This window comes from Phaethon aethereus (genome assembly GCF_964289735.1).
Source record: "Phaethon aethereus genome assembly, chromosome: Z".
NCBI lineage: Eukaryota > Metazoa > Chordata > Aves > Phaethontiformes > Phaethontidae > Phaethon > Phaethon aethereus.
The window spans coordinates 46,158,172-46,230,260 of record NC_138577.1 but is presented as its reverse complement, the minus strand read 5'-3'; the positions used below and the strand labels follow the sequence as shown (position 1 = coordinate 46,230,260).

Genomic DNA, 72,089 nt, shown 5'->3' with positions numbered 1-72,089 from the left:
GTTTATCAGTATCATCTGCACATTTTTACTAATTATGTTTTTACAATGATATATTTCTAGGGCTATACTGGATTTGCCTCCAACTTTGAAATCCATGGGCAACCATAAATTCAGAAGTTTAATGCAGTGTTTTAGTTTTTAAGAGAGCAGAGCGGGTGTAGGTATAGAAAACCTTTAATTCAAAAAAAGCAAATAAATCTGAAGCAAGGAATCAAAGGATTAAAAAATCATACCATACAGTCCATGGGTGGGGGGGTGGGGTAAGGAAAATATACACTCTAGCTGCAAATATATCTTTGAGACAAGATACCTGCAATACTTTTCTCATATTGCTCAGCTTAAACTGCATAAACCTAGTATAAAATTACATCAAACTCCTTGCTGGGGTACCTGTCTTATGGCTATACCTAAGCAGGATTTATACCCAGGATCTTCAGTGAATATATTCACATCTGAGTTTCCATTCAAATGTAAAAATGAGGCAAGGAAAGGTATATTAACTAAGCTGTTTGACCTGAGACTTTGAAAGATGTCAGCAGTTCTGTTTCTAAACTTGACCAGAACTACTTCAGACTGAATAGCTTAGTGTCAAACTCCCATAAAAAGCACACAAGAAAAAGTGGAGGAATTTTTAAGTTCTTTGATAAGTCCCGTCCAGTTGGATACTGTGAGTACATTTCTTACACACAGACTCTGACCAAAGTTTATTACCTGCTTTCTCTCAAAATACAGACAAAAGAGGGCCCCTCATTTTATTTAACAACCCAGCAAATAAAGCAGTCATATAGGTGATACAGAAGAGTTTCTAGTCCTCCTCTGATGAGATTCAGGCCATAAAAGCACTCTAATCACCAGGTTATAGGTCATCAGAAAACATACAGAATAAAGCTAGCAATATGGACTGGCATCACTTTCTCCTACCAACTTAACCAAAAAGTTACATCTTCCTGGCTCAAGAAATTTTCTACTCTTCCACCCAATCATAATGTGTGCACCAGAGACAAGAACATATTGTAGACAAGCACAAAGTTGTAGAGCACATGTTGAGGACCTGTACAACTCAAACCATCTACGTTGGAGAGTCCTTTAACAGCACTGACAAAACTCTAACATATTAAGATGGCCCCTACCAACTCAACCCCTCTATACAGGGATAAGATTTCACCACACCCCTGCTTTGGGGTATTTCCTATTTACTTGCTCAGGATACAGTCTTTCTGGACCGTTGCTCTGGAATACACACTGTCCTGAAATACAAACTGTCTTTACAGACTATAAAAGGAAAAAAAGGCCTTCAGCTTGGGGTTTTATATTCCAGTCCTGCACCACACCTTTGACTTCCAGGTGTTCACGTTTATTGTTTGAATTCTCAACCTTAAGTGGCATCAGGTCAGCTCTTCAGCATATTCCCATAGAATATGCCAGAAGAGCCCTAAAAATCTTATCCTTCAAGAACAATCTGATGTGAACGTTACAGTAATTACTTTACTACCTCATTTCATACTGATTCAGTTTTTAGTTCAGTTACAACTTGCCTTTAATGAAGTTCTAAGTCTTTCAATTAAAGACAAAAGCTGCAAAGAGACCTTTGCCCTTCACAGATGTGCTACTCGAAGGTTCCCCCTTCTCCGTGCTCCAGCTGTTAGCGACTGCTTGCCTGATGGAGGTTGCCGCCCTTGCAGAACAGTGTGTGAATGGTGACTAACCCACTGCCGGCAAACCAGCGGCATTAATTTAAACAGTTCATATAATAGTTTGAATTAACTTGGTCTATTTTGCCTGATCTGGATTAGGGAGTATTCCAGGATCACATTAACCAGCCGCAACAGTGGGAGGTGGAAATTTCAAACAAGCCAAGACAGACACCCAGAGGGAGCGGGCGATAATGTCTTCAGCTGATGCTGGTGCATTCAAAAGAGAGCATCTGTCCATAAAAAAAAATGCAGTTTCAGAGGCAGTAATACTGGAGCATTTCACTACTGAATTACCAGATATTATCAATTTGATCTGAATCAGGTGTGAACACATAATAACGTTTTTATCAAATTAGCTATAATAAGCAATCTCTGATCCAGTAGAAAGTTAGAGAAGTATGACTATGTTTGCTCCAAAATAAAATTGGCCTGGAAAACCACAGACAAAATACATTAAAACCACTCTGGGCAAGGAAGTAATTTATATTGCTTTAGTGATTTTATCATAGTAATGCAGCTTTTTTGATCCATATACAAGTACCCCAAATTAAAGTTATCATTTTATGGAACCACAGTTTGACAGAAGCTTATTCTGGGGTTTCTTGTTGTTTGGTTGGGGTTTTTTTTACAGTTTATTTTAAATGAATTCATGCTTCCTATGTTTTTGAAGGGTTCAGAGATCGCCTTCTATAGGAGCAAGGGCAACTTCATAGAGCAAAGAGGGGAGAGGCAGCCGATGTTTGCTGATGAAGCTATGGAGTCAACAGGGCAGATTAGGGTATTAATTGTAGGAAAATCTGCAACAGCCTCCTTTGTATGAAACACTGTTTTATTTCAAAAGTAAACCCAGGATAATTAAACACATTCAGATTACCACAAATGCAGCAAGAAGCATCTCGTAATAGGCAAAAGGACTACAACCTGACACAACATTCGTATCTCAATGGAGCTATTGATTTACTCTGTAGGGAAATCTTTGCGCATTGCTTTGATTTTTATATTCTTTTGAAATATTCTGATTCACTATCCTCAAAGCACCCCCCGCCGAGTCCAAGCCAAGAGCAAACACCTCCATTGTTGATGCTTTGTCAGCTTGTTTATTGATCATATGTGTAAGTAAGCCAATGGATTGAGCACTGATCGAAGGACCTGTTTTTGAAATTACACCTTGAAGATCAAAAACTTTAAAACTGTTAGTATCAAAAATAATAATGCTGATTGGGGCAAATGATTGCAGGGAAGACTTAGGTTTTTCTTAAGTATTGCTTGCCCTAACTATTATCTTTCGCCTTAACCCTTATTATTAGACTAAAATACCCAACGTAAGGATGAGTCAAAACCAAAGTGACCAAGCCAATCTTTCTTGATGTAGAATGGAAAGCAAATTCAGATTAGAATTTTTAACTGATCACTGTAAAGTTAAAAAAAAAAAAAAGGTCTAGGATGAACCTTTCTTGAACTACACAGGATTTAAAACCCTGTTCCAGTTTCAGATCAGAATTTTATGTCAACATTTGGACCAGATTCTCAACCATACTGCAGCTCCTTTAAACACCTAAGATTAAAGAAAATCTCTAAAACTTAGTTAACCACACTACTAAGGATGCCTTTAGACAAGGGAAGTCTCTGTATGGAGAAAAGCCCTGCCTTGCAAGTTGTATAGATGTGCTGAGGAATAATGAAGGATTGTTGCAAGAACACAATTCTTCTCTGGTGATCCAAAACAGATTTTAATTGATAGGTCAGACAGAGCTTTCTGCTTCCTGGCTGCTTGTTTATGGTTGTCTCGCTCTGTGAAAATTCTAAAACTAAAAAAAAAATCACAATTTTAAATTACAAACCTGTAGATTACTTTCTGTTTGTAAAAAGCAGAAAAACAAAATACTACTTCAGGACTGATGTTTGCACTGCAAGTATTCTAGCCTCCATTCTCTCAGATGTTTGGTTTTGGTTTTGGTTGGTTGGGGTTTTTTAAAATTTATTTCTATTATTATTTCTATATTTCCTAGAGGCACTAAAGGAATCTGGGCTTGGGTAAATCAAGTTATCCAAATACACAAGAAAATACTACCTCATCCCAGAAGATATTTGAAAAGTTGCACCTATCTTTTATGACTGAGTTTTGCACCTTTAGATTAAATTACCGGGAGATACCTATTGTAAGTATCTTTGCAAATCAAGTTATGATCATCTGTGCACTCAGGGAGATAATGGGACACTCTTTCCGAGAACCCTTTTCTACTATTAAAAGAGCAACAGATTCTTCTGCTCCAGCAAAGCAGAAAATAACTTTACATACTCTGGAGCACCATCTGCTGGTACCTGACTAATTCTTTAGCTGTTAAAGTATCTGATATTTTTTTTTTCAGTGACCAGCTTTTTTTGTGGTGATTTGGAATTTTCTGTGATTTGGAATCTCGGAGGGGGAGCAGGGTTACAGGAGGGAGTTGAAGTTTCAACAGAAAGTGGGGAAGTTGACAAAATAATGAAAAAGTGCTACATTTCACAAAAAGATTCATAGAATTTCCAGCCACCCTCAGTATATGCAATATACTGCTGTCTCTTTTTTTACAGCTCACTCTTATAATGCACCTGTATCTCAGAATGTGCAGGACAGCTCAGACGCTGTAACAACCCAGCTTTAAAAGCAGCCCAAAGCAACAGAGTCTTGGCTATGTAAAATCACTTAGGGGGACAGCAAGGAAAGATTAAATGAGATACCAGAGAATAAATGTGGAATGGCATCTTAATAAACTATGTAGGTTTGTCTCACAATGGCTATTGTCATTATAGCTCCAGTATGAAGCAATAATCCACCCTCCAGAAGTGGTGTCTACAGGGAGACAACGGGCGCCACTGTTACTATGTTGTCCTTCCAGTGTCTCAAATATTTGACCTGACCATTGAAAACAGTTGGCTAGGAGTTTCTATTTGGCATGGCATTTCATAAAACATTTTAAAATGTGTCCTGTGAAAACTGAAATATTGCATGATCATAGTCCAACAAAACAGGCAAGGCTATGTTCTCTCCGGGATCTCACAGCTAGCTCAGGGGACCGCCTAAGGCATTGGAGCCACCACGAGCTGCAGCTCTATGGTGGTACCATTCTCCTTCTAGGTAGCTGGGGCTGGAGAGCACCTCAACTACAGGTTTCAGGACAGCTGACCTTCTCCCTGGGAGACACATTGCCAAGTCATGAAGCTCAGAATGTAGATTCCCAAAGGAAATAATAAAAAAAAACCCCACAACTATACCCTAAATGAATTTAATCACTACTAAATAAAGGCCCTCAAATTCTTCATCCCACTGGAAATGCTGGAAAATCTATTTACCTTTCCCAAGCACAGAGAACATTTTTAGAAATTCCTATGGAGGGGAATTTCAGTTTCCAAAGGGTTCTGGCACTGAGCAAGATTGCTCTGTGCATTGCTATCGTCCTAAATCTTGCCATTGCTAGTCATTCCTTTGGGAAAGTAAAAGGGGCCAAATCTCTCCTCTTCCTCCCCAAACACACACACACGCATTTTAATATCTCCTGGAGCCATAGTGATTTCAGCAAATGTTTTCAGTGGGCCCTGCAACTTCTGAATTTTTATTAGTTCAACTCCCAACTCCCAGCAGTATTGTTTCACTTAGCATAAATTATTAATTTATTACAGAGCATTTCAAGGGGACAGAGGAATAATTCAGCTGGATAAAGACATCAACGGCAATAAGGAGAGTGAACCTCCCGTGCAGTGAGGGGAAAAATTTCTGCTCACAGCTTTTCAAATGGAAACAGGTGGAAAGGTGACTCAACTGGATACGAGAACTCCCCAACTTCATCCCTAAATTAATTACTCAGTGGATCAGATCCACAGTTGGTAAAAATACGGAATATTAAATCTGTAGTGCTTTACACCAGCTGAGGAACTCTCTTAGCATTTGAGGGGGACTGAGTTGTTCTCTTGTGTGGTTTACTTTTCCTTCCTGACATTATTTTTTACAACAAAAATCCAGAGTTGTGAGCATCATGAAGAAAGCCATACTATATAACATGGTTTTATTGCACACCCAAAGCTGTGAAAACCATCTTGAGAGACCAACAGATTCTCTTCTCTGAAGCAAGCAGGAAAAGGAGCAGCAAAATTTGGGGAGAGGGGAGAAGGAGGAAACCCTAAAACATTTTTATTGTTCTAAGCCACTGCAAAAAGCTGACTGCATTAAGGAAACAAAATATCTACCCAGCGTAAATGCCTGGCATTTCATAGTTTTACCAGCACCAGAACTGAGCTTTTACTCTTTGTACCACAAACACTTGCATCAGCTGCTCACATTTGCAAAAACAAAAAAAAACCCCAAGCGTTCGCACAGACCTTACTTGATAATAGGTTAGGATCGAAAATATGCCACAGCCTCCACGTTTCAGAATGTAGAAGGAGTTGAATTTAGATATTGGTATACGTGTGCTAAAGTGCTTTATGTCCTTGCATTGAGCTAGGGTGCACTTGCCAAGCCCCCAAAAATGTCTTCCTGCCACCTTTATACCTCTGCCATTTGTACGCGGCGTCAGCAGGGGGCTGCTTCGGCCGCCTGTACGGGCTGGCCAGCCCCGGCCAGCGGCAAGCCGTGCGGGAGGCTGCCTCTCCTTGCGCTGGGGGGATGCTCCCACCTAGTCACCTCTTCAGAGGCGTTTTGCAGCACCAGCAAGTTACCAAGTGCTTCAGCTGCCTGCTGAAGCATTGTAGCCTCTTGAAGGCAATAATTATTGGAGGCTAATGCTGTCATAAGAATCCTACCTTCACTCTTAATCGATACAACCCAGATCAATGTTATCAGCTGCACTGTGATAGGTTTCAAATAACTGTTCACTTAACTTTTATCCTGAGATATTGAGCAGATAGGCTTCCTGAGGCAGGAAATCAACAATAAAAAAGAAAAGTAAATATTTAAAGCAAAATTCTGTCTGATAACTGTGGCAGTAGGACTGAGAAGAGTAAATCATATTTACTGTACTTCCACTCCTCTTCCTCCATGATCCTGTCTTTCCATTCCCGCCCCACTCCCTCTCCCCAGGCAGCCAAAAATGCCCATAGCTCTCCGGAGGCCGTACGGGAAACCACAGAGCTACCGGAGTTACTGGTGCAAGAACCCAGTGCAAATACTGCCATCAAGTGCCCAACAGACCCATTCGCAGTGCAGACTCTTCTGACTGCAGCTACACGCAGAGATGCGGATGCTAATATACAGCATACATCAGTCGGGGATGCTCGTACACGAGTCTCTCTGGTGGAGGGTCAAACAGTTAACAAACCTGAACACGCTGGTAAATGCAACCATCCTTCTGGAGACAGCAGAATTACGTTAGATTTTTAAAAGTGTAGCCAAGATCCCCATGGATCGGCTTGTGTGATTGCAAGGCCTATTCAATTTCCTGGCACACCCCAAAATTGAATTTAAACCCCCTCTCTCGATTCAGCACTCAGGTGTGCGGGAGCCCCCACCTCACCGGTGACCCCCAGGGCAGAGCCCACCCCCAGGCAGGGACCAGCTCCTGGGCCTTTTCACTTCCTCCCACCGAGACCCCACTGCCTGCCTGGCTCTCTGCCTCTCTGGCAACAAACAGCATTCCCCTCCTTAACTTTTGACCTAACAGGCCAACTTCAGCTTAAATCTGACTGAACGTAATATGCTTTTTGAGAATTGGTGGTTTTCAGTGAAAAAGAGGAATCCTAGCTGAAGTTTTTTCTTATTATTCTTGTGAACAAGTGGATCCACAAGGATTGGGATCGGATGTCTTCTCATTGTCAGTAATTATGTTGGCATTTTGCACTCTGTTATTTTAAGCAGTTATTGTACAAAGAGTGCTTTGCAGTTATCAAAAAATATGTTCTCTGGCCATGTTAACGGCAACACTGTAAACAACAGTATCAGCAATGTAAATCAAAGTTTTGAGGGAACCAAGTGCACACAACAATCACCAGTAAAAAAAAACAGGAGAAGGAAAGATTTCTGGCTAAAACAATCTTTAGAGAGACTTGAAGAGAACTGCTTGTGGACAGAAATCATGCAACTCTGAAGCTTAGGAAGCACCAGGGCAGGAGATAGGAAGCTGAGAGGCAGAGAAAGAGGTTAAAGAAAGGGTGAAATGAAAGCATTAGGAAAACCAAAGGAATTAAATGTGATCCAAGACACTGGACAAGAAGATGATTCTATAGGCAGGAGTGGTTTAGATTATTCTCTGTGTGTGTAAAATATTTCTATTAATTACGGTAATTAGTATTACTGGCCATAGTTGAGCTTAGGGATCCTTGTACCAACAAAGAGAGAAAGTCCCTACTCAGGAGGACTAGACATATAAACAGGCTAAGGAGTGATTTAATATTAGTGCTGGAAAGAGGAAGAGTACAGTTAACCCAAGTCAGAGATACCAGGGCAAAAAAGAAAGGGGGATTTTGGTGCCGGCAGAGGAGGAGGTGGGCAGGAGTTGGCTGCTGCTGCTCCTCGGCAGAGGATATAAGACCAGGAATGACCTCTCCATCTGAGTGCCCTCATAGGCAGCAGGGGAAGCCAGCACCATCTTTCAAGTCAAATTCCAACTCTTGGCCAGAAAACTGATCCAAATGTGTGCTAAGCAATGCATTCACCTATATGCACGGACCAGATATTTTTGTTCTGTTACTTGGTCAGGGAATGAGAGCATCTGTATGAATAATCACCTACAAGTAATAGGAAGAATAATGATTATATTCACTTTTCAGACCTCAAAGACAGCTCAAAAGACCAGTGCTTACTAAAAATGTCATTTTAGGATAAACAGAGGCTTCCTGCTCTGACATTCTCTGGTGCATGGCCTGTATGGAGAACACCACACATCTACTGAATTTCTGCTACCAAGAAATGTTACTCCTCTGCTTAGAATGAGATAATTTATTGGAGCTTGTTACCCCTCCCAAGAAAGAAAGAGGGCAGGGAGTGCACCTGACCTTTCATAGTTCTCCACATCAATCACTTCTAGGACTGTAATACAATTCCCACACACTGTGGTTTGGTGCTGCCTAACAATTAATCTCATGTACAGCAGGGCAGCTCTGCAAGGTAATTTGATTCTAGTGGAATATTCGAATATGCTTTAAAGTACTTAAGGGTAAAGCTTTGTAAAATGAATAATCCATCACAAATAATTAGAGCTCCTCTTAGAGGAGTTGGATAGTCAGTCAGAAACAGATGTGTCATGCATTTCACTTATTGGTTATACGTGGCCTGGAGAGTCAGCTTTTCTGATAGAGGCTCCGGCTTGGATGGTAGTTAGCAACTCCAGAGGGTGTCAATGGGCAATTTGTTCATGTGAGAAAAGGCCACAAAGGATAGCAAGAATGGAAAAGGGATTAGCAAGTACTTTTACAGTGGCTATAGGGAGAGGTGTCATTCTATTTACTTACAGTGTGGTTTTTCTTTTTTTCATGTGGCATTCACTATTCAACTGGCATTTGCTACTTTTCTGGCACACAAGATCTTTTATCTCGTTATATTCTGCACCGGATTCGATAATTAACTAGAACATCTTGCTCAGCTGCATAGTTACAGTTCCTTCCTGCTTTTAAATTAATTCTTTACTTTTTAGTCCAATGACAAATAACTCCATTTTCCCCCTCTGCTTCCTTTAAGCAACACGTTACTCCTGATACATACACAATATGCCCCTGTCCCACCCCACTGTGATGTGTTTGGATACACAGTTCAGGTTTGGAAAAGGACACTGGAAGGATTTGACTTTGACTTTCTTTACAGTACTCTCCTTCCTCTCGTAATTCTTCAAAAGGTCTTATTTATTGAGCAATAACCCTCAAGGATCCCGTAGACCTATGCAGGCTAAAACATATGGAATTTAAACACATGCAAAGAAATTGCAACCTGTAATGAGATAGGCCAAAATTAAAAGGAACTATATGAGTATGGAGGATCAGAAAACTAAACTGAACAGAAGACTTCTCTACCTAGAAGTTTTGTGCAATATCTATCAGCAAATTACAAAAGTGTTTCCAGTGTAAACTAGATCAAAGGAATAGAGGTGACATTGTTGTGTGTCATCAATCCTTGGATCTAGGCAGCATAAATCAGTTAGGGAGGTCTGTTGTTGAAAACTACACTTGTAATATGGTGAAGTGGGATAGATGATGGCTTTGTCTGTCAGAAACATAACAAAAAATTGTCTTCAGGTTATGTTGTGTCAGTTTTATTATTAGGTTTGCTTTGTCTAGCAGTATATTTAAGAAATCCAAAAAGGTCACTAGGTCAGCAAATGTTTAGCTGAAAGGGTACTAATGAACCATAAACACATATGCCCTGCAGTATGGAAACATAATAAACATGAAAGGCAGGAGCTCTGGATAATTTTGATAATTTTGATAATTATTATGAATTCAATAATTTTGAATTCAATTTATTATTTGAATAATAAATTTTTTCAATTTTATTATTGAAAAATAATTTTTGCTTCAACAAAGCAAAAAAGAGACTGCAAATACAAACTTCCCACTAACAGGTTAGTTGTGTGAACATGGGATCTGTTGGCCAAAGGAGGAATCCTTTGGGCAGTTATGGTTCTGGTTGTAGGTCCAAATCTACTTACATCCTGTTAAAATCTTTACCTTGACAGACAAGATGTAGTTTTGGGTCTCTTGGACCTTAAACATGTATACCCTGAATTACTTAGTGGGGTGGGGGACTTGCAACTCCTTATACTAAACTGTCCTTGAAACACATAATTTTTAATCTTAGGCATAATTCCAGGCTTGGTGTCTTGCAAGATGGGTTTAACTGTTTCCCAGACAAAAAAAAAACTTAATGCAGGGGATGGGTGAAATGGTCCTGCTGGGACAACACAGAGTGCAAACATCTCCGCGCTCCAACATAGGGTTCATTTCAGCTGGAAGAACTGGTCTGGGCAATGCTGCTGTGATGTTGGGGCATCCTGGAGCTGCCCCAAACTGTGCTCTGGGCCAAGCCCTCTGTGAAATATTATCAGAATGGTGGCAGCTTTCGCTGTGTTAACAGCAATATGTTAACAGTGGCCTTTATCCACTGCTGACTTCTTCATCTCCTCAGCTGCAGCAAAGGTCTGAATGTCTAAACACCCATTAAAAATTCAAAAGAGCATTTTAAATCGTTCCTCTCCCTCCCCAGGCAGCAGCAGTTTAAAAAAATGCCCTGGAGTTCAAACTGAGTGCACATGTTGCCCTTGGGTGGTGTAGTATTTCACAACCCAAGGAGTTATTTTCTCTTCTGAAGCATATTTTACTTCAACTTCTGCATCTGGTCAATAAATGTAAAATACACAGATATGGAAAATACCAAAGGGTGCTTAATCATGTTTAAGTATTTCAACAAATTCACTTCCCGATAGTCAAAGGGGAGGGTTCTTTCTTTTAAAAGGTTTTGATGTTCCTATTTCTTTTAAGTTGCATTCAGCACTCGAGAGATGACCTTTAAGAGAATCACACTGTGTGATCCCATTGCATCAAGCAGAGAGATGTTATATCATCTCTAGTACACGTAGGGAACCAGCATGGGGGAGAGATTTAGCCCAGTCACTTCAAGTTAATAGGTTATATTCAACCTCATTTGTCTTCAATACTTTATCTTCCATACTGGGCTCATTTTTAAAGTTTTGTTCTTGTTCTATGGAATATTTATTCAAAACCACAGTATGTGCTTGCCCTGCTTCAAAGTCATTCATTCCACCGAACTTGAGACATGCAATTAAAGTAGGATTGTTTAATGAAGGTGTGAATAGAGTATTTTCCATCCCCTCAAATGAAGTATCAATCTCTTAACAAATCAGCCAAGCAAAAAAAACCTAAAAAAACCCTAAAAAAAAATCCAAGACAAAGATAACAGGTTGTTATTAGTATAGTCCTTTAGCCTGATTAAGTTCAAATTCTTTCTCTATTTCCTCTTGAAAGCACACACACAGTTCATGTACCAGGTAGGCCTTGTTTTCAGTACTAGATGAAAAGTACTTCTAGTGCTAGCTGAAAGGTGCTTAGTGTAGCATAAACCCCAATCCTCTTCCTCCTACCACATTTCTTCTGTTGGTAGGGAGTCTCTGAGGCTAGACAAATGGAAGCTGAGTGTCCTGGTCAGAGCATTAAATTAAGGCACAATCCTTAGCTCTGTTATTTTGAAAATATAAGCCTGCTGAATTGACAGTAAGCAAAAATAGGTGGACCAGTAAATGGATAAAAAGGGAAAGACAGGGCCTTTTGTTGGCAGTTAAGACAGTCTTACAGAGACTTCAATCGCTTGCCAGTGCTGCTGGTTTTCAAATCCAGATAACTTGGACTGCAGGTAAGTTTACAGATCTGTGTAAAAATGTTTAACCTCACTGTGACAGTGCCAAGCCAGGGACTACAGTCAGCAACAACTCTATCAGTAGCATAAGTTACACTGGTGGTGATTTTTACAGCAGTGAAGCTTTGTGGCCTGTGTAATGAGTGTCTCCACAGGGAACCACACTGAGCACTGTATAGTCACACTGTTTCTAAATTACCTTGGATCCAAATAGTATTAATAAGTGATTTACCATTAAATGTAAGGAGTGTAAGCACAGAGCTTTTTGTGATGTCCTCTTAATTCCCCAGTAAGTCCTCTTCATTCCCCACTGGCTGGTTTAAGCTCCTGCTTATCAACATCCTCCTGCAGTTCCAAGCTCCAGAAACACTGTTAAGTGCATCAAGGAAGCAATAATCACAGAAGAATAAGTGTTGTGTTATGCGTATAGCTTTTTCTTGTAGACAGACTTCTAAATACTTTCAGGTCTTTTGGTCAGATTCTTCAGATTTATGATCCATGACTGCCTTCTTTTTGGTCCTTTTGAAATACTTTATCATGACAAAAACATTTATTTGTGCTCCTAGAGCTTAAACAACAGCATTGTACTGGAGATTATATTGCACTGCCAATTCAGAGCAGGACACCTCTATTTACTTATGTAAAAAGCATTTCAGGAAGTAAGTAAGTATCATTGCTTGGATCGTAACAGGAACAAAGAATCATATAATAAACACTGAAATATTCAAAATTTGTCAGATTCTGATCTCACTTTTCAACAAGTAGAAATAATTGACATTGTTTTATAGCAGAAGATTTTGTTTCAGGAGAAAGGCTCCCTGAGCTGTACAGACATTCACAGATGGAGCAGATGGAGTGCTAGTTAACAAAAGTAATTTATTGTGGTCTTTTACATAGACAGTGTAATGCTTACGTGGGGTACCGAATCTCTGAAACAGGGCTGCCAGTCACTATGCAGGTGATGCAGGACTCCCCATTGCAAGTGATGCAATGGAACCTTTGCTGGAGCAGGTGAAAATCCCCAAACTGTAGTTGAGGTGAATTCTTACAGCCCTAGTGATCCTACTAGGATTATACGTGTCCTGCTCAGTCCTGTTAGCAGGACAACTACTCCAACAAGTCCATGATTCATTGCTATGGACTATTTTTAAGTACCTACAAAACATATTCTGTCTTAGCCCTGTACTAAAGACTGTCCTACCTTACCATTCCTACATATGCAGGACTAGTTTCTACTGACTATTCAAATTCTCTTATCTATGCACATTTTGGTCAACTCCTTTCTCTGCAGTAGGAACTGTCCGGGGGTGCCTGCAGGATTAGTCCATCTCTCCACCCAGGGTGTTGAATGGCACACCTCAACATATTCATAGTGCCTACCCACTGGTCACAGCCCCACAGGGGCTACCAGGGGAAGCCCTGGCACAGCTGAGAATCCAGCGCATGGTGAGAACCAGTATAAATTAGGCAATTGCTTTGTGACAAACCAAGCCAGGAATTCAGTCAAGTGGTTTGTCACAAATGAGTCTGCTCTCCTACCTGTCCAGAGACAAGCTGGGGAGTTCCTGTGGCCAAGCCCTCCAGGTATGCACACAGGCACAGCCTTTGTATACACAGCCCTTGCACATGCCAGCCACACCACTGCTATAACTACAGGAAGACCTGAAGTTTCCTCCATATATCACAACTATAAATTAATTTTCCTGGGTTTTGTCACATCAGCCTTCACAGAAAGTGCAACATGCATGCATTACTTACCTTTAATTCACTTTCTACCTAAGAAGTCTAATTTTCACAACGGCAGCGATTGGGTATCTTGTTTACTCTCTGTGGCATTTCATGCCACTGAACAGAAAGGCAAAATTATTACAAAGAAAAATCAACTAGTGCATCTGGACACATACCCAAAGCTAAATTGCATCCTGTGTGAAGCATACTGACACAATTGTCCCACCAAAATCAGTCGTCTTTACACCATCTGTAGGCTTTATTTATGTGTCTAAGCAAAGACCAGAAGTGGTGTTGGAAAGATTTACAGCATACAAAAAGTATAATTTAGCAAGCAGGATCAATAAACAAACAAAACCAGCAAAAAAAACCAAGGCAAACCAAAACAAAACTAACAAAGGCACCCCCCCCCCAAAACAAAACCAAACAAACAGAAAGAAAAACACTGCCTAAAGGAAACATGGAAAGCTAATACTTCAGCTCGTCTTTGCATGTGATGGCAATTACAGATTGATGCCAGTTATATTTTTATGCAGAAACAGTCCAAGTGACAGATAGCCAACAGATAGATTTTTCCACAGATAGGTGAAGAGAATTATATCCAAATACCATCTATGGATGACGATATGTTATATTAATAAAACAGTTTTAGATTAATAAGATGTTAAAAGGCAACCTTGTAAGCCTGATTGCATTTCTCTGTCTTTGAACTTATGTTCACAGAGAGGTTCCCACTTGCAGATAGCCAAACACTTTCCGAAACATAGTCATTGAACCTAGATAAGATTTGTACCCTTATTAAGTAATTTCCCTATCGGTATTTTTTAAAATAATCCTTCCTATTACTTTTCAGTGTATACCTCTCTTCTTTTATTTGGATTTTGTTTGTTTGTATGTTTTCATTCTGTATTCATATGAATGTGCTACACAAGCATCTATGTATTGTCATTTTCTTTTACTTATCCTGTGTCACATGATTAAGATACCACATAAAATCCTTTTCCTCTGTTTCCCAGAAAGTCTGCTCCCTTTGGGGTGGTCTCTTTGAACTCTCCTGAAGTTGCTGCTAGTGTCTGAGAATCAAAAGCTGTAGATTCCTGCTGGTTACCCTTACACGGGTATTTGTCACAAGGTAAAACACGATATCCCTCAAAGGCCCTTGACTTCCTCCCAAAAAGTCTTTCTTCCCTAATTCATTGAGTTTGTTAAACATGAAATTCTTTTACATTAATGTTTCCCTCCTGTCAAGGGGCAACTTCAGGACAAATGGGAAGCATGAAAAATTTTCATTTCTACTGCCACAGAAAACCGGGGAAGTGAACAATTTTCTCAGCAGTTAGTGTTCTCAAATATTCACAGATTTCAAAAGTATCTCAGAGGGAGAGCTGGAATTCAGAGTAGGAGCTGAAGATGTTTTGAGCAAGAAGCTGTGACCCGTGTGGACCAAAACCTGAACTCACAGCAGAGCCTGGGAGAAGAAAAGGCAGCACCTGGCCACTCAGCCACTTTGTCTGTGAGAGCAGTATGTTTTCATTAAGTCCATCTGGCAAAAAGTTAAAATTATTCTGAAAATGCTGATGGTTTTCCCCCACCATGTGTTATGAAAGAATTCAAAGTATTGCAGACAGGCTCGATGTCATGTCTCAAATGTTAGATGTTCTGGACCATCCAGCCTTTATTCTTGCCCCCCCACCTCCTATTAGCTTACTTAATTTTCCAACAAGTTTAATAATTTCTTTCTTAGCGAAAGACTTCGGATGAAGGAACAGGACAGTTCTATCAATATCAATGCTGTATGAGGTATGCAAAAGATATGTCTGCATATATGGCAAATAAAATGGCTGCAAATACACAAATACAATTTTTTTTCTTGAATACAGGATCAGCAGCCGGGAATTTTGAAAAGAAATATTTCCCTTTGGCAAAAATGAGTCCCAAAGTGAGACTTTCCAAAAAGAGAGTGTGTTGAGTTTCTTTCCCAGAAGACAGTAATTTTTTCTTCCCTTTATCCTTTATTCTCATGATACTGTGGAGTTTTAGAGTTTATCTTTTATATTAGTAACCTAATAAAAATATTTCTAAAAACTGAATAGGCCATAGTGCAAACACCTGCAGCTTGGAGATTATAAATACTAGCACAGAATGTCTTTTTGATCCAAAGTTTTTTCAAATACGGAAAGGATCATTTTCACTCAGAGAAGTTGGCAGTGGGATAAGCATGGCTGGCTAAATGTTAGGGTATGTAGCAAAAAGTAAAGCAACTAATCTGCTACTTGCCAACCATTTGTGAATGATAACCATGCTTTTCTTTTTCACTCACCTTTCCTTTGAGGAGCAAAATCTAAGCAGTAATATGGAATAATCATAAAAATACTTGTCCATCTACAGTTTCATTCTGACTCTTACCACAAGTCTTCTATTTTTTTTTTTTTTTCCCCATGGCTTTCATCATGGAGATCTCAGCAGCTTTGGCAAAAATTTGCCTGGAAAAACGTGGTCGATGATTGCCAGAATAACAGCATCTCTGGAAAATCTACCTGTATTTTGACATTAGGTTGGGATTAAAGCTGCTCTACCCACCTCATGGCCTAGACGTATTTTTTTTTGAAGTCACATTATACCCAGGGCATGTAAGAGGGATTGTTCGAGATTTTGTTATCTCAAAGCTTTTGAAATTTTTACCAAAATGTTCTAGAAACCGCAGCAGAAAAAAATTATCACAGCTATGAATACTGACTATGATCGATCAAGTATGTAAGAAAATTGAGTTTTTGAATAACTGTGCAAGTCCTAACTATGAAGTTGCTTCCTGCAATTCAGCAGTGAAAAAAACTGAATGATTTTACTCTTTTTAGGTACCTCACCTGTTTCTTCATTCTCCTGCTCATCTTCTCTATGTACCTAGCAAATTATTAAGAATTATATTGCTTTGTATTTGCCTTCTATGTGAACGGCAAGCAGTGCTGATGATTAGTATTTTTATAATACCCAGAAAAACCCTTTCTGGCCTAGCCAGGCTGCATGAAAATTTCAGAGCAGATTGAGCATTGCTGTGTTGTTACTTGAAGCACAAGAAGACCCTGAATGTTATTCCTTGTGACTAGGATTTCACGGCAAAGTTACTTAGGATTGGTGTGGGAAGGCTAACCAAAAGTTTTATTATGTGCCATAGTACTCCATTTTTTTACTACTCAGACCTCTGTGTATATTCCATTCCATGGCAAATACTGATGTCTAGTGTCAGCACAAAACTACGGCTGCCTGTGAGACACCCATATACCATTCATATACCAACCTGTATTTATGCTACAGAAAGGAACATTTTTCTGTATCGCAAAACATAAAGCTCAGTTGAAAGTTTCTCCTGCTAGCAAGACCTCTGGTTTCCTTTACCTGCATTAGAATCCAAGGAAAACGCTTTGAGGGGGTGATGTTCAAGTTTTCTGATTCCTTAATAAATTTCTGGGGAATGACTGGAAACACTTCTCATGTGTTTTGGGGAAAAGATCCAAGAAAATAATTATTCTATACAAAACTTTTAAAAAAAAGTTCATTTCTCAAGTTTATTCATTTTCTAGGTTTCAGTCGTGTGTGTGATAAAATAACAGTTGTTCATTGTGCCAGCTGCCTGCAAAGTGTTAAATATACACAATACATTGAACTGAAATTTTCCTTAGTCCATATCAAAAAAGTAGTTTTGCAAACTTAGTGTGCTATTAAGCTCCTTTTGAGATTGCTGTTTTAGCACAATAAAATGCTTTCTTTTCCTAGTTTCTCAGGTTTGCTAACCAAAACAGCAACATTCTTTCCATAAATTCATAAGCTTCTGCCACTAAAAAAGGAAGTGAAAATCATCCAGAAAAACTATGTCTTCAAATGAGAATGAACTTCTTCCATGTGTTAATCACACTAGAAAAAATATCTCATTTATATGTGAAACCTAGTGAAAGCATTAAGCTTTTTATTGGTCTTCCTATAACTACATGAACTCTGGATTCTCTTTCTTTTAGAAATACTGGGGTAGAACATAAAATTTCTTAGTGCCATTCTTAGGAAGCAGCTCTTTGGTTATTGTAAATTTTTCTTTCTGTTATGAGTAGTAGAGGTTTAGCAACATGTATTTTCTTGAGCCTAGCACTGTTAGTGTAATGTCATAAAAACACCCTAAGAAATAGAAGTGTGAGTGTTTAACACCTTCTTGTACCTGGAGGAATCACATAAGTGGAAAAACATATGTCCAGGCCTGTTATCAATTGAACTGACAGGATGTGGTATCCTTCAGACACATAACGTTTCTTAAATGTCCATATCTTCATGTAAGTATTTAAACTAACCATAAATGGGAAGGGTTTTGCTATAAATCAAACATTAAATAGACTGCTGGCTGATCCTGACAAAAAATATCCATGACTTCCCACCTTTTGTTTAACTGCATGGTCCTTTATCCACAGGGAAATGGCATATATCATGTTTTCTATAATGCGTTCAGGATTTGTCTTGGATGTGTGGGTTTTTTTGTTTTCAGTATCCTGTGAGTTTACTAACATAAAGTATAATTCAGAGGAGGAAACTGCACTGAAATGATCAAGTCAGTGCTATTCTGACAATTTCCAATAAGAAAACCAGTTTCAAAAATTATATAATGAGTTGCCAGACGAAGAGGAACAATAGCAGAAAATACTTGTGTCTTGGCATAGTTACCATGGTTCTTCTAACCATGCAAGTGCAGACTACAGATTTTAGGATTGCAGGGGCTAGATTTGAAAATTATTCACTGCCCTGTTTCCCCTGCCCTCTTCCCCCTGGTAGTAAAAGCATGTCCAAAAGTGGCAGAAAGGGAGAAGGAAGAAACAAAGAGAGAAAACAAAGAGAGAAACAGCTGAAGTATGCAGTACTTAGCAGGCAATTATATTAAACTTGTTAAAGATATTTGCAGCTATTTTTGCTAGTGAGTAGTGTGCAGAGAGAAGCAATTAGTCAGAGAAATTACCTCTACTCACAGGGCAAATACAAATAGCAACAAACACGCTGATTTCAAAACCTGTGGCATCAAAAAAGATTCTGAAAACTGAAAAGAAGAATATATCATTAAAAGTCGTGCACTCCTACTGAGAAAAAAAAAAGAAAAAAGTTACTAGTCCTTTTTAAGCAATCATTTTGAGATTCAGAGAGCATATATTGCAATTGTATGAGTTATAGTATAATTAGAACATAGTTGGAAGATTCCTTAGAAAGATGCATCATCTTATTTTTCTTGTAACTGTTTTTTATTTCCAAGAAAATATATATATTCAGTCATGCTAGTCCATTCTGTCTTTATTTCTAAAACAGGACATCATTTTTTGCTCTTTCACAGGATGAGGCAAAACTCATGACATTTTCAATCCCCGTGTAGAAAGTTACAAATTTAGGCACCTAATGAGTACATAAATATACGTTGCTGTATTTCAAAGAAACAGAATGCTACCTCATTTTTGTTGTACTTAAAGACAAAAATTATATTAATTCAAATCCCATCTGACATTAGTGTCTGTAATAGTGCTACTATTTTCAGTGAACTTACACAGAACAAGCTGTAAATACAAAGTCCATAGGCAATCCAAAACATGGCTAAGAGACCCAACTGATATTTCTAAGAATATAACTTTGCCATCCTGCAAATAGCAAGCCTAAAAGCCTGTATTAAAAAACTCTTCAGTTAAATGTGAGTAATCTGAGGACAGATAAACAGATGACCCCATGCCATAAGTTTTGGAATGCCAACTGAAAATGCATAAACTGATATTTGTTGGGCAGTTGGGATTTTTTCCTTTTCCCTTGTTTTCTCTTGCTAGATGAAGTCCTTAACCACTATGAAAATAGAGCCACGATAACATCGCAGAAACAATGACTTGAGAATAGCTGTAAAAAAGACAAAAACTGTGTTGACCTCTCAAAGAGCTGGGTGGGGACGATTTTCCCCCAAGCAAGTGAGAAAAGCCAGAAGTCATAGAAGTACACACATTTGCCTTTGGGATCACCCAGAGATACATCTGCCTCCTGGGGCCCGCGGGAATCCTCCCTTCTTGTCTCAAGAAACATTAAATGCGGTTTCCCACGCTGGCCAAAAGGGGCTGTGCCAAGGGGAGCAAGAAGGTGGAGCTATGAGTGAGAGCAAGAGCAACCTGAGAGTGCCTCCAGCTAACTAGACTTCAAGTGATACTCACCGACCCCGTGGATGGATTAACCAGGTGCTGGCTGCTGTTGCCCTTGTTGAAAGCAAGTAGCTTTCAACATCCACCCAAACTCTCCTGCCCATGCTAGGCACATGGAGCTGAAGGCGACCACCCATGATCACTCAGGAGTGCACAATTGGGCCTTCCAGGTAAGTGTGGTTTCCTTTGCTTTGTGGAGAAGAGGAAGGACTTAAGAGCAATGAACAATGCTTACTTCAGTCTGCGGGTATTTTACAACACCCCACATGCTCTGCGCCGGTATCTTGCCAAAGTACAAGGCTCTTGTATAAAAATCTGGAGCACAATCCACACATTCAGGAGTAGGCTCTGCTTACTGCCTTCATCTGCTCCCTGGTATACTGGTGTCTTTGAAAAATGTCCTGACTCAGTAATATTTCATAGGCTGATGTGTCTCACAACTAGCTCATCCAGCTCTCCCGTCTGCTGTATCTGTTGCTGCTTTTTCCTGAGGATAGGTAATTTACAACTCTGTTGAAAAAGACGTCATTATTATGCAGCAGACATACATCTCAAAGCAATGTATATTAATAATATGAGAAAAATAATCATGTCATCACAGTGGGGCATATCTTCTTTCTTCCTTGCATAAAATCAGTGCAATTGTCTTGTTCTACTCCTATGAAGAGCACACAGAGGCAATAAGGAGCCAACCCAGAAGGTTCTGCGTATTATGTGAATAAGTTAACAGCCACTTAAAAAATGTGGATTTCAAAAGTAGAAGCACAAAAAAACCCCCTGTTAACTTGTTATTGTTTCTCAGTGCCCAGTGTCCCTTGTGCTTTCATAGGAACTAGAGCAGGGACAAAGCGGAATTTGCGAACCCCCAGCCAGGCCGGTTCACTGTACTGGTTACTGGAGGTAGAACAGGTCAGAGGGAGGCAGCGGCCCTGAAGAGTGTTGGTGTTACTATCAAAGTGCCCTCTGCTCTCCTCTGGCAGCTTCTGGTCCTCACGCTGGCCCCGAGCTCAGCTAGCAGGAAAGGTAGCGCATAGTGGGTGTGAACCTCAGCTGACACTATTCAAGTAACACAGAAAGGTCTTTGTAGATGCTAAGCATGTGGAATATTGTGTAACGCCAGTGACATCCAACCGCTCTGTATATTTATTCACTGGGCTATAGAGACAGACAAGCAGTAGATTGATTTGATAATCTGCCTGTCAAGAATATTTGTGGAATGTAAGGGAGTTAGGGTCAAGTCCCTACTCCAGTCGATAATTCACACTAAATGGGACAGCTTCTAGAGGCAACAGATAACTCTTTTAAAATATGATAGCTCAGTGTGGTTAGGGCATTCTCCTGGGTAATCAGGGTGCCCTCAAGGCATCTGTGCTTCAGAGCAAATAGAAGAGCAATTTGAACTTGGGTCTCCCTCAGTTCAAGTGAGCGAGGTAGGACAGGGCTTCATCCCAGCCGCATTTTCACAAAAAATGTGTGCCTAAGATAGTGCCGTCAGCTTCCGAAGTCTGTGCCTACAGACTCCTAAAGGAGAGAAGTCCTGCTCTAGCTAGAGAGGCTTGGTGCCGAACGCTCTTAAATGACCTAAGCTGAAAATCACCTCTTTCCTCAGCAGTTTCTGTGGAGCACAGTGCAGTGACTCGGGTTAATCCTCTGACATACACAGCTAGCTCACCTGAGCAATGTGCAGGGAACTCAGGTACTTCCTTTCCTGGCCATTGCAGAGGTTTGCAAGAGCCTGCAAATCCCCTCTGATTTAAATAATTCAAATGCCAAATCATGGAGACTGTTCAACAATGAAACCTGGGGCCTGAGTCAGGTTTTCGGTTATTTTTTTCCAGGAACACCAGCAAGTGTTCACATTTGCATTTACACTGACTCAACATATAAGTCACTTCCTAGAGAAAATAAGACACAGAAGGAAATACGTGAAATTCTGCATAGAGAAAAATAAATCACTTCACAATAGAAGCCACTGAAAAGAAAACAATCTCGTAATTTTTTCCTATTTTCTTGTACTTGAGCTTTTCTTGCACAAAGAGTGAACGGCTTTCTTCCTCCAAGATACAGTGTCTTCTAGTATTAAGCAATGAGTATCTTCCCTAAACCACAAAATATAAAATTGTTCTGGAAAGGGATTAATTGAAGCCATGTTAAATATCAATGTGGGATTGCACTCCAAAGGTACCTTCAGATGTACCTGAGCCATTTAATGATTAACCCACAAAGGGATAGAAAAAATAAGACAGGGACAAAGTAAACCCCGGTTAAGTAGTTTGTTTTATAAAGTAAATAAGTTAAGAAAACAGCTCTCAACACAATACAAAGCAGCTCAAGGCTAACAAGTGATGGATGAAGGATCATATCAGAGCTTTATTATATCAAGAATGAGAGGCATTGTGCCTTCTGTTGCGCAGGGATGAAGAGGTGGTAGGTAATGTAGAGTAATCTGCCTTTTGACTAGTCATACAAATGGTCAAAGGGGTATAACTATTTGACTTCTTCTCAATTTCATATTGGCTACTGATATTTAAACACACACATCCTTCTGTACTAGGATAGGATTTTTACTGCATCACAGAAACATAAAACTTTTTCAACCCTACTGTAATAGACCCTCAGAAATCAGTTAAACAATGTTAACTTTCAGAGAGGGCATGCATCCAGGTAGCATAAAGTTCTGTTAACACCACCAATTATCTTTACAAAATGCATGATCCTGCAAAGTATCAGCTTCTTTTATACACTATGCAGATTCCACTTGAACTGTTTATAGGCATAACACCAAAAACTGCAGGTCCTATGTTATTGTTTTGTGATAATGCCAGTACCTGAGAGACCCAGAAGCAACTTTTTACCTCATTAACAGATCAAAATGGTCTCAAAAGAAACAGAAAACAAAACCCAAAAGCACAGCTCCTCTGTACCTCTCGTTTTCTCTCTCTCCCTCTTTGATATTAGGGACTTTTAAGTTATTAACAGACATTTGGATGTATTACAATACACTGTCAATCTTCCCAAGCATGCTCCTACCTATGTATCCTTAATAAAACCCCAATGCAATTGTTAAGACATACATGCTAAAGTTACCTGCTTTGGATGCTACCTTGCAGCTAGAATCAAAAGATTGCCACACTGTTTACACTGAGGCATTCAGGTTTTTAATATTTTTCACCCTAAATATGTCAGGCAATTTAAGGAACCTGAATCATTATCCTTATAGTCTCATTCCCATTCAGAAGATTGTCCATATTAAGTGTCCACCTGCCAATGTAATACATTCTGTATCTATAGCTACAATAATTCCATACACAACTGCATCTCTTGCATTCAATGTGGTTCAGTTAACTTCACTGTGAAGACACCAGCTGGTGGATCACTACAGTTGCCCACAGAATTTCTTGCTCAGAAACTCTGCAACACTAACAGTAACCTTACAACTGAAATTGGATTTACCTCGCTTTTGTTTGGCCCTCATTTAAGAGGCAAAGGATTTACCTAATCAGTTCTCATGATTCAGATCTCTGCTAATGATGATATTAAACAACAAGTCACACTTATTCCTCAAGGAGTGATAAGAGCTGGCTCATAAAAAGGAACGGTAGGTGGGATGAAAAAAGTCCCTGACTTTTAAAAGGAACTCAGAGGTAAACATAAAATAAATAGAATGCAAAGGGAATATAACAGCTAATAAATATTTATTGTTCACTGGCCTCCTATTGTCAGTGTTATGATGCATTAGGCAGTTTCTACCTATTTCTGTAGCAAAGTACACAGTGCTCTTAAGAATCTGACTTCAGGAAGGATCCCCTTTAAAATTCTGCCTTTTACTCATGCTACATGAGGACATTTGTACTGCTATAACATATGCAGCTTTCGTAATCCATTTCATTCAAATGAGCTTATAACGTACCCTAAAAAATGCCTTTTATTTCTGTGTTTATCACCATTCTCCACAGCTTCTTAGACACTCTTGTGTAGTTCGTTAATTAAGACTATAAACACTATTAAGAATTTACATTTAATGGGCATGGTTGTTGAAATTTCCCTTGGAAATTATGAAGGCATTGCATTGCATAACTCCATCAGATCCAGGCAGGAAACGCAGGCCTTTTACACAGTTTCAAAACTTGCTTTCCAAAGCCATGCTTGTTTTAAAAAAATTAACTGTGACATACTAACCCGTCTCCTACAGGAAATAGTGAAAGTTAGTCATACCTTTAGGCTCTTTTCTTCTCAGGCTAAGTAAATATTCCTTATGAATAGGATTTTAGGGTTCTTGTCCTTGTCATCCTCATTGTGTTCCTGCTTGCCATCAAAAACTCCTGCCATAATTGCAGGGATCATGTGCACATTTTTATCTCCACAGGAATGTGCAGATCTTTTTTCCTGTTTTGGTTTTTCTGGATTTTGCTTTCTGCCTCTCATACATTTTACTTGCTCTTAGAGCAAATGGATTTTCTATTCCTTTTTTTATGGCCAGCTTGTGCCAGTCTATCATTTTAATTTGTTTATCCTGTATTTCAGGATATTATCCAACTATCCTACTCAAGACTGACAACTTAAGATTTTAAAGAAAACACTAATGTACTCAGAGGTGGGTAAGCCTAATTTACAACCCATTTCAAAACACCTCATGAAGATTTAGCCAACTGAATTTAAAACTGACAGTATACGTTCATATCTGCTTTCTTTTACAGTTCATTTTCTATAGTTTAACACATGGGTAATGAATACTTATCCCTCCTGCCCTGTACACTGAATTCTATCATTTGACAGGAATTTACAAATGCTATGATTATTGATAAAAAAATTCTTCCTCAATATTTAAAATGTATGTTAACTCCTTCAGAATCATGACACTCTGACTAGCAAAATGTGGTATATGGGGGAATCTTAGATGAACGGGCTTCAATGACACTGAATATTAAAAGAACAGCAAAGTTTTGAACTGTAAATCAGATGGCTTCATTGCAGCTGACTGAATGCAATCCAAACCCCAATGAAATCCAACATGGTAACTTAAAATATTTGCCTTTGAAGCACCTGTTTTCCACTGAGTTCCTTAAGTACCCCGACTCTAATCTGCAAAGCTAATGTAATGACCACCCTTAAACCATAAACAGTTTTAGCAGCTGCCTGCATGCTCTGATAGCCAATCTGTTTTCATTACTAACTGGCAGGGGCAGAAAACCATCTTTTCTAGAGTGTGTGCCCATAGAAATTAGACGTTCTTTGCAAAGCCTATCCTCCTTCAAAAGGCAGGGAGAAGATAGAGGGAAGGTCAAAGACTGTAGTTATGCAAAAAAGACTTGGCAATTTAACTGCTCATCTAAATGGAACTAAATAAATGTTGAAAGAGTACTTCACTTCCAAATATGAGATAGCTCCATGACCTTGCCATTTAATCAAATATTTTATAAGCAGGAAATTCTAATTAGTAAAAGTACAGCAGAGTGTGAAAACAGCAATGCAACTGCGTAAGAGTTTTCATATTGTCAACGTTCAAAGTAGATGGAGCAATTCTGTAATCCTTCAAGCGTGGCCTAAAAGGAAGAGAATTTTCCCATCCAAGCTTCTCTAATTTGGTTTTAACTTCCTGCTTCCTTATGCCACTACAGATTCAGTAGGTTCAGAAGCAACTGGGCGTATTGCTGGATCTGGCCTGTGTTCATAACAAGGCTGTGCTGGCTGTAGCCCCTAAGGCTTGAACTCCCGTTTTCTGTTGCAATGTTTTGTTCTGTAGGCATCTCCAGGGAGGTGGAAAAGGATACTGAGGTAGATGCTTTTCTGCCCATGCTGGCTGCTTAGGTAACCATCTGCAACAGCGGGTTATAAGCACAGACAGATAGACATTTTGGTGAGGAGTTCCTTCAGCAAACTCAGGAAGACTCTAAGCAAACGGGAAAAAGGAATAGGCAGTTTTATTTGTCACTTGAATATTTCTATTCTTATGAGAAATTAAAAATAATTATTTTTTCCGAAGGAGTAGAGTTAAAGAACACGCATTCTCACCAAACAAAAAAAAAAGTACAAAGGGGAGGATGAAGATATTGTACTTGAAGAATCAGCTTTGAAATTTGTGAAAATTACTCAGCTTCATGGCACTCATTCAAAGATTGTTTTAGTCAACAGAAGTAGTCTCTTACCAAAGTAAACTTGTTATCAATAGTAATTAACCAGTTTCTATTGAATTTGGAATATGCCAGAACTGTGGTATGATCAGGTGAAATGAGTGCTTTTTATGCTTGCAAAAAATGACACAAGTCTATCATTCTGCAGTGTGGGCTATTTAGAGTTCCAGCAATCATGTGATGCTCTTACTAGTTTTCTGTTGCATTACTCATACATTCATATATTTTAATTACTCTATAAATGAAACTCTTATGTAATTATTGCAGTTGAGCAGTGGGTTGGACAAAGTGACTTCTAGCGGTTTCTTCCAACGCAAATTATTCTGTACTTCTGTTGCTTTTAGACAGCAACTTGCATGCTTACTGTTTTTCACATCTTCACTGACAAAAGTCCTAAGAAATCTCTGCTTTTTCTTGCTCAGCAACAAGCATAGAAATCTTCAAAGAGACTGTCCCCAGGGGCTGTGTGTGTCAATTACAGAACTGTACCACTTCGGCTTCGCTATGCTGTCCTCTATAGTACTTTTAATATATTATACCTCAATGCTACAGTTAAGCACTTCTTGTGATACCTTTTTTTTGCACTGTATTGAGTGTTCAGTAGAGGCTTTCATTGTCGAGTGCAGGACCAGCTATGGCAAACTCTTACGACAGCATGGTTAGAAGGCAAACGAGTAACAGAGGTGCTTTTTAAAAAAGAAATACCTCCCTTTTAAGGGAATGCAAAGATCCTCTTCTCTTAGAAGGAGGGGAACTGATGTATCAGCATCCGATTTACCAGGGCCACAGCAAGTGAATCAGCAGTTTCTTGTGACTCCCTCCTCTGCCCCCAGACACACAAGGTTCCAGAAACACTTTTACTGAAAATGATTTTTTGTGAAATTTAGAGACAGAGTTTTCTTAAGGAAAACTTGTTGCTGAAAAGTGTTCTAGTTGCTTCTTGGTCATGTGTCCGCTAAAAGGCAAAATTTAATTTGTGTCTCATAGTACTGCTTATTCCTGCCTTTATCGTGATTTACTATGATTAAGCTTATTTGGTTTTGTTCATTTGGAAATTATAATTTTCTTAGAAGACTAAATGTAGATACAAATTTAACGTAAACAATGAGATACTTCATGCGATAAAACACAGTGAAATGACTGTACCGTAACTCCTACCATAATTAACCACTGAAATATATAACATATCAAATGCATATATAAGTTATCTGACATTTTGTTTAAGCAGCTTTCTTGTGAAACCAAAATAAGAACCAGCCCTTCAAGGATCATTACAAAGAAATAACGTACCCTTCAAAATATTAGAAAACAAGAAATCTCAGATTGAGAATAGTAAAAAAAAAAAGGTAGAAATAGTGGAGCTCCTTATGGCTGTCTTAAACTCAGTACACTCTCATAAAAGGTATACCACAGAGAATTAATCTAGTAAAGCTAACTGCTCTCTTTAAAGATACTCTGAGTGTTTTATGCCAAGAACAATAGAAGAATGTATTTTTTAAAAGTACACATTTACTGCATATGCATTATTAGTAGGAGCAAAGGCACTAACAAACCGGGAAGGCCCAGATAGGCCATTTTGCCATTGACAGGGAGAAGGGCTGAGTCTTTGTAAACTTGTAGAACCAGTCCTGATGCAAAAGGCAGCACCGGGAGGACATGAGTTTGGGTTAAGAAAACAGCAGATTCACATTAGTTAAGCACCATCATGACTGACAGCTTTGTGTAGCAGTGCAGGGATTTGAACAGCCAAGCTCTGTACGCTGTTTTGGGCTCCCCTGTACTAGTAAAGTAAAACATGGAAACACAGGCATCAGGGTATAAATCAGTCCTTACTGCACATGAGAAAGGCTTTCAGCTTTTCATTTGAGTTGATAGAATTTCTTGTCTTGTCATGCCCCAGAATGACAGTGAAGGTGTGGATGTTATAAATCTGAAAGGTCTTGGAGACGATTCACAGAGAATCAAGAATTCACAAAATAAGAAAACTGTACGTATTAATCAGGTATGTTGGGGTTTTTTTTCCTTTTGAATAACCTTATGTAAATGCATAAACCTCAAATTCAATGTCAGTAATTGGCTGTGATAATACATCCAAGACAGATATTTTAATGAAACCTGAATTGGATTTAAATTTCATAAACTGACAGGGAAGGGAGTTCTGCTCTCAGAAATACACTAAGAAAAAAAAACACAGAAAATTGATAGCACATGTAGGATTCAGAAAAATGTTTTCTAATGTCATAAAGGCTTCATGCAGGATACAAAAGAGGCATTAGAAATGGTGATCAGAGGGAATACTACAGATGAAAAATTGATATAGAAGCATTTTCTCCTGAGAAGTTGGAAAAAGAGAAGCTCGAAACATTTGGTCTAGTGATACAATCTTTCAGTCAGACAGGACATACATATTATTAAATATTTACTCATCCAAAATACGGGAAATTTCAGACAAACACAAACTGGAGGCAACAGGTCTGACATACGACTGACCACAGAAAGAAGGGGAGAATACAATATGGATGACTTTTATAAACACATCCGTTTTGACTTCTTTTGACTGTACGTTTGTTTAAGCCCACATAGTGAGTAGCTCACTATGAAGACGTGTCAGGTTAAAAAAACCCACAGACATTTTGCTAGTGTCATGTATTAATATTTTCACATCCACACTCCAGAAAAAATCTGCTACTGTAGGAGTTCCATTAAAAACTTCTAGTACTTTTCTGTGTTGTAATCATATCTACTTACCAAGTTTGGTGATGGTACTTGAAGCAGTATGTAAAATATAGAGGTTTCCTGATGCTGTGGATTCTTTTCTGTCCTCCAAAGGTTTTTGGATATCATCAGAGGCAGCAAAGGCATACTGCCAGAGAAACGCCTCTGCTCTCAAAGTTGAAGTTATTACAGATTTACAGTGATGGAAAGGATCAGTCGGATTGTTCTGATATGCAGTCTGGGAAACTGGACCAGGATCTGAGATCCTAGGAGAGGAAGGTGGTAGACAACGCCTATACCTGCCTCTTCAAAAAAGCCAGCAAAAATGAAAACATCAAAACAAAAAGAATAAAAGGACTTTCAGAGCTGATGGAAACTGCTGAAAAATGTAGAAAAATAGTGACGGTTAATGAAAGCTTGATTTTAATCAAAGAAACCAATTTGCTGCTGAAAAGGTTCATCTGAAAGCATTCAGCCACTACTTTGTGTAAGTGTAGTAGAGATATGTATATGTACACCAACACTTTCTCAGGCATGCTGTGACTGAGGCAGAAGAGTTTATTTTGAGGCTCTGCAGAGTATGGACTTTGCTGTGCCCCTGCTGGCAAAAGTCCATGCACTCCATACAGCCATTGGGTTAGCCTAAGCAAGGGCTGGCATTCCCCAAGAGCCAGATCTGATAACATGTTTGGCTATGAAGAAAGAAGAAAAGGGGTTTGGATCCATTCTCCCTTTCCTTGTGTATCTGCACAGTTAGACACAAAGTGACCTTTGATTTCAGATTTTCTTAACATCTTTTACTATAGATATAGGAAAGCATTTTTAACAATAAAATGGTGACATAATAATATTCTGAGCATATTTAAATACATTGTAGACAATGTGAAAAGACGTGGATGGATGCTTTTTATATTGAAATACTCAAAAGAAAAAATGTGTTGTATTCTCAAGACAAACAGTATATTTCACAAATTCAAAGAGACAGAGCCCAGGCTGTGGGTCATCAGGGGAGCTCCTGGCCAAGGGAGGATGTTGTGGCATGGGAGAAAGCAATGGAGGAGCACAGTCTTGCACGGGCAGCACATCAGACAGGGGATGGTGGTGGGGATGGAAGCAGGAGGTGTTGGACATGAGCTTGGAGCTGTAACCAGGGGAGAGGCCATGGTGTCACAGGGAGCGCAGCCACCTGCAAATGTGGAAGCGTGGCTCTTTGACCCATAGGGCTGGACTCTCCTGATTTATAACGTAGGTTCAAAAATCTGTGAGAAGCACTGGCATGAAATATACCCCAAATTTAACCCCAGGAATAAATAATATTTCAATACTACCAGCACTCAGTGTCCCTCAGGTGAGAAGCCCACCTTCTGCCACCGCTGGGAAGAATGCTCCCGGTTTCCAAAAATAATAGCAACTTAGTAGGTGGCAGCATCTGCATTTTTCAGATTTGCTTTATTTCACAATCAAGACCAAAGAGAGAAAGAAATTGAGTTTAGGGAAAATACAGCTTTAAGTTACAGTGTAGGTCCACAGAGCTACACAACTCCTACCACCACCCCTCCAAAAACTGTAATCAAGAGGACTGAGAGACTCCTGGCCATGTCACACTGGCCTTGCTCCTGGGGGAATGAAGAGCGACTTCTACATACATACGCCTCTGCATAATTACTGGCCACGTGTTAATTTTGCCTCTGAGCAGGTTCAGGTCTCTGATTAGGAACTAACTGAGGGCTTCCCAGGACCTTCAGTGGCACCTGGCGCAGGAAAGCCAGACCGAAGGCAGGGGGCAGGGTAAGGCCCACGGTGGGCCTTGCTTCACACAGCAATCTGGGGAGTGCGGTTAGCGCAAGTAACAGCAACACAAAAATGAAAGGGTAAACTCACCTGCAGCCTGCCACATCTCTAAGTGGCTGGGCACGGCAGGTCAGCTCCTCTCCAGAGGGCAGGACACAACCACCAGCTCAGGAAAACACTGTCTGCCTTCACACGGTCCTGGCCGGACACCCAAGGGCAGACGACAGGTCATGCCACCCCGGCATGGCGTTAGAATGAGTCGGCGCGAGCACGGTGCGAGGGCCATGTGCCGTTACGCTGCTGCTTTTGAATGCAACGGTTGCCTGTCCCGATGGCCAGCCTCTCTGGAGGCCCTGCCACGAGCATGGAGGTACGTACCCAACAGACAAGCGTTTTTCCTCTGCCCCTCCGGGCCAGGCCGGGGGAAGTAATGTGGGGTGGGCATGACAGCCCCCACGGGTGCACCAAACAGCTTTGGGGGGGCTGTGATGCTCCCAGCCGCACAGGGCACAAGGACACTTCCTGATCCTCAAGGACAGTCCTCAAACATGGCAGAAGTCAGACTGTAGTTGTTTGAAAGCTTAATTCTGCTAGGCTTATGAGGATTCATGTAGCAAAAAGGTGTGTTCCTGATGAAAATGTGCTGTCTGGCCAAATTTCAAGGTTCTGATACAAAGCCCACATATGCTAGCTCTCGTTTAAGGATTGTTACCTGTTACCTTTTCTCAGCAGCTTTTCTTAAGAATAAATTTATTGGTTTAGTTAAATCTTTAAAACAATAAGCTCCCCCTCCCCCCCATTTAACCATTCTCCATACATAAACTTTCCACCACATTAAAGTTCTGCAAAAAGAGAAGCAGCAAAAACAGGGGGTCCTCAACAGGAGGTGCTGGGCAAGCTGGCTAATTAGCAGCTCTACCGTTCCTACCTGCAGCTCTCACTTCTTGGCATATATGCAATGGTACTCTCTATGGGGGCCTCTTCAGCTCTAAGTAACACTGGTATTTTTTTCCCTATTTATTTCCCCTTTCAAAATAGTGTGGATGGCTTGGGAAAGTTCATAGCGTGGTCTAACCACTGGGTTTGCCTGATACAATCACGCTTTGGTGGCAGGCAGGAGAGCTGGAGAGTCTTGAGGCTGCTTCAGCCATCTGCCAGCAGAGATCTGGTTTTTTGTACCTTACTTAACAAGCATGTACCTCTCTCACAGCCTCAGCACCCTATCTGTTTTCCAGGAGGATGAATACATCAATATTGAGAGTGATCTGCACGAAAACAAACGTGACTCAGTAGATGATGAGCAACCACGCTTGAAAGGGTAATGTCTTTTGGATGAGTAAGTTTTCCACTCACTTCATCCTGGCCTTAAGCAGTAAGCTGCCAGTGTTTCTGCTTCTGGAGCAACAGCTCTAAATTTCACTGGCATACTCCTATGCTACACAGACCTTTGTATTGCCTAGCAATTTGTGTAATACAGAAACACATTGTATTTACAATTATTACATCCTTGAACAGACATGTGCAATTGTGGAACTATCCTTCTAAAGCCTTGCAAATGAAAGGAGAAATATTTTTTCTTTTTGTACGTTAACTACTTTCCAATATTTCTCTAAGAAACTTTTTTTACAGAGAGGTCTTAAACAGTGATCTTTTGTGGGAAGTTAAAGATTCACTATTATCCTTCAGTTTGCGTAGCTATTTACCCCACTGCAAAATAAGAATAGAATAGTTGTAAAAAAAGCTATTTTGATGGAGTGGAATTTTTACACTTCATTAAGCACTGGTGCTAAGTGATCATACAGTGAAAGCACACATCTACATTTTACTTGAGGACTAGTTTTTTTGGGGAAAACTACAAACCCTGTAAAAGACATTTAAAAAATTAAGATACAGTACTTAAAAGTATATTTTGAAGTCTTAATATTTTTCCGTCATATTGAATTTTCATATAAACCTTCATAGAAATCATACTGTATTTTTTCCCCTGATTTCTATGACTCTGTTCTGTTATACAGCACAACATTTCAGCTTTGAACCTGTCTTTCTATCAGTAGATTCTAGCAAGCCACTTACTGGATATCTCAAATAGGAGTTTGTCTCACTCAAATAGGACTACTTGGAAAGATCTCATGCCTGTATAAATGATATGTTTATATACAGAATTAGTTGTGAAGATTTTAATTATGCTTTCCAGTTGTACATACAGAACTTAAAGACTTGTTAATATGATCAGGTTTATTGATGCCATCATATGAAAATACTGCCTCAAAAATTTAGCAGAAGTATTTAGAAGTCACTTAAATATTCTCTTGTTTCTCTTCTCTGTTCTTTGGAGATTTGTCATTCCTTTAGCAGTACATAACATGAAACATTTTCCAGTTTAAAACATTTAGGATCTTGCCTAGCAAAAACAAAATCTGAGATTTGAAAAATCAGACATCCAAGTTTGATAAGCCTCTTCAATGGCAGGTATCCAGCTTTACCTAGAAGAAAGCTAATTGCACAGGCAGGTGTTGGCACGCAAATGGCTGTACAAGGTTAGCAGGGTCTCTACCCCTCAAACCTGGACCTATAGGAGTCACTCAACAAGAGGCATCTCTGCACAGAGATGGGTTGAGTTGGGGCAGAGATGAAGTCTGTGTGTTTTTTATTCATTCTTATTTATTTGTACTCCCCTGGAGATCTGAGAGATAAATATGGTTTAATTCACAGGGCTTTCTGTTCCCGAGGTCCCCTTGTCCTTTCATCTGCAGCAGGTACCGTTGCCTTGGGTAGTGAAAGCTCCTCGGGGCCTGGAAGCTGAAGAGCACTTTATTCTGATTACATGCAGGCTACAGCTTGTTCTGTGCTCTGTGGTTTTTCACTTGGTTTTGTACTTTGTCTAGGTTTATTTTTATGTTGAGTACCTGACGAGAGCAATAGTATCTCTACCAAGTTATTTTTTGTAAATTAGCTTCTAAAAGCAGGCACTAATGTCTTCCTTGTATGTGCTCAAAAGTGGCATTGACAAAGAGTGCCTTACTTTTGAATGCTTCATTGATTTATTTCAACAGATAGTACTGAATAACCTGTGGTTTGAGGCACAACTCCTTTGAAAGATCAGCCTGTTGATAACAACAATTCACTACATGTGCAAGGTGTTAACATTCACTTACAGAATACATGCAGACCAGAAAAAGCATCTTTGAGTTGCAAAATGCAAGCAAAAATAGTTTTGGCATATACAAATAATTCACATTAAAGTTCTCCTTTAAATGTGCATGATACCTGCTTTTTCAGCATCTCTGGTTAAGTAAAGGCCATCAGCAATAGTTTGCCTATAGGATCAGCTTTTAGAAAATAATATTTCATTAGAAAATTAACCAGATTTCATAAGAAATAGGTTTTTTCTGCCACCTCTCAGAATAAAGATGCATATTTATGATGTATATGCCCACATATTTAAGATATCCTGGTACCAAAGTGATAATCGCCTAAATTAATAAAATAACAAGTGTGAGAGAGATGTTAGAGCAAAGAAGAGATTACAAGGAACTGTAATCTTAAAATAACAATTTTAAATCCCAAAGGACTCATAACTAGCAGGAACAGATAGTAGATAATATTTTTTCCTTTTTTTGATTGATGTATGAACCATAAATTTGATAAAGTAACTCTAGCTTATTCATGCATCTGTCTCTCATTTCTCCTTTTTTTTCTTTTCCTGTTGTACTTCTTTTCCTGTTGTACCTCTTTTCCTGTTGTACCTAATCTCTCTGCTGAGATTGGGTAGATAACCCAATGCTCTAACAAGTGAAAAAAAAAAAAAGCTGTGATTTGTGAGGCAACAGGGGTTTCCAGAACTAAAACTGAAGTATCAAAAGTAATCAAGATTTCTCAGAGACTTTGTTACTTTTTGTACTGGTGAAGGAGTATATTCCTGCTCTGGTGTTCTCAGTGCTGATACGAATTACATTGATATTCCTTGTTTCTCTCCAATGTCTTTTAAATGGATCAATTTTTTTAGTGCAGAAAAGAAGGATATTCATGATGAATTTCAGTGTGCATCTGATTCCAGCTGCATCTAGTTTCCAAACAAGTACAGTCTGGATAATTAGCATCTCTAAGTATAATGTTGCCTTTATAGACTGTAGGGTGTGAGACACTGATTTAGAGAGACAGAGCTATATCTGTGATATCTTTTTCAGTTTGCACAGTATGAGGATGCTTATTTAGTTACAGTTTTTGTAACTGAAATACATCCACATCACCAGCATACTTAGCATTGGAAATATGTGTTGAATTAACTCCCTTAACTGTATTTCCGTAAATTGCAGCCTCCCTCAGGAAATCACTCTGTGCTACCCTTAGTGAGATAAGAATGAAAATGAAGTATGTAATAATTGGAAGAACAGATACTAGAATAGGACATTCAAATTAACAAATAATTTTAGCTTCCATAAACTGATGAGTGTTAGATGAAGAGTTAATGTAATTAACAACCAAATTTTCAAATCATAGAACCACAGATTCCTAGAATCATTTAGGTTGGAAAGGATCTTTGAGAACTTCGAGTCCAACGCTAAACCTAACACTGCCAAGTCCACCGTTAAACCATGTCCCTAAGCACGATGACTACCTGTCTTTTAAATACCTCCAGTGACAGTGACTCCACCACTTCCCTGGAAAGCCTGTTCCAATGCTTGACCACCCTTTCAGTGAAGAAATTTTTCCTATGATCCAATCTAAACCTCCCCTAGTGCAACTTGAGGCCATTTCCTCTTGTCCTATCACCTGTTACTTGAGAAAAGAGACCAACACCCACCTTGCTACAGCCTCCTTTCAGGAAGTTATCCAGAATATCCAGAAACATCTATTCACACTGTAATAAGGTTTTAGATGGATATTGGTTATTATGCACACAAATACAGCCTTGGGGCTTCACAACTATAGCAACACTACTGTTCCACATAGCAATACTGGGCTGGCTGTATTAACAATCTTTGTGGGTCTACTATAATGAGCACTGAATTTTTAACTACCTACCAGTTTACACTAACTCTGTTTACAGACCTCCTCATAGAAGAGGTGTACTTCAGAGGTTAACAGAACTGGCTTGCTAACTTCAGCCAGTTAGATATTTGAAGGATGGGCCCTTTAGCAATCCACCAGATTTTCCTTTTTACTTGTCCAACATCAAGCCAAAGAATGGTTTTCCCCCCCAAAAGCTTTGCAGATGTCAGCACAATTTCTTTGGCACTTTGGGATCCAAATTTAACCCTTACCAAGTGCAGCATATTCCAGTGGAGAAATTTTGATCAGTTTAACCTCATCTTCCTGTGCAAATTACTCTTTTTTGTCTACAGCTTAAGTTTCTGTTCTGTTTGGTTTTTTGCATTTTCCTAGGCATTTGGAAAAGAAATACAATAAAGTCCGTGACTTTTGCAAGAAACATAAAACCAGAATTCACTATGTGGTCTATGGAATTTTAATAACAGGTACAGTGTATCACACCCAGTGTTGGTGTTTATTTGTTTACCTATATGAGATTATAGACTATGCCTATCTTCTATCTGACACAAAAACTCCTGACTGTCTTAAAAAATTCATTTGAAAGGAAGTAAAAGTGAATTTAGTCCCAGAGAAAGCTCTTGCTACACTGTCCTCCAGCATGTTTCAACCCTGACTAGCAATTACATTTGGGATAAAAGGGTAGTTCAGTCTTTGTGTCTACTCCATTACCAGCCCCCTCCAAGAGGCCTGTTAAATTACAGATTTAGGAACTTGCCCAAACCCATGAAATCACATTAAAAAGAGTGAGGCACCAACTTGGACTGAACTTAAGTCAGCAGGCTAGAAATGAAAGTTTTCTGTTCTGATTCATGTCACTCGACAACCACAGCAAATGTTTGCTAGAGTAAATTTGTTTTATGTCAGCATGCACTGCAAAGTCATTCAGATATTATTCTTTGTCCCTTTCCTAGTTATCCAGTAGGTTGGTTTGTTTCCTTCTGCTTCACAAAGTTTCTTTTTGAGATCCTCCTACCTAAACACTGAGAACACATAAACCTAAAATATGGCTCTGTGATAGGCATCAGCATACCATGAAGTGGTTATGGAAGGGCCTCTTGTATGCTGAATATCTTGTCCTCCTAGCATCAGCTCATCTTGCTTTGTCACAGTACGGGCATATCCTGGCTCAAGAAAATGAGTGAGTTCTAAGGATATGTGAGGGTTTCATATGTTAATTGCATTAAAAAAAACTTGTCTTACAAAAATCAGTTCTTCTTCCTTATTTTCTATAGACAAAATCAGATTATTATTTACAAGAACTGAATGTTTCATTAGCCACGTATTAGCAATGAACCTGCCAAATGACAAATCATTTCACAGCTACTTCACAAAATAAACTACTTCTAAGCTTCCCAATTACTTGAGGGGGCCATGAAATCAGCCAAATGACAAATATTCCTAAGTGTTTCTTCTAGTTTTGTTGGACAAATTTATCCTCCTGTGAAAGAAGGAACAAGACCCATTGTTCTTAATTCACAGTTTTTACACAAGAAAAAGCAGTTCTGTAGATACTTTTAATTTTCCCAAGTGATTAATGTGTTTGATGCGAACATGGCTTGGCCAAAGTATATACATATAACCTGCTCTGACAGGGTGAAATCTACCTTCCATATCAATGAGCGTATCATAAGTAAAAACACTATCTGTGAAAGCAAAATTTTTCTGTATTTAGGTAAGAGTCAGAAAAGTACTTGAAAGATAAACACAGGCCTGATTTTAACCACATCCTTTAAATTTAAGATTTGATTCTGTTTTTAAAAAGACCAACCTCACTGATATGTGTGTTCTTGTTTCTGTGACAGCATACTTGGCTGTAGTTATTGCAGCCTGCAGCTTCAATTTTCAGAGGGCCTTGCCACTCGTTATCATCACTATCCTAGCCATCTTCTTCATCTGCTGGGATTTTTTAATAGCTAAGTATGAAGACAGAATTGCTGCATTCTGTTCCCCTGGAGAAAGATATCTGGAGAAACAGTGGTTTTGGCTGAAATGGTAAATATTAATTACCTCCTATTTATGCAGAAGGATAAAGCATTAGTCAATTTAGCCCTACAGTTTTAATTCAACTTACACCCCTTACACAGGGAGATGGATCAATCATACAAACTGCAATAAGATCAAAGAATACATACAGCATAATTCAATATTTTCCACTTTATAGGTGTCAGGCACACATTTAAGATTGCGATACAGCAGCTAGGTATCAGAAATCTTGACATAAAGTTTAAAAAAGTTCCTCAAATTGAGATAGGACAAGTTTGTGGTTGCAAGAGAATATGTCCACAGAAGTTCAGGTGTGTTGTAGCCCTCTGTATTCATTCTGCAAGCCAGAAAGTACCTCACCATCACTTGTTCAGGGAGCTGTGAGATTCATAAAAACCTTAACTCTAACAAAAGTAAACTGCTAAAGACTGAAATGAGTTACCCAGACACTACTTGTTCACATATCCCAATAGCAATTTTTACTATTGGGAATCGAAACATGACAGACACATTTGGTGTCTTAATAAGATCATACAACCTTATTTGGGATGGTAGACATCCGTATGGTAGATACTTCGATCTGGTAGATACTTATTCCAAGTATTCCTGAGCAGGTACCAGGAATATTTAAGTTATTCCTGGGAAAATGGGGAGCCAAAGGAGGCTCATAGACCGAAGAAAAAAACAAATGGAATTTCATTAAAAAGGAAAAGGAAATTGGCCATCTGCCTTCTATCTCAGCTAGGTCACCTTCTATATGAGAGAGAAAGAGCTCGAGGAGGAGTCACTCTGGGTTCAGGGAAATGTCCCACCTTATTCTTAAGACTTTGAAATGGTTTTGCCACAGGAGCAGGAATTTCTAAGAAAGATGTTATAAAGATTGTGGTCCTTCTGCTCAGAAGCCACATTAGAGAGCAGACACACACAAGCACCTCCATTAGATGATCTGACAGCCTCGTTGGGGGAAGGAGCAAGTAAAACAGGAGAGCCCTGATGAGCATACGGAACAAGCGAGGGGCAGTAAGTGCTGTATTACCTGGGCTGCAATCCTTAAATCATACATATCACAGATTAAGTGCTTAACTGTAGGTCACGGATTCCTCCAAGAGACAGAGAGTCTCTCAAGTGTTATTCAGCATTGCAATAGCCAAGCCATTTTGTGGAGTTGGCCTGCAATATTTTTGATGCAGGTCTAAAAACTGAATTCTAAGTATCTAGGTACCACTGAAATCAGTGGAAATTAAACAACCGTTAGACACAAGTAACATCAAAGAACTGGGGCTATGTTTAGTTTTCCCCTCTCTAAATGAGATGACGTATTTCCTCGTCCTTCAGCCTGTTGTCATGATAACTACCTTTAATATGCAAGCTGAACATGGTTTTGTAATAGTGGGGACCATAGAAACACGGAACAGAGGTGTACACATGGATCTTGTCATTGTTTTTGAGATAGTTAAACTTGTTGTGATTTCTAAACAGACTACAACCTGTTACAAAGAAGTAAACAGTTTATAACCTGCTCCTCAACAGTGTGTGTTTCATAGGCCAACCAGTTAAACAGCACGACACAATTCATAAAAACCACAGCCTGTCTTGCCAAGAGCTAAGAAAAGATTTAATACAGAAGATAGGAAGGAAAAGGAGGATGGAATGAGAAGGGAGGGTATCTTCTCACACCTCATTTAATAGAAATAACACTGAGACAAGAGTCAGTCATGCTTCATTGGGTTTCCCCCACCCTCTGACTTTGGGGACATGGATGGAGGACATTTCTTCCGGATGCCACCAAGCAATGTTGTTGTCAGACTTATATCAGCAAAGGCAGGTTCCTGCTTGTGCAGAGCTACACATTTCAGCTTAGTACATTGGTCACAGAGTTCATTCACAGACAGAGATGTAAATGTTGTGGGAAGGGGAAGGGGGAGAAATATCCTGTCTTCTTCAGGATGCCATGGCTGACACTTTTTTTTTCCTAGGGTGTTGTGTGCAGCTCTTATTATAACTATCATCTGTTGGCTCATCTTTGACACTGCAAAACAGGGATCCCGCCAGCTGATCTCCTTTGGTGGGCTTGTGATATATGTTCTCTTGTTGTTTATCTTTTCCAAATATCCAACCAAGGTGAGTATTTAGTCCATGTTGGATCTTTGGGGTGGTTTTTTGTTCAATGTCTCAAAAGCTATTCCCCTACCCTAGCACTAGGTTCCGTAAGAGTAACAAAAAACCCATGAAAGTAAAAATTTAGGCTTGTCAAAACCCAGTGATGCATTTCATTTCTGAGGAAAGTCGTTTTGCTCTGACATCTTGGGGAGCAAGTGTGGGGCTGTACTAGTATTTGGCTTTCACTATTTTGGGAGGCCCATGCTTTGTTTCAGCCCTAATGCAGGTTGGAACACATTTGCTCCTGGAGCATCCGTGCAAGCTGAGGCAGACCTGCTCCATGCTTTCCACCCACAGGAGGCTCACCAAAGTCCTCAGGACATCACAGGCACTTATTTGAGGACACCGTCATCACATGAACACAAATCACATGGAAGTGGTGACATGCTTCCCTTGTGTAGCTCTTAATCCCTCACAAGTTTGATTCCCACTGCAAATGCAGCAGCTGAGGCCAAGCTGAGGTCCTCACTTTTTACTAACCCAATCCCATAGGCCTGTCAATGTCATTTATTTAAATTTTCCAGATGAGATGTCCACTCTGTACTGCTGTGATATTACAAAGGGGCTAATTCAGTCGCCACAACTTCCATCTCAGCTTTTACTCTTGTGTGCATGCCTATAACACAGTGCATACTTTCATCAGCCATATATTAATCCATTGTCCAGGTCCCCAAGTTCACCAACACTTTTTCAATAATTCTGCATCAGTGTTGAGACTTTCTAAAGAGAAAAAGTTCCCTCAGTAGGGACTAATGGGCCTTCCACTCCCCATCCTTTGCAACAGCTGCTGTCTCCAACTGAGATGAAAACTTCGTGTACTCCAAAGTCTTTGTGCTCTCCCATGGGTCCTCATTACACCTAATTGGCTTGTTATTCAAATATCATCTGAATAAATCAGAGAGTGTCATCTCACCTCTTTGCCTTGTAAATAATCAGATTCAATTATCACAAACCAAAAATATTTTCTGAGGCAGCAGAGCAGAAATCTGCAGTGTAGTGAAGAAGGACTGGTCACAGGCAGCCACAGTTTTTCCTACAACTGCCTTTATGTCATATGAATCGCAACATCTAATTGTGAGTAGTTCTCAAGTATCAAGAGAAACAGAGTTGAAATTACTCAACCACACAAAAAACTGTGGCAAAAATCTCCTTATTCCCAGTCCAGATGTGTGAAGAATCTGTATGGTCAGTTGCTTTTTTTTGATGTTTCCATTCTAGTAAAAAAAAAAAAAGAATCACGTCTGCTGCCCTCATGTATATCTATTCCATCTATAAACCGTAGCACAGGAAGAATTGTCTCTCCTTTTCTTACTATTTGATTACTTGCAGCCTGTGATGGTGAAATGGACATGTCCATACTTACCTAACCTTTCAGTAGCTAGCTCAGATGGAGACATCCACATCACAGAGCTCTCAAACTGGGAGAGGCAACTCACACTCCATCCCCTACAACCTGCTTTGGCAGCTGCTCCTATCCTGCAGTATAGTCATAAAATTATTTAAACAAACATCTAAAGTAAATTATTATTTTTTTAAATAAAAAGTGTTTTATTCATTTTTATTTTTCTGTCAATCTAGGTTGCATGGAGACCAGTATTTTCAGGAATAGGAATGCAGTTTATTCTTGGGCTTCTCATTCTGAGGACTAAAGTGGGATTTGATGTCTTTAACTGGCTAGGCATTCAGATGCAGGTAAGGTACTGGGCAAAAAAAATATATTTTTATATAATTTTCTGTCTTGAGACTCTTACATAACAGCCAGGCAGTTCAAGGGTCTGTTTGCCCCTGGGTGTTTTCTCCTCTTGAGAAAAACTGTGTTCTCAGAAAGGTAATTGACTATCTGTATTCAAGCTTCCCATTTCTTTTTTATCCAGTTAATACAAGACCATGTGGGACAGGCTGATGAGTAATGACCAAAATGACCCTGTTTCTTAATGTCTTTACCATCCTTGGGCTGAAATTATAACTTGCACCCTCTAAACACAAAAACCTCTATTGTGCCAAGTCACTCATAGAAACTCTTAGACCTGGCCCAACTCCAAAGCATCCTTGCAATAAACCTGATATGCTGAAAAGTCTTGGGATTTAGCAAGGCAGAACCACCGTTGTCTTTAGAGCAGCCACAGACCCGGCCCTAGGAGCATTTCATAGTCCTCATGACATATAAAAAATATAATTCAACAGCAGATGAAGGGTCTAGAGCACAAGTCTTACGAGGAGCAGCTGAGGGAAATGGGGTTATTTAGCGTGGAGCAAATGAGGCTGAGGGGAGACCTTATCACTCTCTACAACTACCTGAAAGGAGGTTGTAGCGAGGTGGGTGTCAGGTCTCCCCTCCCAAATAACAAGCAGTAGGACAAGAGGTAACAGCCTCAAGTTGCACCAGGAAAGGTTTAGATTGGATAGTAGGAAAAATTTCTTCACTGAAAGGATTGTCAAACATTGGAACAGTCTGCCCAGGGAGGTGATGGAGTCACCATCCCTGGAGGTATTTAAAAGATGTGCAGACGTGGCACTTAGGGACATGGTTTAGTGGTGGACTTGGCAATGTTAGGTTTAGTGTTGGACTCGATGATCTTAAAGGTCCTTTCCAACTTAAATGATTCTATGATTCTATTCTACAGGTGGCAAAATCCACACCTGGGAGCAGCAAAGAATGTCTAGAGAGGGGACAAGATCTGTACATAGGTGTCCCTGTAGGCTGTCTGGAGGCACAAAGGTTTTTTAAAAAGTCCATTACTTGAAAGTAATAAATAAGAGAAATCCAAAATGTAGATCAGAGAGTACCCACTGAAGGACTTTTTACCCCAGGGATACTATTCACACAGCTGTTCTTCACAGTACAAACAATGAAGTGCATTTAAAACAAGACAGTGCAGAATGTACTGTCTCTGCACAGGAACGAAGGCACAGGCTGACATCTGTCTCTCTGCTATTCTGCAAGCAATGGGAGTCATCTGGGTTTTGTCACCAGGTTCTCAATCTCCCCTTTTGTCTTCAACTGAAGTGGGTCTGGTGCCCCCTTTTGTTAGCACCATATAGTTTACAGTCACTCCTGTTATAACTCATTATCCTAGCCATTATGTCTCCATTTTAAACTGTATCATTAATTACGTATGTTGGCATCGGGAGTATAAGAATGCACCAACGTATCAGAATTAAGAAGTAGAAGATTTTTTTAAACTAGCTTTTATCTACTCTTTCAAAACTTATTACCTGAGCCATTAAATCTTCATTTTAAACTTTGTGCACTTATTTGCATGAGAGGGAGTGTAGAAATGCACCACAGTATCAGGATTAAAAAATAAATTATTCTTTTAGAATAGCTTTTGGCTTTTATCTTGTTGGGTTCAGCAGTAGCATGTGCCCTATGCCCTCGCTGTTTATCTACATACTCTGAAGCAGCCTGCACTCTTGGCAGAGCAAAGCAGAGTGGAGCAGAGGCCCTCTGTTCAGCTCAACAGAATCAGTGAAGCCTGGACCCATACAGAGCACAACACAAGCTCCTTGGACCTCACCAGATCTCTGCAAAACAACTAGAAATATTTGCTTAGTTTTTAGCAGAGATCTGGAGCTTATGGCTAACTTACTTTGCTTTCTGTCCCTAGACTTTTCTCGAGTACTCTGACATAGGTGCTAAGTTTGTGTTCAGTGAGAAATACACGGATCATTTCTTTGCTTTTAAGGTAAGACAGATTTTATATATACTCTATGTGGCAGATAAAAAACAGAAAATGGAACAGTGCAGCTGGGAAATAAATTCATTATATGTCTTCTGATACCAGTGCAGTCACCAGAGAAATCAGCTAGGAGGTAAACTATTCCTTACTGTGTGACACTCCAAATAGAAAATTTGAGAACCCCACATAAAGCCCTTCATTTATTGCCATACACTAAGGCTACACTTATTTAATCTAATTACAACAACATATATTACAAGTAGACAGGACTTTGGGGTATGTTTCTACATGGAATATGTTAGAAGGTTCCTACCTGGTCACTGAGAGAAATATGATCTCCAGCCTATCTTCCCTACCTCTGCACAAATAAAAGTGATATACCATGCTATGCTGTGCTACCCTAAAATGCTGTGCAGACCACTGCCTCACAGACATTGCCCCTGTAGAAGTGGAAATCCTAAGTGTGTATACTTGTACCAGGTAGAAGAGGTAGAAGCTGCCCATGCATAAGCAGGAAGAATTACATTATATTATTATTACATTAATAATATCCTAGGAAGATTTCCCAGCTCTCCCTTAGGAGACCTTGTTGGGCAACTGCTGGAATACAGCTTATGTGCTCTGTGCTCTCTAACCCACACCAGCACCATTTCTAGGTTTGCTCCCACACTTAGTGCATGCCATAATACCTGCTTAGGCTGGAATCAAGAACATATAAAGAAAAAAACCAACCCAACCATGAGAAATGTATCAGGACTTTCTCAGAGACCATTCTTCTGTCTGATATTTCAGACACCTGACTGTGGGCTTATGCACCTTTTATCTTCCTTTTTTTGTGGAGATGATATTCCAACCTGGATATTCTTCACACTTAACTCTTTCACTGCTTAGGAAAGAAGATGCTACCTGTAAAATATGCTGCTACTAAGAATAGTCAGGACATCTTAAAGGGGGAAAAAATGAAGAATTTCAGTAAGAAATTTAAATTCTATTTTAACTGCAGAATTTTTATACCCTTTTTTTCACCTTCCGGTCTTTTCTCACTTTTAGTTTATTGACCACTCAGATGGCAATTGGCATTCACAATTACATATATTAGGGGTGAAATAGTTTAATTCCCACCACAATACTATCTTTCCTGTGTTTCTCCACAATGCCTTATGAGTATGATTTTTTTTCAAGGTGATTATTTAATGGCTCAGTGGTGACGCAAAATACTTTGCTGACTAAAGCCATAACTTAGGGACCAGACGGTCAAAAGTTTGCTTCTGTGTATGCACACATGCCTCAGTCTTATTCTATGGGATAAGTCAGCAAAAGATATGTGGAATTTCTAGAAGAGGGTAACAGGGACAAGTAGATTGTTTTCACACTGAAAAACAAGACAACAAAAATCCATGAGCTGATTTTCAGAGCTAAATATATCTTGGTATAGGAATATATATGGCAGAGTGGCACAGCAACACCAAAGCCTGTTCCACCTGCTGCTCCTGTAGAAAGAGATTTCTCTCTTCCAGCATCAGTGACAGCCAGTCTATTCTCTCTTGAAACACTTGTCATTTATTTAGAGAATAATATGGTCAAAAGTGCTTTTTTTGTTTCTTTCAGACATTTTATGACATTTGCATGCAGCACTAGCTGCCCAAATCTTGCCCCAAGATATTTCAAAGCACCCTCCAAAAGAGAAACATTTAAATCTTGGCTTAGCTCTTGAGAGAGAGTAGACAAGTGACAGGGTATGTCTTCACAGAAAACTGTCAGAGCCTAGTTGTATCCATACTGCATCCTTAGTAATATGCAGGGACAACTCAGTTTTCTGCTAACTTCAATGGACATAGTTACCAGAGCAGACACATCCCCTGCATGCATGCACTGGGTGTTCTGACCAGTACCACTACAGCCTTTGAGCACATAGTCTTGGAAACAGGAATAAATACATGCATTTGCATGTATAAACTGCATTATTTTAAATGCATATTCGTGTATGCGGATGCAGAGTTTCAGAGTTTTGAAAAAAACACTTGCCCACATAAACAAGATAATGTGCATTGTTTTCCTGTAAAAATACACACTTAAAATTAACAGAGATATTATTTTAGCTCCACTACTAACTACAGTGAGTGAGTTAATTTCTCTTGACTTTAGCACATCCAAGTACTTAAGTAGTTGGAAAAAGCCCTTAGTACTAAGCCATCTATCCTGTTGACTATGAAAGCTAAAAGTTTGCTTCGAGCAAACAGGGAATTAGACTTCTGTTATATCAGCAGCTTCCTTTCTATGCCAGGAAAATTATGGCTCCCTGAGAAAGGCTTTACTTCGAAGGTCAGGCTTTAGGAGTGTCTAAACCCAGGATGTTCCTTAAACATCAATAAAAACTTCTCCTTTCAAGGAACATAAGGAAAAAGCTGAACATCAAGCCACAGATAGGAAAGGAGTTGTGAGCAGCCAACAATTTCAGCTCTCTGCCCTGCATGTAGCATAGGCAATAACCATGATCCAGAAAGCAGCTCTTTAGTAAGGTCAAAGCATACTGCAGAATTGATAATAAATATTAAATAACCCAGCTTATAGAAAATGTCAATTAGAGAATTTCTTTTCTTAGAGGTGGTATTAATGGGAAGCATTTACTGCAGCATTTGTAGGCCACATTAATGTAATTCTAAAGAGCTCTTTGGTACAAATTCTCCACTGAAATGTTGTGGGATTTTTCACAGTGCTCATTAAATTTTTTAGTTAAAATTTGACTATTTAAAGGTGTGTAGTAGGTATCAGGAGCTATACATTCTGGAGACTAAACTTCCACACAAGTTTGACTACAGGGAGAAATACAATTCTAATAATTTAACCATGCAGGTATAATTACACTGCAGGACCCATCCACTCTTTCCTGCACGGAAACACAGTAACCATTCTTGAGGAGCAGGCTTCTGCTACAGCTGAGGTCCATCTGACTTCCTGTCATACTTCCTTTTGCAGTTCCCTCCCCACTTTTCCTGGGGCTGACAACTGTCTCCACCTACATGCTGTAGTGGTATGTGTATATCCAAATTAAACTGGTGAAATTTTTAATGGCAGAAACAAGTTGGAGACAATCTCTTTGTAACCCCTTGTTCAGAGTACCCACATCTTTGAGGCAGACTCTTGTCCTCAGAGAATAAGGATACTACAGCAGAAAGAGGGAACTGGGAGTCCATGAGGCAGAAGAATGAGTTTTAAGAGTTTTTCTTTCCCTAAAAGCATTTTCTTGCAATCAGTATATGTTTTTTCAAAAAAACAAAGGAAACTCTTGACCTTTTATTTCCAAATACATTTCACATTTAACCAACAAAGGAAACACTGCCAACTAACGCTGATGTTCCACCATGATTTCTCCCTGCTGTGCAGATATTCCTACACACTCAGGGTGTGAGACAGTCCCATAGTTACAGAGGGAAGCTGTTCTCAGACTCCTTGACTCATGCCCATGCCTCCTTTTTTCTTAACAGTCCTGCCTCCATGTACATATGCCTGTACCTTATAATCTCCTGTCTCTCCAGACCCCTCCTCAGGTACAAAGCTTTGCATGGTGCATACTCCTCCTCACCTACCCAGATCCTGTACCTGCAGTTCCAACAAGGCTGGGCTCCTTCCACTCTCTCCCGACCTGCTCCGAGCCTGGGCTCCCTTACACCTTTTGGGTGCTTTGCCAGGTGCCTGACCCTGCAGCACCACCAGAGCTTTCCTCTCCCATGCCCCTCCACAGCTCTTCACCATCGAGGTATTGCCCAGACATGCACACCCTGCTACCCAAGCCTGAAGACCCTCAGAGGGAGCTCTCTGAAGTTATTGACCCTGTGCCCTGGTTTTGGCACCGCAAAGAGGGGTAGGGAGAGGATGGGGAGTGTGAGAAGATGCTCCTGCTTTATCAGTGGGCCCAGCACAAAGGCAAAGCTCCTCTCAGCACTGGTGGAGAGGAGGTGGCTGCTCCACATGGGTATGGGACAGAATGAGTTTTCCTGAGGCTATTCTCTTCCACAAGTTTCAAAACCCCTTCAGTGTATTAACACCCTCTCTGTTCTTTTTCAGTTCTGGTTTTTTTTCAGTAACTAGTTGTTTCCTGTTAAGCACTTTTCATTGCATTTACCTTGGCAGACAAGACAATTGAAAACCCTCTGCAATGAGATGTGTTCCGAGTAGCTTATTTACATTCTCCTTATTTTAGAGTAATAATTGGCCAGTGTTTTCCACATGATTTTGTTATGCCTTAGACAAAAGCTAACCTGGACATGACAACATTATAATTACTTACCTATTAAATGGTTGCTACACTTTTCTGATGAAGACATGACATAATAGGTACCAAGTCATTGGGGATTTAGGCAGGAGAGTTTAGTTATAGAATAGTCCTTAAATTCTTTATGCAGTCAAGGCACAAATGATCACAACTGGAAAACAAATTCTTTGTTCTGTAAAGATGAATGCTTCATCCAGAAATGCCTGCAACCGCAAAAATGGAAAAGCATGTTTTAAAGTTATCTAAGGTATTTTCAGAGGACTGCGCACAGGAAACAGGCCGAAGGGTGCCAGGTGTCACCCAGCATAGCCAGAACACTGCCTTCTTGCTCCTTCAGCTCAAACCAAACCATAGTAATACCTGAGAGCTCTTCTCATCCATTTTGAGTGAAAGATGGGAAGACACTCACTTACGGTTTTTACCATCCTATACAGACAGTTGACCTTTGCCCGTCTGCCCACAGTCTCTCCAGACCCACTTCCCTACAGTCATTATGGCAGTCCTTACTTGTGCCCGGGTATGGAGTCGGCTGGGAGCCAGATGCGTCTCAGCTAGCACACTCTTAGGAACAGGAAAGGGAAATGACAGGAGACAAAAGGCAGAGGAGAAAGGTATTACTTTAAGTGAACTAAACTTTCTGCTATTACTGCATGGCGAACCATGCTGAGAGGTTCGCTAAAAGGATTAGAGAATCAAACTAGAAAAAGCAGCTTCATATTAACTTGAAGACCACAACGATATCTGTGAATTGCACTCTCTCCTTTCAGTGAAAGGTTCTGATCATCTAAATTGAGTTTTCAAACATTTATCAAAATTGCTGACAGTACTAACTCTAGAAAGGCACAGCTTCTTTTTATTGAAAAGGTCTAAACTAACAAGGTGTTTTGTTCTTTTTCATTCTGTTTCTTGCTTTTATTTGTGATGCATTATTCCCTCAGTTGAACCAACATAAAAACTAGTGTTAGTGGTACTGCTTTAATTGTAATTAATCTGTCACTTAATTTTGGATGTTTTGGGAGGGATATTTTCTTCCTGTTGTATACTAGCATAGAAATGCTGAGATCCTGTCTGTTTAACACACTTGAGAATCAAGTGATATTAGTTTCATTCAGGATGAGAAAATAACACATTTAATAACCCATCAGACAGGGGGTTAGGCATTCATGCAACTCTTTTAAATTATATGTTTAAGAAAAACATTTTTCATTCAGTCTCCAGTGAAAGAGACTTGTATTCACTTCTTGTATTTAATAAGTATATAGCTCTGAATTTGTTTTAAGCATATTCTGTCTTTGAATAAGTTATAGAGCTCTTGAATACTCCACACTGGTATTATAACCAATGCTATAAGTAGAGCAGAATAAAATAAGATTTTGGTATGGCATTTTATTAAAAGGCAGCTACACCATATGGGCTTTCTGAGGAAGATGCCCTTGATTCTATGACATCATCAGCTACAATCCCAGTCAAAATCTCTTCAACTCCTGCTTATATAGGAGTCCAAGCTGTGTTTTTTAAATACAGACAGAGAGAAGTTGAGCTCTGAGTTCTACACCACAGTCCGTTGTATATATTTCTGTTCATGGTTTCAAAGTCTACAGGTATACATATCCAAGTCTTTGTAGATGCCATTGCCCAGTAAGTGTTTGAGCTGACTTAACCATGGCTATAAACTAATGCATATCATATTAAACCAGACAGTTTCAAAACTATTGCAGTCCTGTTAGAAAACTATGCAGATACGTGAAAAATATTTTATTTCAGCATAAACATAAACAATGGGTCTAGAAGGTTAAAAATTTTACAGCATAAGTGTAAACTTACTGATGCATTTTCAATATCTTTAAGTGTATCTCCAAAAATGTGAGCCTCTTTCAAAAATTAGATTGCCTGCAGAATCAAGGAAAGGAAAATCATTCTAGAAGTATTAATGATTTTGTGTCTCCAAATCAGGTCCTGCCAATTGTGGTTTTCTTCAGCACAGTAATGTCTATGCTTTACCACGTTGGATTCATGCAGTGGCTTGCTGGAAAGGTATGAATTTTTGCCACTAGGTACTTATTTGCCTGGTTACAGGACACTTCTTGAACACATGCAGCCTAACTCTAGCATTGGCCCTGACCAAGTTGCTCTGGGGTAGACATATGAAAAGTAGTTGCTTATTTTTAACCTGGAACTAGTTCCATATGTTACCACTGCAAAATCCTAATTGGCATCACATAGCACACTTTTCTTCCCCCAACCTGGTTTTATTGCTAACATCACAGTAATTGTTAGACTTGCCTGGCTAGCTTTGGTGTTCCTCAGATGCCATGCTTGCTTAAATCTTCCTTTCTGCCTGCCCTTCTCCCAAGCCCCTAAAGTGCAGGATGGAGGTTACATCACAGACAGTGGATTTCTGCTTTCTACTAAGCATTGCAGTAGGAATCACATATACCTTCTTATCACAGAACCCCAGAATAATATCAGAGACTTGTTCCTCACCTCATGCTCCAAGTATTCATTTCTGTCAGGTCCTAGGACCAGTGTCAGTGTCCACTAAGATTAGAGCAAGTCCACAGAAAGACCACTTCCTGCCCTATCTGCCCAATGAACTATATGAAGGAAAAGATCTTCCTTTATGGTGGTGTTAAACCTTATTTGAAGATACCCTTAAAAAGACCTCTGTCCTTCTCATTCACAGCATTGTTATATAAGCACTACAAACCTCACCTAGCTGAAATATTGTGCTAAAATTTCTACGAGGCATTTTTAACCTTAATACAAATTTCACATTTATTTTCCTTCATATGACCCAAATCCCTTTGGACAGACAGGTACACAAGTAATAAGGACACATCAAAATATCTGTTTTGATTAATTTAGTTTAACAATTTAGTGCCAAGGAGGAGCCTGAGATACTCTTAGTTCTGTGAAATTATTCTTCCTCTTGCTAATTTCAACATTCAACATATTAAATGAATGTGCCATATCTTGAAGCTGAAATCATTAACTCAGGAAATATTGTAAGGTGTCTTAGAACTCTTACACTGGCATGATTAATTCAAGAAGTGCATGGAATAAACAAACTAATGTGGTGGATTTTTTTCTTTTTTAATCATTTTAGGTTGGTTGGATAATGCAAATTTTCATGGGGACAACTCCTGTTGAGTCTCTAGTAGCTGCGGGTAACATATTTGTGGGACAGGTGAGTTGGAGCATAGGAAAACATGTTAGCACAGGATTACTGAACATTGTGAAATATTGCTGCTCAGCAAGCATCTGCGTATGAAAAAATTATTGCATACAAAGCTGGGGCTCCAGTACAGCAGGACAGGTGGTTGATTTCCAGAATTACGGTATGTTCGTATGTTAGCAGTGATGCACAACGGGATGGGTTTCGGGAACCATGTTTTTCCCAATGGTAAGTCAAGCATAAGTGTAGGTGATAGATCTCCCTTAAAATGACTACCAGACTACTCCAAGGCTGTGAAGAAATAACAGTTTCAGTTTGTCTTCAATTGAAAAGGCAAATGGGATGACAAGTAGACACATGAGGCAGGCAAGGGCAAGAGAGACAGACAATGCAGAAAATTAAGGTCCAGGGCTGGCTGTGCAGACCCTTAGCCAAAAAGGATGGGACAAAATCTAACAGTCCGCTTTAATGGGAAATCCATTAAACTCACACTACAGCAGTGTCTGTCCCAGGAAGATCAAAGCAATGTGGAAAGACCACCAAATAGCATACAAGCCCAAAAGTGACATTAGCATATCACTTATTTATCGGTGGTGCATCACTGTGTCACACTGCTTCAAGTTGTAAACTAGTACTCTTACATGACGCTGCCTCCAGTGTGTGCTCACAAACATGCCAGAGAGCTTTAAGCAGCCCATGGTGGCCGGTATGCATGTTTCACTTGAGGTACAGGCTTACCTGCAGTTCAGACCTATGGCTATCCCTAACTCAGAATTGGATCAGGATTTCTTGACTATTTCAGTGGGCCTTTGGGGAAGACAGTAAACCAGCAAGAATTGTCTTCAGACAAGGTGGATGTTGGTACAGTCTTCCTTCTTTGGGTAAAAAAACCCCAAACTATTAATATTCACAGCACCCATTAGCCCTAATATTAACTAGTCAAAGACACCTAAAAGAGTGTGATGCAGCCACTTATTTTTCCAACCTGTTAATAAAAGAAACCTCTGAGAGTTTATTAGGAAGTTCTTAATGCAGTAGTTGTATTCCACTTCCAGACAGAGTCTCCTCTCCTGGTGCGGCCCTATTTACCATACATCACCAAATCTGAACTCCATGCAGTCATGACAGCCGGATTCTCAACTATTGCTGGAAGTGTCTTAGGAGCATATATTTCTTTTGGGGTAAGACATGGAAAGAGAACTGGAAAATATACTGTTTATCTGAAATGATGTAAGTATAGGAGCCCAGCTAAAATGCTTTGGAAGTGTACCTGAGTAATTCAGGGTTTTTTTTGTCTGAAGGAATTAACCACAAAAATCCCCTGTCTTCCAACAGTAAAAAGAATACCGAGATCTGATCTTGAAGATATTGTTAATTAGCACAAATGTCTACCTAAGTAATACAGAGAGACTTCCTGCCATATCTGCAAGGAAATGACTGATTTTTACACTTTCCTACAGTACAGATGAACTGATGTGTGGAGTATACTAACTGATCAACTCTCCCACTTCTGTGGCAGTGATATAGAAGTCCTTCAGGAACAGGTGCTAGCCGTATGAGCCTAAAGTGTTGACTTGTAACTGAGGTTCTAGTGATACTGTATAAACATGGTCAGTAAACTTTTCATCTGCTAAGGGGCTGGCAGCACAAAGCCAGAAAAACAGGGATGAAGATGTGTTTTATGATCAGTCATTGGGGGATGGTTGATAAATACATTAGTTCCATAGCTGAATAAAACACAGTGGAGAGGCAGAGGCAAGAAGGGAGGATTGGCCAAAAGACCGGGAGAGTAAGAGAAGAAAATGAGAGATGGAAATACTGCAGAAATTAACAAAGAAGTGGTTTTGTGTAGAAATTTGTGGAAGAAGGGGTGAAAGGGCAATAGAAGAATTTGTTAGGCCATGTAATTTTTCTTTTTTAAACACAACATCAAGGGAAGAAAACAATTTTCTGCTACTGTAAGGCATACAGGCAGTGATAAGAAAGGTTGGCTCTCACTCACCTGCTCTGCTACTGCTATAGCCAGCTGCACTCGATGGACTTGTTTTTTTTGTTGTTTCTTTTGCCTTTTGGCTTGTAACTAGAGAGGAGTGAAGAAATTTGCCTCTTGGAAAGATTACTCCATACTTTTCATTACTTAGACTTTTCCTGTGTCCAGTTGGTTTTCTCCTGTATTGCTCATTCTCTTCTTTTCCTTATGAGCCATGTGAACTTTTTAATGAGCCCCTGTAGAAAAATCATCCAAGCATCTAATAATTTTAATTGGTTTCCCCCATGTTTGTGCATGATGTGGTTTATCACAGCATATTTTCTGACACCTGGAATTCTAGGTTTCCGCCTCCCACCTACTGACTGCTTCTGTCATGTCAGCACCAGCAGCATTAGCCACCTCCAAATTATTCTGGCCTGAAACTGAAAAGCCTACGGTAACTCTGAGGAGTGGCCTACAAATGGCAAAAGGGTAAGCTGATCTAGAGTCTAGTTAATAGTGATACTCACACAAAAATGAGATTTGGAAAAATAACTCCTTACTAACCTTTAGGGTTAGTATATGGTAGATGTGCAAGCAATAAATTAATTAGACACCAATATACACCAAATGAGTAGTTTGTGGATTCAGGTGCAGCATGCCCCATTACAACATATGGAGGTATCACTACCCATTGGGACAGGCACAGAGATGCCAGGGCCCTGGGACAGACAAATAAACCCTCCAAAGAAACAGGGAAATAAATGACTACCAGACATGAGGCATGAAGAAGTTTTTCCATTTGCTCTGTTTCTGTCTTTGCTTTGTAACAAATCCGTAAATGCAAACATAAAAAAGCAAAGGTGGAGCAAGCATTTCAACAATGACAGCAGCCAACTTGTTGTCCATCTGCAGAGAGACCATTTACCTTGAGAACGATAGGCAAAGCAAAAAGGCTTGTAAGGAGCTGTTCCTGAACAGCTTGAGCATCTGCAAGGGCTGCCTGCAGAAAGAGCAGTGCCCACTCCCCCATCCCAGTGGTGCCACAGGCAGTCACAGTACTGAGGCCTGATCCAGAGCTTGTCCAACCCTGAATGTGCCAGATTCATCTTCAGGGCACCAAAAGCATACCCTCCCAGTGGCTCCCAAGAGGATTGAGAGCAAAAACCTTCTCCAACTTGTCATTATGTTCCCCATGAGTGAACAGACAGCTTTGCTAGTAGATATCTAATCAAGTCCATGTAACTTCTAGTTCTATGCTTTGTCCTTGAATTTAAAAATGTTCACACCCTGGTTTTCTTTTAATTGATAAAGTGAATCAAAGAACCTGCTGGAAGCTGCCAGTCAAGGTGCCTCTGCCTCCATCCTGCTGGTGGCAAACATTGCTGTGAATCTGATCGCCTTCCTTGCCCTGCTGGCTTTCCTTGACTCAGCCCTCTCTTGGGTGGGCAATCTGTTTGACTATCCACAGCTGAACTTTGAGGTATGGTCTTGAGGTCCTTCATGCAGCTTATATACATGCATAATTTGTCTTTCTTAAATTAAATGCCTGTGTGGTTTTGCTGTGATTTGCTTTGCCTTTTTTAATACGATCTAAAAATGTCTATTTTTATGCACATGTTCTTGAAAAATGTCTTCACAGCCAAAGGACAACTGTTGCCATGTAAATATTTCTGTATCCATTAGTCCACGTACAGCTTCCCTCTGTGGTGCTCTTGCTAACCAGCAGAGTAAGTTTACAGAGCACTGTAAGCTAATACCTGCCTCCTCTGACTTGGCAGTGCAGCAGATCTGCTGGTTACACACTTGCCAAGCCATTAACATCTTCTTCAGCACAAACATTAAAGTGGCTTTAGCTTCAGAGAGCTCCATCAAGTCCTTAAGGCTCACTAGTTTCACTTAGATAAGGACACTGGGGCAAGACTGGACTCGTTTGAACTCACACTTACTTACTCAATACCACTTAGTTCTCAACACAATTAAATTGTAAAATTGCACCCAAATCACTCAGCTGAGCAAACAGGTTTTAAACAGGACTTCTTTTTTAATCTAGGTCAATACATCATTTTTGACCCAATGCAACAATCTCGGTCCAATGGTTTGTGGCTTTATGTTTTGCAAGCTCTTATTAAAAGTGCCGCGTGAAACATGGATGTAACATTGCGATAAAGGAGCTGCAGAATTGAATAGACAGAGCACATGTGGTTTCAGCAATATTAAGATGTTACCCTGCACAGCTTCCACAGATTATCCCACTGCAAAGACACCCACAGCAGAGGAAAGGCATAAGTATGCATACCTCAGCCATACTCATGCAATGGCTAGTATTTTAATAACTGCTGGACAGAGTAAGATTTGGACAGATACACAACCCAGAAGGAGTTGAGACCCACAGATACATTGCATTCATCCATCCATACCTTTTGAGAGACACTAACCTCTAGTATTTTGGGGGCAGAGAAACCAACCAGGAATAGTAACTGCTTAAACTCCTCAGTTACATTCACTAAAGACAATCTCACCAAACCCTTTCACAGGTGGAGCCATTTTCTCTGTTATATAAAAATAAGGTATACTGTGATTTGTGATTTTAAAAAAATTTGCATAAAACTTTTAATGCTAGGAAAAAAGGTACACCTTTAATTATATCAGATGCACAGCTTTTATGCAGAGACAAGTCCAATAACCTGGTAATTAACTATGTTCATTAACACAGTGATTTAACCAGCAGAAGAACCAGACTTCTCAATTCTCTTTTGACTGAACCTTCTTTCTTTGCTTCAAACACTATGGCCAGTCTAAAGCCATTGTTGGGGAAAAAGGCACAGAAACTTTATTTTTATTTTAGGTGTGAAATTAGGGACATACCTAATTACTTTGTTATATCTAGGTTTTGCATTAGTCTTTTAAAAATTACTTAAGCATACCTTACTATTAAAAACCCTCAGTCTCTCAGACATGTTGACAGTAAGAATTCAAGGAGAAGTTTCGTCTGCTGAAACAAAAAAATCTGTATTTTGCATTTAGAGAATTTATCATATGCCATTGTTCTTTGACCAACCCTATCTTTTGACCTGCTTTGTCTTATGTATTTTGCAGAACATTTGTGCTTACGTCTTCATGCCATTATCTTTCATGATGGGGGTAGATTGGGAAGACAGTTTTATTGTCGGTGGACTACTAGGTTACAAAACTTTCTTTAATGAATTTGTGGCTTATGAGCGCCTCTCAAAACTGATTCACAACCGAGAAAAGGGTGGGAGCACATACATTAATGGTGTGAAACAGTATATGAGTGTAAGTAACATTTTCTATTCCACAGATTTATTGATTCTAATACTTTTCTGCTGAAACTCAACTTATTTTATAATATGGGCACAAAGGGATAATGGTGGCACATTACTCTGAAGTGTGTTTTTCAGTGACGGGGTTCAATTATGAAAATGCAGCATTGTTTTGTGAGGTTGCCATGACTGTTGTCAGACTAGTTATCTCAAGCAAACATAGCAAAAGAAACGTATAGTTTTAGGGAACGTGTAATGTCCCACAGGACACTGTGCATAAGTCCAAGGCTGCCTTCAAGGTGATTTTTTTCTTACCTCATTCTTAGCTAGCATTTCCTTATGAGATCCTCTCCCATGAAAATCCTGGGCAAGAACTGGAGGATCCTCCTGCCTGCAGAGGTTTAATGAAGCATTAAGCTTCAAGAGGGGCATCCAGCAAGCTTTAGGTGATGGCACTTAAGATTTTACTGACACACCTCTGCTGGAGGTTATTGTCCCCTGTGCAGAGGGCATTAATACAAGACATGTATTACATGGCATATACCTCCATTCCTGCACTGAGTCCAACCAGTTTATTTCAATTGCTGGTGAAAGTTAGTTTGCATGAGGATTTCCAGACAAACCCTGGGCCCATCTCTGATTCACACATCCACCCAGATTCATCCAACAGGATGCATAATTCCTACTACAATTCACTGAGGAAGAAACCTAGAGGATGGCAATACAAAGTGCATGCTAGCTGTGTGCACAGGGACAAAGAAGATGCAATGATCAAGGCTGACCTTTGCAACCATGACTGCTCCCCCATCTGGCATCCACATGTGCAGATTGTGCTGAACTTGTCCTCATTCTAAGCAGAGGCAATAAAAATCATCATATCTGGCTTTATGCCTGCACTGGCCTTTCTTCCCCAAATTAAGACAAATTGTCACTGTAGAGGACTCTTAATTATGAAGCATGCTTTGGCATAGCTTTTAATCTTCATTTAATCTGGTGTGATGCTGTTGTTACCTGCCTTATATACAAAACCACAAACATATTCCTGACCAATTGCATTCCTTATTACCAGAACACATTTCACAAGTGGAGGTAAAAAGCCAGGTGGTCTGATCAAATACTCACATGCTTGCCTGAGCATCCATTATTAGTGTTCCTGGAATTCCTGGAAATAGTACCCTGTGCTACATGGATCTGCCCTGATCTATAGTCATGCTAGTCCTATGAGGGGAATATGGCTCTGAACTCCTGAATGAGTGAATTTTTTTTTGACCTGGAAGTCAGCCTTACAATTCAGATCCCATCAACTGTATTTCACTTTTTTTCTTTTTCTTTTACTAAGAAATTGTATAGAACTTCCATGTTCACTTCCAATACCTATATAGAACTGTATCAGCTTCTATGGTAAAAAACTCTGAGATATAAAAATAGTTTTTATTCATAACACTAATAAAAATTGCCCAGTAACCATTTTAATTATGGCAAAACAATTCGGGTGAGAGTGCACTTGACTTCCACTTTTAATTCCTCTTCAGCTTCAGAACTGTCTAATACATCCAGGCACAGATATTCAGTCAGAGCGAGCAAACAAGCAGTCTTCAGAACTCCCTCACCTGAGACAGTAATAATAAGATTTCCTGTTTTCAGAGATAGGAAAGTGCAAATGAAAGCAGAGAAATCACAGTACACAAAGCTTTTTCTAGGAAAAGCAGGTAGAGTGGGTACTTGAAAAGCATTTACCTGCATGTGTGCAGAGTGATTGAAAATATCTACAAATTGGTTTTCATAAAACAGGAATGGAAACAGAGAAACTTCTAATAAACAGGAAACCTACTAGAACACTCACTCAGGTGTCTTCAGCTTGGGCCTAAAACACAGTAAATAGGAGTTCAGAGCTGCCATGGGGACAAAAATCCATTTGCTGAGATATATTGCCTCCATTCCCAAAATGTTTGAACCATTTGTCTCAAGGTTTGTGAGGGTCTGATTTCACCCAAAGTAAATTTGTGAGGGGTCCCTACATGGGGGCAAAGACCAACCCAGCCTTGTCTCTGTTCTGAGGTCCAGACTGAGCTGGTGTTGCCCAAGGGCAGGAAGGTGGCTGAAGTCAGGAAGGAAATAAGCAGCTAATGGGGATTCCAAAACCGTACTGTCCCTCTGCCTGTTATCATATCAAAGCACCCACTCTCTAGGACACCCATTTCCCTTTTCTTCCTCTGTGCACAGGGTGGAGCACGCACAGAGCAGCTTTTCACAGGGAGTCCTCTGCTTGTCCAGGGACAAAGAAGTAAGGGATACATACCAGAACTTGAGGTTTCAACAGAGTGTTATAAAGGCAGTCCAGCTGTGAACAATAAGCTGAGTTAAAGCCCTCTGACTCATACCTTCAAGAAACAGCAGCTAAATTGCCCCTAGTAAGATAAGAATTGTTTTTGGTTTTAATTACTAGTACTCAGTTCAACAAGGCACAGCCAATGCACATGAAAAATAAAACAATCATGTGGTTTATGAGTCCTCAGCTGGGCAGTGTGTATGAAAGTCTGCACCCTTCAGCAAGAGAATGAGCCTGCCTTGTTAAGAGCTGCACCAACCAAGCAAAAACAGTGATTTCAGTACTCAGAGCCCTGAGCCACAATGCCATGTTTTCAGATCTCTAAATCAGCACGAGCTGTTTCAAACCACTCAATGGGGTGTGTGTTTGTTTTCCAGGTTCGCTCTGAAGTCATTGCCACATATGCTCTTTGTGGGTTTGCCAACTTCGGCTCCCTGGGACTGGTAGTAGGAGGCCTGAGTAAGAACACCTATCATGGACAATATATTTAGCAAGCAAATCCCAAAGAAAACACCCAAAGGAATAGGCTGTGGGTGAAACTTAGCACCATTAGGGGTTGAGCAGCTACTCTGCCAAGACCCAGTGCTCAGCTGTGCATGGAAGGGCTCCCAGAGGGTCAAGGCTTTGGCATGGATAGGGGCTGAGGACAAGGGGAGGGGATCACACCCTGACCGTAGACCTCCCTGTCCAGCCCTCAAACTGTGAGCCTTGAGCTACTACAGCCCTCAGGCTTCAGGAGGAGCAAGCCCTCTCTGTAGCCTGCTGATTTATAAGACAGAGTTGGCTTTTTCCTGTAAAATCTCACGTATATGCAGTAGGCTTACAGGGAAAGGAAAAAAAAAAAGGCTTTTCAAATCTTGAGGGGAAAAAAAAACCCTGAAAAAACATCTGGGATCCTCACTGTGTGGCCAGAATTGCTACCAGCTGCCTTTACCCTGGAGCCCAGATGGGCTCTGTGGTGCCAGCAGTGGGGCAGCATGTAGTAGTGGGACCCAGCCAAGGGGCCAGACCCCGGTGCTGTCCCCTGCTTGGGTTTGCATCTGAAAGCTGCCATTGGCCAGCACAGACATGCAAACTGCCAAAGCAAACAGTAGTCAACATTTATACACAAGCCACCTTCTTAACAGAAAGAGACAACACTGGCACTAGGCCTTCAAATGGCCTGCTAAAAATGTCTTTTTCCCTCCTTGTTTCTGCTGCTTCAAACTGCAGGGTGGGGATTTCCTCTTGCGGTGGGAGAGCTGGCAGGTTCATCTTCGTATCTATATGTATTTATGTTTGACACACACTTTAATTTTCTTCCTAGCAAGCATTGCTCCCTCCAAAAAAACCGAAATTGCTGGTGGTGCTTTCAGAGCAATGATTGCGGGAACTGTCGCCTGTTTCATGACAGCCTGTGTTGCAGGTACCGTACCCAAATTTGGTGTCTCTTACAGCCAGTGACCACAGGGTGGCAGTGCGTCGGTACGATGGACACAAACCGGGAAACTCCAGTTATTCAAACGCTAGAATTTTCGGGTTTGGCAGGATTAAAAGTCAATTTGAGACGAAAAGTTCCTGAAAACTTGAATATGAAAAGATTTCTTTTATTTCTTTCATTATGTCTTACCTCTTTTTTTTTTTTTTTTTAGTTTGTGTGTAACACATGACTTATGAACAAAGCAAGTTACAGATGAGTTACAATCCCTTCTCCACAGTGCTGTTTACAGAAATACAGAAGTAGTTATGGAGCAGAAACGGATAAGTGGCATGAAAGGAGAGTGTAACAGAGAAGGAGCAAGGGAGATGTTTAACAACTTTTTGCCTTAATATTAAATTGATATTTTGGGCTAATAGTATTCCCACAGAGCATTTAAGTTAACAAAACTGTCCTAAGGTGGGACTCAAGATCAGATCTTTATTTTCAAAGTCTCACCTTCAAGCTGAGTAAAGACTTACAATGCAACAGCCATTTTAGGGAGGAAATTGAAAAGAATATAATATCAATGATTCAAAAGATTAATTAATTGACCAGATATGACTCAGCAGGTAAAATTCATCCCCAGTATTTAATAACCCCTTTCCCAGCTTTCTTTTCTGAGCATGTGATATGCAGAATTGCATGATGAAGGTTAAAGCACTCATTCCTCCAGTGAGTAAAAGGTCTTGGTACTTTACATAGCTGAAAACAGCATGTCCGTTTCTACCACAGCTTCCTTCTCCCCAGAAACATACACATTTTAAGTATAAGCCCACACTATTTTCTGAAGATTATAGAACTAGCACACTTGAAATGTCATTAGTCTCACAACCTTCCATAACATTTTAATACATGACACTACTCTGTATAACTGAGGAATCAGGAAGTCTTACTAAAATGTGTCATTTCACAATCCTGTCCTTAAGAGTAAAATTGTGAGCAGCCACTGAGAAATCTTTCCAAAACAATAAAACCTTTCTTTGGAAAGAAAATTGCATTGCACCCACTCCTGCAATGAAAAATGCTTTCCTTATGCCCAGAGGAAGGTAAAAGAGCCAATACATTTCTACTAACCCAGTTTAGATAAGAACATATTAAAATTGTGTCTGGGTTCCACAACACTACATACAAGAAGGAGCTACACCTTCATATTTTTGTGTGTCCGTTACCACAATGAATGCTGACATTACTATCTACAGGAAGTTTTGGAGAACATCCAGCAAAGCAAAGATAAATCATAACAATCTCCATTTAAAACAGAATAAAAGGTCCTGTGTCTAGTTGCATGGCTATAAATGCAGCATAGCTCCATTTTAGTTAATGAAAGCACACTGGTCCAGCAGTGAGAAAGCCATTAACATACTTTTTTAGTAACATTAAAAGAGGCAGAAAAACAAAATGTTCTAAGTGTAACAGGTTACCATAGTTTAATTTCTACATATGAAAAAAATGTTTGTGGTCACTCCTTAATCCAGTTCTGTAAAATTATTCTGATTTTTTTAAAATCCCACAGTTCAACGGTTTAATCTTGCACCTTTACAGAACGACCTCAGAGGGTGATCTCCTGTCAGCTAGAACGTTTCATCTGACCATGCCCCCAGTGACTGATATCCCTGAAACTTCCTGTTTGTTACTCATTAAGAAAATTGTTATTTCACAGGAATGCTGACTGTCCCTGGTCTGGAAGTTCCTTGCCACATCTTATTAGGAAATGCCTTCAACTCCACAGATTTCCCTGCCAATAGCACAGAGCTAGTTGAATGCTGTCAGCAACTCTTCACCAGGTATTGAGGAACTCTTTATCCTTCTGTCAACATAATTTAGGGTGCTCACATTTTCTCTAAAAGCCTGATTTTATTTTTTGTATTTGGCTTTTTTCTGAGGCACCCTCTTTCCATGAACTTGCATCTTTTAAAGAAATTGATATTTTAATGCTGAATTGTTTTCCTTTTCTTGGACATTTCTCTGTTACATGCCAAACACAAATAGAACCAACAGAGAACTCCAAACATCTTTGTCCAAACCTGAGCTTCCCCCAAAGGCTAAATATAGATTATCATGTAAAGATTCAGTGGTATAGCTCAGGTTCATCTCAAATATTAACATTAGAGCTTTCATATCATTGCAAGGAATTTCTTGCAACGTGATGTTCCAAATTAGTTTATCATAACATTGAACCAGTGTCAAAAACTTTTTGGCACAGTAAAAATTATCTGTGATATTGGGTACATTCCTTCTTTTATATTTCTTCATCTCTCTAACTTTTCCTCATCACAGTAATTTTAACTTTACCAGGTTGCTGTAAAGACAAGAACTTGCTCTGTTTTCACCAGAATCAATGTTGAGCAAACACTTCAAAGGTGCAAAAAACCTTGAACAGTGAAGTGAAACCCTCAATCATTTCAGTTATCTAGGAAGATACACCCGAGGCATGAAGACTTTATACAGAAAACTGGGCATCACTGATAAAAAGGGAGTCATGGTCATGGCACATGGCTGATGTCTGGGAAGTCTTCTCTCTGTTTCATTTCTCATGAAAATTTTAACACATTTAAAGTTGATTTAGAGAGTATGTGTATGTTCGCGCACATGCACACGTGTGTGCATATGCATATGTATGTGCATATGTGCATATATAAACATAAACTACATACACATACAGATATATATATAGAGAGAGAGAGGTAGATATATTCCCATAAGAGAAAGGATTATATCTGATTTCTGCTTTTATCTCTTTCCCCAGTGTAAACCATTCGCAGGAAGTCTTCCCTGGAGGAAACTACAGCCTGAGTCCCTGGAAAGGATGTTGCCAAGTACTGGATAAACCTGCTTTTTATTGCACTTGGATTAAACCTTAAGGGGGGGGGGGGGGGGGGGGCGGGGAGGGATAGAGCATGAATAAGGGCTATGTTCCTTGGTAGAAAGGTAATAAAAAATTTCATTTTCCACAAGTGTGAATCACTTCCCCACCTTTGTTTTACATCTCTCACCAGCCCAATTCTTCTGACTTGCTTGGAATTACTCATAAATTAAACTGGAATAAATGTAAGACACCTCTTGCTGCAGATCTCTTCTCCCATTATAAATCAGAAGAGGAGGAGAACATTTCTGAGCCTGAGTCTCCTGATTTTGTTTCTACTGTGAAACTGATGAATCTGTAGAATTACACTGCTGTAAGCAAGAAGAAAATCAGATTCAGAGGATTTGACTGCCACTTACAGAAAGTTGTGAACTAGAAATAATATTTAGAAGTGCCATCCATTCCTAATGCTATTTCTGCTCTTTTTAATAACAAAGAAGTGTTTTTACTGTATGAAGATGAATGACTTTTCTCAGAAATCTCTGCACATTTCTTCTGGTAACTATGGCTGCATGTGAACTGAGCTGCTAACATGTGCTGCTACTCACTAGCTTGGTCACTGAAGCACCCATATCAGGGACTAGCCACTCTGTGCCCCAGTCCCCCTCCTTCTGCCCACAGCGGTATCTAGGCCACATCTTGATCCAGGAGGTTAGTCCCTGCTTAGAGGTAACTCATATGAATGGAAATGCCCAAACTCCAAGGGAAGTTTCCTGTATTGATTCTTTTCAATCTTTATTGTTAACAGTTGTGAAAATTGATCCTGGAGTCACCAACCAGGAACTCAGAGCAGTATTCCTACCAGAAACAACAGAGCTGTGCTGCATATCAAATATAGGTGAAATCAGGTCACAATGTGACTAATCCCTGTAAAAGCAACATTAATGAATCTTGAAGACCTTTAGAAGATTCTCTTGAAGAGGAATGTCTGTTATGCTTTAAAGCTTCAGATCTTTCATGGACTCCAAAACTGGAAAGTTCTTTGCAAAAGATTGTGCCATATATATTCTTATCCTATGACATTGTTAATGCCAAAGACTTGGGAAAAAAGCTAAGAACTAAAGTACAGGAACATCAGAAAGTCCTGACATACCGTCCAAATAAAGCTTGTGTGGATGCAAATGAACCAGTCAATTCTGATAAAACAATAACTAAATTTTCAATATTCCATAAATTACTGCAGAATCTGTTATGGGAAATCCAGCTTCATAAACTTAGACAGCTGCCACTACAGGTATTTTCAGGGGGCATTTATTTGGACTTACTGCAAAAGATGCTAGTTTCCTGTAAAATTCAGTTTATTAACTTAATAATCTGAAAAATTATAAATGCCAGTATTACCACTACTTGTGGGTTTTATCATGGTTTTCATATAGATAGGTGTTTTCCTTTGGCCTCATCCACCTAGATTTAGAAGACTGCATGTCAACCTCAGTTTTCAGTGCTTTTAAAGAATGTTGATAATTGTGATTATAGCAGATATATTCTCAAATATTTTATGCAAACCAGTCCTAAAGAAACTGCATGGGTTTGGTCCACAACTTTTAGCCAGCACCATGGTTATAGCAGGGTTTATCTTTCAAATCAGTTTAGAGTCTGAAATAGAGATACTCTTTCAAGCGAAATTAATCAGAAACATTAACTCTCACTCTCAAGCAGAACACACCCCTCTTTTACATGTTATCACTGCCACTCTCCCTCCTTGCTGCTCCCTAGCATGCTCTATTCAATATTAGCCCTTTGAAATGGCTGTTCTCCCCATTCCCGCAATTGTAAGCTGGTTAAAAGGGCTGCTCCAGCTAGTAAAGGCAACCATGCATGAACTTCTAAAAAAGCCTCCCATATAGCTTGAGGCAGCAACCTTCCTCCCACAGAAGAGATGTGATGTGTTTCTTTTCTTTTTTAGGACTCTTCTATAGCAGTATGACATGGGAGGCAATTTTAGCAGAGGATATGTGACATTGCTCTGCCTACACCTGGTCAAAGAGATTGCCCACCTGGTTTGCTGACAGCTTAATCAAAAGATGACATACATGGGACGTTGCATCCTAAATGTAGCAAAAACAGCATTGAAAGCAGGAGGGGATTGCTAACAAGTACCATCATGCTTTCAGGTTATTTTCCCTCTGTTCTTGTGATGGTGCTAGGAGCTCAGGGAAGAGATCTTTGTGTCTCTCTCAACACAAAAAGGGAACCATGCATTTCACCCACTTGGGGTTAACCTGGGAGCTTGAACCCTGAACTATGAGCGCCCAGGAGCACATTTCCAGCAACATGATTGCCAGCAACAATGAACCTGCAACACAGACCTGAGAAGAAACATTTTATTTCATTAAATTCTTGTTATCACTCTATACTTGCGTAGATTCAAAGGCCTACATGAACATTTTGGAAATAATTGATTAAATAATGTATGAAGCCTACATGGAGTTATCCCTGCTTCAAAGGTCTTGCAAAAAAGAGATAGCTTAACCTGTTTTGCAGTTACTGGCATGGCAGTGCACAACAGGTTTCAACTAATGCAGATGACAAGTTAATGAGGCACAAGTGGCATGACTCAATCTGTCACCCTCAGAAGCTACCCACTGGATGTCAGTACGTATCTAATAGCCTTGTGGAGCTTTGTACTGTAGCATTCACAGGGTATTAGTCACTAAAAATCACCGGTAATAATTCCAGGAAATGTTTTACACAGTGCAGTGTACAACAGTTCCAGGAAACATACTGTGTAGTCTTTATCATGCTCAGAGAACATACAACCAAAGAAAACAATTCTCGATGTAAGACAAGTTCTCACAGAATCACAGAATCATTAAGGTTGGCAAAGACCTTTGAGACCATCAAGTCCAACCATCAACCCGACACCACCATGCCCACTAAACCATGTCACCAAGTGCCACGTCTACATGTTTTTTGAACACCTCCAGTGATGGTGACTCCACCACCTCCCAGGGCAGCCTGTTCCGATGCTTGACCACTCTCTCAGTAAAGAAATTTTTCCTAATATCTAGACTAAACCTCCCCTGGTGCAACTTGAGGCCATTTCCTCTCGCCCTGTCACTAGTTACATGGGAGAAGAGACCAACACCCACCTCACTACAACCTCCTTTCAGGTAGTTGTAGAGGGCAATAGGGTCTCCCTTCAGTGTCCTGTTCTGCAGACTAAGCAACCCCAGTTCTCTCAGCAGCTCCTCATAAGACACATTCTCCAGACCCCTCACCAGCTTCATTGCCCTTCTCTGAACACACTCCAGCACCTCAACGTCCTTCTTGTAGTGAGGGGCCCAAAATTGAACACAATATTAGACGTGCGGCCTCACCAGTGCCGAGTACAGGGGTACAATTGCTGCTGGCCACACTATTTCTGATACAGACTGGGATGCTGTTGGCTTTCTTGGCCACCTGGGCATCTGCTGGTTCATGGTCAGCTAGCTATGAACCAGCACCCTCAGGTCTTTTTCCACCAGGCAGCTCCCCAGCCACTCCTCCCCAAGCCTGTAGCATTGCATGGGGTTGTTGTGACACAAGTGCAGGACCCGGCACTTGGCCTTGTTGAACCTCATACAATTGACCTTTGCCCATTGATCTAGCCTGTCCAGATCCCCCTGCAGAGCCTTTCTACTCTGAAGCAGGTCAACACTCCCACCCAACTTGCTGTCATCTGCAAACTTACTGAGGAAGCACTTGATCTCCTCATCCAGATCATCGATAAAGACATTGAACAAGACCAGTCCCAAAACCGAGCCATGGGGAACACGACTTGTGACTTCCCACCAGCTGGATTTAATGCCATTCACCACAACACTCTCAGCTTAGCCATCCAGCGAAGAGCACACCTGTCTAAGCCACGAGCCACCAGTTTCTCCAGGAGAATGTTGTGGGAGACAATGTCAAAGGCTTTACTGAAGTCCACATAGACAACATCCACAGCCTTGCCCTCACCCACTAGGCGGGTCACCTGGTCATAGAAGGAGATCAGGTTGGTCAAGAAGGACCTGCCTTTCATGCACTCATGCTGGCTGGGCCTGATCCCTTGGTTGTCCTGCACATGCCCTGTGAACACCCTCAAGATGAACCTCTCCATAATCTTCTGCTGTACAGAGGTCAGGCTGACAGGCCTGTAGTTCCCGGGATCCTCCTTCCGGCCCTTCTTGTAGATGGGCGTCACACTGGCAAGACTCCAGTCACATGGGACCTCCCCTGTTAACCAGGACTGCTGATAAATGATGGAGAGTGACTTGGCAAGCTCCTCCGCCAAGCTCTCTCAGTACTCTTGGGTGGATCTCATCGGGCCACTTGTGGTTGTCCAGATGGCTTAGCAGGTCATTAACTGTTTCCTCCTGGATTATGGATTTTATTTTGCTTTCAATCCCTGTCTTCCAGAGGGTCCCAATCTAGAAAAGCACTGAAATATGTAAACGAGGCAAGGCTGGTAGGGAACAGGACTATTTCTATTTTAATTGTCTCAGAAGCAGTTGGAAAAAACAAACACACTTTTAGAAACAAACTCTTTTTCCAATTCTACACACCACAGCAGCATTTGCACCCTATATACATTTGCGAACATGTGAAAAATTTACTGCATCTAAGATGCAGGTCATATACGGCAAGTTGTGGAGCCAAGTAAGTGTTCCCCAAGCCAGGCATCACATCCTTCTCACAAGAAGTGAGAGTAGAGAGAGGCAAGCTGCTAAAGAGACAGAATATGAATACCAATTATTTTCTTCTGCAGACTGAAACAGTTTTTGCTATTAGACTGCTTACCACTATGCGATGCCAGAAATCCATGGTTCCCAAACTTTGTGAGTCTGTGGATCACTAACAGACCTCCAAATTTCAACTAGATACAGGTAGCTTTGAAGACACTTAAGCACATTGCTCAGCAGTGATGTATAACTAGGAAGGTGGGTCTGAACCTCAGCCCCACCAGCAGCAGTAGAAGACAAATCCGTGTCTAGGGCATTGGTGCAGGACAGGGAAGCTCTCTGCCCTTGTGAGGTACATGGCATGGGGAGCACAGAGCCCTGCTTGGCAGCCAGCGGCACAGGCGGACATGCCCTGGGGGCAGCTGGTGTGAGGCCCTGAGTTTGGATTTTGTGGGCACAGTTGACCCATGTGGCACTATCCCGACTCTGCAAGCAGGCCCACAGAATAAGTAGTCCTGCTGCTATCCTGAACTGTTATCTGATATCAAACATAAAAGCAAGTGGCAGGTTATAAAACCTTAATGTTTGAAAGGTTGAATCAAATTCTCCTCTCATTTACATCAGTCTAAACTTGGGGAATCTTTACTGAAGCTGGACTTACCATACAGTTATACCAGCTTGAATCAGATGACGATTTGCTTCCTTGTATTTGATTCTGATTTCAAGCTGGTTTTAAAGTCTATCAGTCCATAGGAGCCAATGGAAGTACTTTAATTAATACAATATTATATAACAAACAGTGCAACTGTACACATGCTTCCGTTTTGCCTCATGGAGCTCTGAATCTGAAACCTGAGAATATTCAGAAAAACAGACTGGTGAAAACCAGTTTAGTCTTTAGCTCAGAACTACTTAATGATGGTTTTACAGAGGAGAAAAAAAATCAAAGCATTTTCTTGTTGCTATGGCTTTCTACAGCATAGGGATTTGTTACAGCAACCGGTGGACTATAACAAAAGGCATTGGTCAGAATGCATGGGTTGCCATGGTTGCCATAGTGAAAACAGATATTTTCTTTTTGCTATATTGATTGATGCCTTTGATGTCAGGTGGCTAGAAATGTCAGGGGGACGGGAGCACCCTACATGAGATTGCTGCATGTTCCCTGGTGGCAAGTACAGATGGCAGTTCAGGACCAGTTTGCATAGATGACATGAGAAAATCTTGAGATTTTATGTGCAAAATCTTGCATGGTACCAGGATTATATATACGTAAGAAATATTATACCTGGGTCTTGTTGCTTTCTTGTTTTCCACATGCTAGGCAAGTGTTCCTACATCAGCAGCAATTGCATTGCAACATCGGAGTCCCCATGCTAGGGAGTATGGCCCCACGCGTAGGATAATAAACCTGTATTTGTGTCCAGTTGTGAGTTTTGCCGCAGGCCCCATGTTTATATGGGAAAGTTTCTCATCTCTGTCATGCCTCTGTTCCTGATCTGTAAAGTGAAGCATTAGCCTGGGGGTGTTGTTAGCAGTTGCAGTACAGCAAAAAATGTTAGACAGCAAAAATGGGAGGGCAGGACTTTTGCAGTTGTGGGATTACACACCCAGCAGCTTCCTTCAGCCTGATTCTGTACTGAAAAGTAATCAGGAACTATGCATTACCTGCCTAGTTTCTGTGAGAGGCTCTTGCACGTGGATCAAAACAGGCATAACTCTACCAATCTGTCCCTTTTCCTAAACTAACAGCTCTGGTTCAAATAAAAGAAGGCAACTGTGAATAGGTTCATACCAATGTTATCTCCCCCCTCTAAATAAACACTATCGCACTGCTGTAGCGTCTGAGCTCAAACAACAGCAGGGACACAAAAAAATTGGTGCCCGTACCAAATGGCTGCTGTTACATCCCGCCATCCCACCTACCTTCCACAGCTGCTTTATTATCTCTGTGACCCCAACTATTCCAAGTATCCTTAACTGCTGACTGAACTTGTCTTAGAAAACTCTCATTTGACTCTAGGTGGCAATTTGGCCATATTACACCAATTATTACACAAGGAAAGACTCCAAAGCCTCCTATCTATTTATCTTGAATCATTTCTGTGTTACAGGTACTTCTCCAAGAAGCCACTGAAAAAAGCCTTTATCTATTTCCAGTTCACAAATACCATGTAAAAGACATCCAGCCCCCACAGTTTTTTGAATAATCATGCCCAGGCATTTCAAAAAAGGAATTTGTCCTTGCAGTTACACACTATTCTTGCAAACAGCTCAGCTGAACTCAGCTGAGGTACTCTCTGTGCTGTACATCTACCTTGCATAAGCGATGGCGGTATCGGCTTGACATGAAACCACCTGGCAAACTTTCAGAACTCCCTCAGAGTTATTGGTTGTCTCCTTGCACAACCCTGACTGCTGTAATGAAACCATGGCAGAACCCAGACTGGGATTTCGGGTCAGGCTTCATTTACCAGGTAGCTGTTGTGTTCCCAAGCCTCTTGCTTCCCTCCTTTCATCCTGTCTTCTTCTGACCACTCCATGGCTTTACAGTAGCACTGTTCACACCTTGCTTTCTGTATCTGCTGCTTTTGCTCTTGGTCGCCTTTGTTTTGACTTCACAATCACCACGGGGGGGCTGGAATTCTTCCTCCCTCGGGTCACTAGGTGGCAGAACACAATCACTAAATCACTAAAAGCTCATCCCAAGAAATCACGTAAGGAAACAAGTCTCTAGCCTTTTTATTTATATATACACGGCCTACTTGGGGGTTTTGTTGCTCAAAATTTCAGGTTAAATATTTTCATTAACTATATAAAAATATGATATGCTTTGGTCAAGGTGGTTTGCTTTTAAGGGGCCACTGTGGGCACTTTAAATAACTCCACTTTTCAGAGTGTCATCCCTGAAAATCACCTTTTCCTAAAATGCTACCTGCTGATCCCCCAAGATTTCTTACTACCTTTTTAGATTGCGGTGAAAGCTGTTAATACATGTCTGTGGTAACCTTAGTGAAGATAGTACAATGAATTATGGAATGAATAAAGGCTTAGATATTGCAAAAACTTGCAAGTGATGGTGATATGGAGAAGCTAGTTGTGCACTCTGTTACCATATGCCCATTCTACTTAGCTGCAGGTAATATGGGGCTAAAGGTTTCTAAAACTCATGCACGGCCCAGAATAGCAACACCAATAACAGTACCATAGTCCATTTTACTGTAATCTCCACCACCAGCCCGGCTCTCAGAACGTCCTCTGCCTTGGGGTTTGCTGAACATAATAAGGCTTTTCACATGCAGGAATAGTTTTCCTTAGTTGCCTTGTAGAGGTAAGGGGGAGCAGGAGGAATCAGCTCCCTGCAGTAAAGAAGTTTAAGAAAAAGCGTACTAAGGATGACATACACCGTGAGTAGCAGCCCTAGAAAACGGTACCCTTGGAAAGAAGGGGAAAATGTTGTAATGTGGAAAAAGCAATGACAAGACATCCTCAGGAGATGTGACTCAAGTAAATGGTTTGTTTCTGGAGTATCAATTGTTGCAGTGTCTTGTAAACTCTTTATTTTCAGGGAAGAAGGAAACACAAAGAGCCTCCTTTGCCTTCCAGAGATACTAGAACCAATACTCAAGAGCTTAAATACTTGCTGCTAAATATGGCAAAGTAATCCACTTCACAGAACTGTAACCTGCTCACAGTGAGTTGCAAGAGCCTGTAGAGAATTTAAAAGGCTCTTTAAAAAGAGACTGGATGGCTACAATCTTCTCAAAACCTAAATAAGGAGGGTCTCTCTATTACTTTCACTCCAATTGAGAAATGTTTCATCAGATACGAGGAGACAGCAAAGCACTTGCTACCTGCTTTGGGCTGCTCTTCATCTCTCAGATCTGTGATTGTGTTAATGGGAACATTTGGGAAAGGCATACACAAAGGCAAGGGGATGTTAGCACCCAGCTTTCAGAAACCTGAACTGGAACCATCCACAGAACACTCTCGAAAAGCCCAAAGGGCTCGAAGCCAGAGGCAGTGTGTTGTTGAGACAGGCTCGGATAGATTTTGTTTCCTTACATAAGCTTTTGTTCGGATTTCCTAATGTCATTCTATAAACACTGTTGTGCATGCCAGAGTTAACTAAAGCCCTTGTGGGCAGTACTGGGGTGGGTGGTGGTGTTCTTACAAGCAATGCCCAGCTTGGAAAAGGCTTTCTCTTCTGGAACATTGCTCAGAAAAGCATTTTCACTTGGACATGAAAGGGAGCATATTCTCCAAAAATACATTCAGCTATAACTACAGATAGGATGAGAGGAAATGGCCTCAAGTTGTGCCAGGGGAGTTTTAGATAGGATATTAGGAAAAATTTCTTCACCAAGAGAGTGGTCAGGCATTGGAACAGGCTGCCCAGGGAGGTGGTGGAGTTGCCATCTCTGGAAGTGTTCAAAAAACGTGTGGATGTGGCTCTTCAGGACATGGTTTAGGGGGCATGGTGGCATTGGGTTAATGGTTGGACTTGATGATCTTGAAGGTCCTTTCCAACCTTAGTCATTCTGTGACTCTGTGATTCTGTGATTTCTGTCCTGCACACTTTAACTTGACTGTTTCCAATGAAGAATTTGCCAAATAATGAACAAAAGGA

At 40.2% G+C, this 72,089-nt stretch overlaps 1 protein-coding gene across 1 annotated transcript; it reads left to right on the top strand.

The window, feature by feature from the left end:
- Positions 1 to 20,062: 20,062 nt before the first annotated feature.
- Positions 20,063 to 62,811, top strand: SLC28A3 (solute carrier family 28 member 3; the record flags this gene model as incomplete). Its single annotated transcript, XM_082012946.1, has 18 exons — positions 20,063 to 20,119; positions 27,981 to 28,082; positions 31,822 to 31,904; positions 35,972 to 36,063; positions 37,441 to 37,630; positions 39,598 to 39,742; positions 41,360 to 41,473; positions 43,390 to 43,467; positions 49,688 to 49,768; positions 50,841 to 50,921; positions 51,965 to 52,090; positions 53,240 to 53,370; positions 54,193 to 54,361; positions 55,978 to 56,175; positions 58,869 to 58,950; positions 59,798 to 59,896; positions 61,611 to 61,734; positions 62,697 to 62,811. The coding sequence occupies 18 exons, from the start codon at positions 20,063 to 20,065 to the stop codon at positions 62,809 to 62,811; spliced, it is 2,067 nt and encodes a 688-aa protein (XP_081869072.1).
- Between the last annotated feature and the right edge of the window lie 9,278 nt (positions 62,812 to 72,089).